The 60948-nt window shown below is 48.3% G+C and overlaps 3 protein-coding genes and 1 pseudogene across 9 annotated transcripts in view; all 4 read left to right on the top strand.

The window, feature by feature from the left end:
* Positions 1 to 11826: 11826 nt before the first annotated feature.
* Positions 11827 to 30695, top strand: GLOD5 (glyoxalase domain containing 5). The gene is made up of 4 exons (XM_062184219.1): positions 11827 to 11937; positions 16525 to 16662; positions 29063 to 29218; positions 30379 to 30695. The coding sequence occupies exons 1-4, from the start codon at positions 11878 to 11880 to the stop codon at positions 30502 to 30504; spliced, it is 480 nt and encodes a 159-aa protein (XP_062040203.1). The 5' UTR covers positions 11827 to 11877; the 3' UTR covers positions 30505 to 30695.
* On the top strand, positions 24033 to 25553 carry LOC133753642 (glia maturation factor beta-like; annotated as a pseudogene).
* Positions 30696 to 45190: 14495 nt separating the features above from the next.
* GATA1 (GATA binding protein 1) lies at positions 45191 to 48288 on the top strand. Its single transcript, XM_062184499.1, has 5 exons — positions 45191 to 45410; positions 45913 to 46290; positions 46395 to 46540; positions 47209 to 47334; positions 47917 to 48288. The coding sequence occupies exons 1-5, from the start codon at positions 45191 to 45193 to the stop codon at positions 48286 to 48288; spliced, it is 1242 nt and encodes a 413-aa protein (XP_062040483.1).
* A 9071-nt stretch (positions 48289 to 57359) lies between these two features.
* Positions 57360 to 60948, top strand: part of HDAC6 (histone deacetylase 6) — a 22743-nt gene continuing 19154 nt past the window's right edge. For 2 of the 7 annotated variants that reach the window (XM_062183274.1, XM_062183280.1), the window contains exons 1-4: positions 57578 to 57645; positions 58028 to 58150; positions 58258 to 58386; positions 58556 to 58644. In XM_062183274.1, coding sequence (XP_062039258.1) covers positions 58058 to 58150; positions 58258 to 58386; positions 58556 to 58644 — 311 coding nt within the window. In that variant the 5' untranslated portion in view covers positions 57578 to 57645; positions 58028 to 58057. The other 5 variants (XM_062183279.1, XM_062183275.1, XM_062183276.1 and 2 more) reach the window with 5 other exon arrangements.

The following is a 60948-nucleotide window of genomic DNA, read 5'->3' as shown; positions in this document are numbered from 1 at the left end:
GATCATCACACATTGCCACAGCTTGAGGCTTGAGCATGATTCAGCTCCTGACTCATGCTGATGTTTAAACCCCAAACTCTTATGTTAATGGTGCTAACAGGGTGGAAACTTACTCCAATTACTGTTTGGCCGGTGAGACTAGTGGCAGGTTCTTGGGTCACTGGGGCTTTGCTAAGAAGATGGCTTTCTCCAGAGGATTGGTTATAAAGCCTGAGTGGAGGGGGGCTCAAAATGGGCAGTGGGTTAAGCCTCCGCCTGCAGTGCCGGTAACCCATACAGATGCAGGTTCCAGTCCCAGCTGCTCCACTTCCCATCCACCTGGGAAAGGCAGCAGAGGATGGCCCAAGTGTTTGGGCCCCTGCACCCATGTGGGAGACCCAGAAGGAGCTCTGGCTTTGTTGTGGCTATTTTGGGAGTGAACCAGTGGATGGAAGAGAGTTCTCTTCTATCTCTCTCTATATATAACTCTGCCTTTCAAATAATTTTTAAAGATTTATTTATTTTACTTGAAAGTCACAGTTATACAGAGAGAGGAGAAGCAGTGTGTGTGGGGGGGGTCTTCCATCCTCTGGTTCACTCCCCAATTGGCCACAATGGCCAAAATTGTGCAGATCCAAAGCCAGGAGCCAGGAGCTTCCTCTGGGTCTCTCACATGGGTGCAGGGGCCCAAGGTCTTGGGACATCCTTCCACTGCTTTCCCAGGCTGTAGCTGAGAGCTGGATTGGAGTGCAGCATCCAGGACTTGGACTGGCTCTGGCCCCTCAAATAAATTTAAAAAATCTAAACAACTGGGGCCGGCACTATGGCATAGCAGGTAAAACTGCCACCCGCAGTGCTGGCATCCCATATGGGTGCTGGTTGGAGTCCCAGTTGCTCCACTTCCGATCCAGCTCCCTGCTATGGCCTGGGAAAACAGTGGAAGATGGCCCAAGTGCTTGGGCCCCTGCACCCATGTGGGAGACCCAGAAGAAGCTCCTGGTTCCTGGCTTCGGATAGCACAACTCTGGCCATTGTGGCCATCTGGGGAGTGAACCAGCAGATGGAAGACCTCTCTCTCTCTCTCTCTCTCTGTGCCTCTCCTTCTCTCTGTGTGTAACTCTGACTTTTAAGTAAAAAATAAATCTTTAAAAAACATCTAAACAACTTAAAATTGAAAACATACGGGCTGGTGCTGTGGCATAGCAGGTAAAGCCATTGCCTGCAGTGCCGGCATCATACATGGGTACTGGTTGGAGTCCTGGCAGCTATACTTTTGATCCAGCTCTCTGCTATGGCCTGGGAAAGCAGAAGAAGATGGCCCAAGTCCTTGGGCATCTGTACCTGCTTGGGAGACCTGGAAAAAGCTCCTGGCTCCTGGCTTCAGATCAGCCCAGCTCCAGCCATTGTGGCCATTTGGGGAGTGAACCAACAGATGGAAGACCTCTCTCTCTCTCTCTCTCTCTCTCTCTCTCCGTCTCTGCCTCTCTGAAATTCTTCCTTTCAAATAAAATAAACTAATTTGGAGAGGATTGTGATGTTTTCTGGTAAATGAACCCGGTTGAGAGGACTCTGACATGTTTAAGGGTGTTTGATGTATTTCTCAGGAGTGAGTTTTCTAAGCTGTTTGGAGATGCGTATCCCAGGCTGTTGGATCTCTGCTACTTTTGGCATTAGCAGGGAACTAGCAGGGAACTAGCCAGGACTCAAGGTGGCAGCTTAACCAGGTGTGCCACAATCGCTAACCCCCTGTTTATGTTCTTAAAAATTAAAGGGGGGGAGGGGCGTGATGCTATCACATAATGGATAAATCTGCTGTATATAGATAGTGCCAGCATCCCATCTGGGCACTGATTTGAGTCCTGGCTGTTCCATTTCCAATCCAGCTCTCTGCTATGCTCTGGCCATTGTGGAAATTTGGAGAGTGAACCAGCAGATGGAAGATCTCTCTCTCTGTCTCTGTCTCTGTCTCTCTGTCTTTCAAATAAATAAAAAAAAATCTAAAAAAAATTTAAAAGGCTGAGTGGGGCCTATTCTCTCTGCTTCCTGGCTTTCCATATGATGCTTCCATTGCCACCCTTATCAGAGGCCAAATCTTTGTGGCCAAATCTTGCACTTGAGCCTCCAAAATGGAGTTAACTAAACCTACTTTCTTTATAAGTTAGCTAGCTCTGGTATTTTATTGTAATGATGGACAGCTACTACACATTCTGCATATGTGCAATAAAATGTCACACTGCACCTTATAAATATGTACAGTTATTATGTGACAATTAAAAAGATTACAAATCTGTTCCCTCCCAAAATTTAATAATCTTGAGTTAATGGGGAGAGCCATGAAGGGTTTTTTTTCTTTTCTTTATCTGTAAAATTAACATTGGCAAGTTTTGAAACATTTTTAAGATTTATTTATTTATTTGAAAGGCAGAATGACAGAGAGTGAAAGACAGAGAAAAATCTTCCATCTGCTGGTTCACTCTCCAAATGGTTGCAACAGCTAGGGCTGGGCCACGGTTAAACCAAGAACCTGAAACTCCATCTGGGTCTCCCACGAGGATGGCAGGAACCCTTCCCAGGCACATTAGCAGGGAGCTGGGTCAGAAGCGCAGCAGCTGGGACTCGAACTGGCACTCTGAGGTGAGATGCAGGCCTTGCAAGTGACAGCTTAAACCACTGCGCTACAAAACCAGCTCCGGCAACTTTGAAGCACGTGACTTTGATCCTTTTCATGGCTTACCGAAGGTTCTCCAAACGATAGGATGAGGCTGTCTCAGAGATCAGGGCCAAACTGAATTGTGATTCTTAGAGAAGAAAGCTGCAATGTGCTGGACTATGTCCTAGACAGGGAGGAGTTCTCGGCCTCCTTCCCATGCTTCTGTGCAGCATTCAGGGCTGAGGGCTGGAGAGCCATGTGCTGACTCTGTGGCTTTGACAAAGCCATGTCTCCTTCATTGGCCTCGGTTCTTCCTTCCGTCCAATGGGGAGTTGTAAGCACCCTTTTGACTTGTCATGGGGTCATAGTTTGGCCAGGAAGGTACAAAAGAGTGAACATGAACTGTCTTTGGCGGAATTAAAGCAGCTGTCTGAGGATGTAACACATTTTAAAATTATCACCTGAAGTGGTTTCCTTGGGGCACAGCCAGTGTCTTCCTTTGTGGGGGCTGCCATGGCAGAGGGGGACCAGATTAAACGACGGGAAGTCATTTCCTCACAGTTCTAGAGTCTGGAGGTCCAAGTTCAAGGTGTTGGCAGAGTTGATTTGCGGATGACTGTCTTCTCCCTGGGTCCTACTTGGTCTTTCCTCCCTGTGCTCAATGTCCTCTCCTTACAAGGACACCAGACACTGGATTAGAGCCCACCCTATCAGCCTCATTTTAAAGTCCCAATCTCAGGGCCCGCACTGTGGCACAGCGGATAAAGCCCTTGCCTGCAGTGCCGACATCCCATATGGGTGCCGGTTCGAGTCCCGGCTGCTCCACTTCTGATCCAGCTCCCTGCTAATGTACCAGGGAGTGGATATCAAGGGATACCTGTAGTTAAAAAGGAAATAACGCATAAATAATAAGATAATTATAAATAAATAATAAAATAAATAAACACATTTGCTTAAATAAATAATAAAATAAATAAATACATAAGGAAAAGAGGAGAGGGGAGAAGGGAGAGAGAGGTACCAGGAGAAGGGTCATCCACCTCAGCTTGACGTGTTCTTGCAGGGAAGGTATGCAAACAAAGCCAAGATGCCAAGACTGGGAGAGGGAGGTTAGCTCTGAGCGCCCCCTACAGGTGGCAGTGCAGTGGTGGCCAAAAGCAGGTTGCAAGGCCACCAGGATGATCCACTCTTTTCTCAGGGCCTCCAAGGTAGACAGGAGCAGGGGCTCTAAACAGCGGCAAGGTCAAGGTCCTGAAGGCAGCCGCAGCTCCCCACATAAAGCGGGAGCTCTCCTGGTCTTTTCCCTGGCAGCTCCAGACTCCCACGCGCCCACACACAGTGTCACCTTCCTCCAAGGGCCTGCCAGGCTCACAGGCATTTAGACTTCACCCTCTTTTCTGCCCTCCTCGACCTTCTTCTCAGCCTCAGGGCTGTGAAGTCCACCAGGCATGGTGGGGTCCAGCACCTTCCCCCTCCCCCGGCGCTGCTGCCAGTGAAAGTGAAACTCAGACAGGGTCAAGGTCACTCCGAGTGACAGCGGCAGAGCTGAGGATGAAGCCAATACTCTTTTTGTTTTTACATTTATTTATTTTGGAGGCAGAGTGACAGAGAGGGGGAGACAGAGCTCTTCCATCTGCTGGTCCACTTCCCAAATGGCCACCACGGCCTGGGAGAGCTGAGCGGAATCATAGCAGCTGGGAGTTGAACTAGCACTCCGATGTGGGATGCCAGTGTCGCAGGCAGCGGCTTAACCTGCTGTGCCATACTGCTGGCCCTGGAAACTGGCACCCTCGATGGGACAAACGATTCCCTTGTACACAGACACAGAGTAAGCTCTTCAAGGACAACCTTGGTCCTACCGGGAGGAGAGACGGCCACCCCTGATGGGCGTGTTTGGAAACGGGATCCACGGGGCCTCCAGACTGTTCCTATCAGGCAATCAGTGGGTAGACCCCACAGCCCAGCAAGTCCAGGTCAAAGCCACAGGGAGATCTGGGTCCTATGAGACACTTAACATATCTTGGTGCAGAAACCAGGGTCCAGAGAAGGTGAGGCACAGATCTGCAGTGGGCCAGCCTTGTGGTGCGACAGGTTCAGCTGCTGCCTGCGGCGCCAGTGACTTTGAGTAGTGGCTGATCACTCTTTTTTTTTTTAGGATTTATTTATATATTTATTTATTTATTTATTTATTTATTTATTTGAAAGGTAGAATTACAGAGAGGCAAAAGCAGGGAGAGAGAGACAGAGAGACAGAGAGACAGAGAGAGAGAGAGAGTCAGAGAGACAGAGAGAGAGAGAGGTCTTCCATCTGCTGGTTTACTCCCCAGATGGCTGAAATGGCCGGAGCTGTGCTGATCCGAAGCCAGGAGCCAGGAGCTTCTTCTGGGTCTCCCACATGGGTGCAGGGGCCCAAGCACTTGGGCCATCCTCCACTGCTTTCCCAGGCCACAGCAGAGAGCTGGATCAGAACCAGTGCCCATATGGGATGCTGGCACGGCAGGCAGCGGCCTTACCAGATACGCCACAGTGCCCGCCCCTCCATTCTTCTTAAAAAGCCACCCTGATGACCTTGTCTAATTCTAATCACCTCCAACAAGTCCTGTCTCTAAACACCCCCTTTCAATACCTCAAATTGGGGACTGGGGCCGGCGCCGCGGCTCACTAGGCTAATCCTCCACCTGGCGGCTCCGGCACACCAGGTTCTAGTCCCGGTCGGGGCACCGGTCCTGTCCCGGATGCCCCTCTTCCAGGCCAGCTCTCTGCTGTGGCCAGGGAGTGCAGTGGAGGATGGCCCAAGTCCTTGGGCCCTGCACCCCATGGGAGACCAGGAGAAGCACCTGGCTCCTGCCATCGGATCAGCACGGTGCGCCGGCCGCAGCGCGCCAACCGCGGCGGCCATTGGAGGGTGAACCAACGGCAAAGGAAGACCTTTCTCTCTGTCTCTCTCTCTCACTGTCCACGCTGCCTGTCAAAAAAAAAAAAAAATTGGGGACTGGGTTTCAACATGGGTACACTCACTGAAGCCAAACCGGGGCACCTGGAAGGCCACTGACTTCACACACTAATAACCAATTTGTAATTGTTTTTAAGGATTTATTTGAAAGACAGAGGTACAGAGAGAGAAGGTGAGACACACAGAGAGAAGGAGATCTTCCATCCACTGGTTCACTCCCTAAATGGCCACAGTGGCCGGAGCTGGGCCGATCTGCAGCCAGGAGTCAGGAGCTTCATCCGGGTCGCACATGGGTGGATGGCAAGGGCCCAAGCACATGTGGCATCCTCCTTTGCTTTCCCAGGTGCATTAGCAGGGAGCTGGATTGGAAGTGGAGCAGTTGGGACTCAAACCACCACTTATATAGGATGCCAGTGTCACAGGCAGTGGCTTAACCCTCAGCAGCACAACAGTGGCCCCACTATTAATGGTCTTTTCCTTGCTCTTGTCACGGGCTGCTGTGCGTGTCCCTGGTGGACAGGTGGATGTCCATGTGGTAGCTGTGGGCTTCAGGCTCCATGGGACACTGGAGCTCACAACCTCCAACGTGGACAGAGAACCCAGAAAGTACCACGGTTTCTTGAGGACACACATCATCTGAGCTCAAGTTCATTCCCCAGGGCTGGTCACACGCCTTCCCTCAAGGCCAGAGATGGTGGAAAGTAGAATTTCTGACTGGACAGCTGCTTTGCAACAGCTCAACATCAGGGCAGGCACCGCATGACTTTTGGGGCCATCCAGGCGTCACTGGGCTATTCGGTCAGATGAGCATTAGCTCCATACTGCTGAGCAGGAATCTGAGGCTCACAGCAACCATGTGGCTCGCTTAAGGTTACGTAGCAAGATGTTATGATTACAGGGGCAGGCGCTGTGGTGTAGTGGGTAAAGCCACTGCCTGAAGTGCTGGCAATCCCATATGGGCACTGGTTCGAGTCCTGGCTGCTCCACTTCCGATCCAGCTCTCTGCTATGGCCTGGTATAGCAGTAGAAGATGGCCCAAGTCCTTGGACCCTTGCACCCACGTGGGAGACCCGGAAGAAGCTCCTGGCTCCTGGCTTTGGATTGGTGCAGCTCTGGTCATCTCGGTCAACTGGGGAGTGAACCAGAGGAAGGAAGACCTCTCTCTCTCTGTGTCTCTCCTTCTTTCTGTGTAACTCTGACTTTCAAATAAATAAATAAATCTTTAAAAAAAAACTATGACAGGGTCGGTGCCGTGGCTCAACAGGCTAATCTTCCGCCTAGCGGCGCAGGCACACCGGGTTCTAGTCCCGGTTGGGGCGCAGGATTCTGTCCTGGTTGCCCCTCTTCCAGGCCAGCTCTCTGCTATGGCCCAGGAGTGCAGTGGAGGATGTCCCAAGTCCTTGGGCCCTGCACCCCACGGGAGACCAGGAGAAGCACCTGGCTCCTGCCTTCGGATCAGCGTGGTGCGCCAGCCACAGCACGCCAGCCGCAGCGGCCATTGGAGGGTGAACCAACGGCAAAAGGAAGACCTTTCTCTCTGTCTCTCTCACTGTCCACTCTGCCTGTCAAAAAAAATCTATGACTACAAACTAGGCATCCACTCTCCCAGCTCCCTGCCCTGGGCCACCTTGCCTGCCCCGCTCACTGCTTTGTATTTGAGAGTATTAGGCCTTCTCATCCACATGGTGCTTTAGTTTGCAAACGTGTTTTTCCACACCTATTTATTTATTTGAAAAGTAGACCAACAGAGTGAGAGAGGGAGAGATAGAGTGATTGTTCCACCCACTGGTCTACTCCCCAAATGGCCGCAATAGCCAAGCCTGGGCCAGGCTGAAGCCAGGAGCCAGGAGTTTCTTTCCCAGTTTCCCACATGGGTGGCAGGGGTATCCTCCGCTGCTTTCCCAGGTGCATTAGCAGGGAGCTGGATCAGAAGGGGAGCAGCCGGGACTCGAACTGGTGCCCATATGGGATGCTGTGTGTAGCAAGTGGCAGCTTAGCCCACTGTGTTAAGACGCTGGCCCCTGCAAAACTGTCTTAAGAGCTCCACTTTATTCTCAATACGCCTTGGCAGAGGAGGTGGAAAGCCAGTGAGCTCCATTTTACAGATAAAGAAAATGAGTCCTGGGGTGGGGGACCTTTGTGGCAGTGGTTGTGTCACTGCTCGGGACGCCCACATCCTGTGTCAGAGTGCTTCACTTTGAGTGCTGGCTTTGCTTCCAGTTCCAGCTGATGTGCCTCCTGGGAGGTGAGGATTCAACTTCTTGGGACCCTGCCACTCACATGGGAGACCAGGATCTAGTTTTAGGCTTGTAGCTTTGGCCTGGCCCAGCCCTGGCCATTTGAGGAATAAACCAGTGGATGGAAGATCTCTCTGTCTCTCCCTCTCTCTCTCTCTGTCACTCTGCCTTTCAAATAAATAAAATAAATCTTTTAAAAAAATCTGAAAAGGCAGAGAGGGGCAGAGCAGGTTAAGCCACTGCCTGCAATGCCAGCACTTTGTATGAGTGCCAGTTTGAGTCCCAGCTCCTCCATTTCCAAGATATCTTTCTCTCTGTCACTCTGCCTTCCAAATTGATTAAAAAATAATTTTTTTAAAAAAGGTAGCGAGAGACAGAGGGAGACAGACAGGTATCACCCATCAGCCAAGGAAGTGTGGCAGTGAGCTCATGCTCACCGAATTCACTGGACTTACCACATCTCCCAGCACTCTGAGGTGGCTGGCTTGGTAGAACAATGGAATGGCCCTCTGGAGTCACCGACACAGCACCGGCTAGGTGACAGGACCTGGCGACACAGGGGACAAGGCTCTCCAGAAGGCTGTGTATGCTCTGGGTCAGTGTCCAATGTACGGTGCTGTTTCTCCCACAGCCAGGACTCAGGGGTCCAGGAGTCAAGGGGTGGACAATGGCAGCGGCCCCACTCACCATCGCCCCTAGATACGCTGCCAAAAGTTTGCTCCCTGCTCCTGTTTCATACTCTGCTGACCCAGAGATCTTAGTTCCAGAGGCAAGAGTGCTTCCTCCAAGAGGCACAACAGTGACTCCATTGAACTGGAAGGCAAGGCTGCCACTTCCCACCACGGGCTCCTCATGCCTCTGAGTCAACAGGCCAACAGGAAGTTATAGGGTTGGCAGGGGGGATTGATTCTGAATCCCAAAGGGGGTAAGGAAGAATATTCTGGAATACAGGAGACCCTGTAGGGCATCGCTAAGTATTACCACACACTGTGATTAAGTTCAAGGGAAACTATAATGACCCAAAGCAGGCATAACTATGAATGCCCCAGATCCTTCAAGAATGATGGCTTAGGTCACCCTTTCAGGTAAAATATCATGACTAGCAGGCCAGGGTGCTGGCTGAGGGTAAATGGAATACAGAATTTATAATAGAAGGTAGCTGTGAATACTAGTGATGACCACATGACCTGTTATAGAAATGAAGGCTATAATTATCACAAGTACTTCCTCCTTATTTTGCTGTGAATATGATTGTATGCATATTGAAAATATCTTTGCTTCCTTTCTTCTCTTATTCCCTTATCATGTAACATGAGATATGTTCACCTTAGGGTCAGTGTTGTGGTGCAGTGGGTTAAGCCACCACCTTGTGCATCCCATATTGGAGTGCTGGTTTGAATCTCAGAGGCTCTACTTCTGATCAAGCTCCCTGCCAATGCACCTGGGAAGGCAGTGGAGGATGGCCCAAGTACTTTGGCCACTGCCACCCACATGAGAGACCAGGATGATATTCCTGGAGCCTGGCTTCAAACTGGGCTAAATCCAGCTGTTGCGGGCATTTGGGAAGTGAACCAGTGGATGGAAGATCTCCTCTCTTTCTTTGTCTCTCCCTCTCTCTGTTGTTCTGCCTTTCAAATAAATAAATAAATTTAAAAAAATAGATGTATTGACTTTGTATAATAACATTTAAGTATTGTCAATTTTACATCACAGTATTTAAGTTATGGGTTATTAAGAAGAGTAAATATAGGCTGGCGCCGTGGCTCCATAGGCTAATCTCCGCCTGCAGCACCGGCACACTAGGTTCTAGTCCCAGTCCGGGTGCTGGATTCTGTCCTGGTTGCTCCTCTTCCAGTCCAGCTCTCTGCTGTGGCCCGGGAGTGCAGTGGAGGATGGCCCAAGTGCTTGGGCCCTGGGCCCTGCACCCGCATAGGAGACCAGGAGAAGCACCTGGCTCCTGGCTTCGGATCAGCACAGTGCACCAGCCACAGTGGCCATTAAGGGATGAACCAACAGTCTCTCTCACTGTCCACTCTGCCTGGCTAAAAAAAAAAAAAGAGTAAATATTGCTCAAGGATTGTACCTCCTCTTCTGGGGAAGGGATTAGAGCATTTTCAGTTGTACAGAGGATATCTGTATCAGGCAATGTGGAATTATGACCTTTTTATTGTCTTCATTTGGAGATTAAGTGTAGCTTAATTAAGTTGACAAGGGTTGAAGAGTTGAGGTAGTTAATTTTTGTTAAAGATTTTTTTTAATTTATTTGAAGGCAAAGTTAGAGAGGACGAAGGCGAGGAGAGAGAGAGAGAGAGAGAGAGAGAGAGAGAGAGAGAGAATCTTTCATCTGCTGATTCACTCCCAAATGGCCACAAAGGCTGGGACTAGGCCAGGCTGAAGCCAGGAGCCTGGAGCTTCTTCCAGGTCTGCCACGTGGGTACAGGCGCCAAGCACTTGAGCCATCTTCTGCTGCTTTCCCAGGCACATTAGCAGGGATGCCAGTTTAGCAGATAGAAGCTTAACATGCTGCACCACAACACTGGCCCCATGATAGTTAATTCTGTGTGTCCACTTGACAGGGACACGGGTGTCCTGCTTAAACATTATTTCTGGGTATGTCTGGGAGGGCATTTCCAGATGAGGTTAGCATTGAATTGGTGAACTGAGGAACACGTGGGTTTCATCCAATCCATTGAGGGTATGAATAGATCATAAAGGTTGGGGGAAGGGGAATTGGCTCGCTACCTGACTGCTGAGCAACAAGACCCATATTCTGTCCTCAACTGGAACGTACACCATTTGTCATCTGGTTTTCAGAGCTATGCCACCAGCTCTCCTGCACCTACAACTTCCTGGTGGCAGGTTGTGAAACTTCTCAGTCCTCATAATCATGCGAGCTAATTTCTTATAATAAATCACATATGGTTTCTATTTCTCTTTTGGTTTTGTTTCTCTGGAGACCCCTAACGCATCCAGAATTCCACTTCTACCGCTCGCTGTGCAGAAGGCTGGTGGGCGCAAACGGCTAGGGAGACCTTGTGAATGTCCATCTACAGCCAGTGACTGTTACAGAGTGAAATGAACTAGCTACTAAAACGTGGGGTGAGTGAATTCAGCAAATCTGTTTTGCTTACCTGGTAGATAGCAGGTGCCAGCACCGCAGACATGCATAGTGCATATCACAGACCCTGCCTTCAGCTTCCACCTATTCCACAATAGAAGTGGGATCAGAAGCCTAGAGCAGCCGGGACTTGAACCAGGCACTCCAACATGGGATGTGAGCGTCCCAAGTGGTGGCTAAATCTGCTGTGCCACATGTCGTGTCATAGACCACTGCTGGATGGGACAGAGAATGCGAGCAGCCTGTGGACGGAGGGTGGATGGATGGTGCCTTCTATAGTACATGTCTCGAGCAGGTAAAGCAAGTAAGTATTGGTTATGGTGACTCTGTGTGTGTGTAAGAGCATCTGGAAGGAAACACCAGAAACTCATCCTGGTGGTCATTTTGGGGCCAGGGGATTACCTGCATAATCAATGTACTGGTTTGTTGTTCAAACTTTTTATACAAACCTGTAATCACATAATGTAACTCTCTTTAAATGGAAATCATTTATAGTCATTAAATGATTATAAACAACATCCACAGCGCAAAGCATTTATGAAGGGGAGGAACTAGGCTGCATCTAGGAATGTGGACCAGACAGGTAACCTACAAGAGCTCAGCATACTAGCAGCGTAGAGTAATGGGGCTAATGAATGTTCTCTGACTTTTAGCAGCAAAGGGCGGGGGTGGGATGGAACAGGAAAGAGCCCACGTCACAAGCCCCCAAAGAATTCAAACACATCACCCCCTGGGTTTTCTATCAGAGTTTTTTTTTTATCAGAGTTCACAGAGTCCTTGTACTTATGCCGCCTACCTCCACCACACCCTCTGTCCATCAGTCCATGTCACCACCCCCACCCTGCCTTTATACCTGGCCCTTGATCTCCCCGGAGCTGAGCCAGAAAGTTGTCTGGAAGCCCCAGGGTGAGAACACCCCCCCACACACACACACACTGCTATGCTGCGTCTGCCCTTCAGGCTACCAGTCAGGATGTCGGGCAGGACTTTGGAGAAACAGGTAAACGGGGTGCCCCCCTCCCCGGGATGGGGCTGGGTGCTGAAAGCAAGGTCAGGGATCCACCAACCTGGGTCTGGTAATGTTTCCCTCCTCTGTGGGCTCCCCTGGTGCACAGCCCTCCATTTTCTCCTCTCCTCGCTCTCTTCCTCTTTCAAAGACAAGCAGAGGGCAGCAGAGGCACACAGAAAGGCCCGGCTCCAGCGGCCCCAAGGAGGGCCCCGTGGCACAACGGCAGGGACGTGGGCTCAGGGCTGGCTGTTCCTTCCGGGTGGTTCCAGGGGAGCCCGGTCCCAGCAACAGGTGGAGCGAGCTGCAGGTAGATCCTGGAGCGCGTCCCTGAGTCTGCCATGATTAGGGCTGTGGAGGGGGCCGGCAAACATGGTGCTGACCTTGAGGTTTGCAAGAAGAATTTTGGAGCCCATGGCAGCCTGAAGAGGCCTTAAAGAACACTCCGTAGGAAGATACAATCCTTCCCTACTGCGGAAAGCTGAAGCAGGGCAGGCACCCTCAGCGCCTATTTAAAGGGCCGTTGTGAGCAATAAAATAGAGTCCATTTTGGATAGTGCTCAAAACAGGGCTTAGCACACAGGAAGCCTCATGTAATTACTGTGTTTTTTAAAATAGTTTTTAATATTTATTTATTTATTTGAAAAGCAGAGTTTCAGAGAGGCAGAGGCAGAGAGGGAGAGAGAAGTCTTCCATCCGCTGGTTCATTCCCCAAATGGCTGCAATGTCTGGAGCTGAGCAGATCCGAAGCCAGGAGCCAGGAGCTTCTTCTCAGTCTCCCATGCAGATGCAGGGGCCCAAGGACTTGGGCCATCTTCCATCGCTTTCTCATGCCATTAGCAGAGAGCTGGATTGGAAGTGGAGCAGCCAGGACTTGAACCAGCGCTCATATGGTGTGCCAGGAGTGCAGGTGGCGTCCTTACTGTGTTAAGTCACAGCGCCAGCCCCACTACTATATCTTGATCATATTTTTATAAAGTAGGCTCCTTAGCCTCACCTCCAAGCCCCTACATGATTTGGTCCCTGCCTTCCGCTCTCATTCATCCTTCACTCACTCTGGGATTCAAAGTCTCACTGATTTCTTCCTGTTCCCTAAAAGAGCCATTCCTGTTCATCCTTTTTCTTTTTTTTAAAGATTTTATTCATTTATTTGAGAAGCAGAGCTACACACAGAGAGAGGGAGAGACAGAGAGAAAGGTCCCCAATCCACTGGTTCACTTCCCAAGTGGCTGCAACAGCTGGACCTGGACCGATCCAAAGCCAGGAGCGAGAAGCTTCTTCCAGGTCTCCCATGTGGGTGCAGGGGTCCAAGGACTTGGGCCATCTTTCATTGCTTTCCCAGGCCACAGCAGAGAGCTGGATCAGAAGTGGAGCAGCCGAGACTTGAACTAGCAGTCATATGGGATGCCAGCGCCACAGTTGGAGGCTCAGCCCACTAGGCCACAGCACCGGCCCCCTGCCCATCCTTGAATTTGCTCTGAGGCTGGAAGAGAAGGCAGGATCTAGGGAGTGATCTCGAACTCATAGGGCATTGACTATGGCAGGAATAAGTGGAGTAGATTATCAAAACTGGGAGTATGCAGCTGAAGCAGTGCTCAGGGTAAAATGATGGCTCGAAATGCACACAGCAGAAAAATTTAAAATCAATGACCTGAGATCCCATATCAAGAAGCTGCAAAGGGAACAGCAAATTGAACCCTAAGAAAGCAGAAGGAAGGTGATTATCAAGAGAACAGCAGAAATGGGTGAAATAGAAAGCAAACATACAATCGGAAAATCTAACAACACCAAAGTTGGTTCTTTGAGTATATTAATTAGTGATTTCTGCTTTCTCTGGAGAAAGAGAAAAATATAAAGTACTGATTTCAGAAATGAAAAGAGGGTGCTATCACAGATTCTACGGATGTTGAAAGGTTAATAAGTTTCCTTTTTTTTTTTTTTAACATATGACTTTGTTTTTCATGGGGCCCAAGTGCTGGTCATTTTCTCACTCTACTGCTCCTGTGTCTATGTGGTTCCTCTGTATCCATGAGGACAGCAGAACTCAGCAATTTTGCTAATGCCTTTTCCACTCATGAAAATAGAAACACACAGTATTTTTTAGCTAGGGCTTGGTGAAGTCAATTGTTTAAAGAATGCTGGTTTGAATGGAATTAAACACGGTGGAATAGAAAAGAAAAAAGTAGCATAGAGTCAATAGAATGGAATGGCGTCCAATCGAATTGAATCGAATCAAATAGAATAGAACAGCAGTCAGACTTTGTGCCACACATCGAAGCTGTTCTCATAGTAGGCATTAATCCATTCAACAAATATTATTGAATTAGTTGTTTGGGAAGCAGTGGGGTAGCAAACAGAGTAAGTCGTGCTTTTGGGAAGCTTACATACTAACCTGGGAGACAGGTATTATTTTTAGCCTGTACAAAGTCCCTTTGGCTAAAGGTACAAGGATAGCCCTTATGAGGAACAGGTTAAAGGAGAATGTAGCTTGGCGTTCAAGAGCAATGGATGAGTTTACAGAGACTGGGGGCTGCGGTAAAGGGTTTGGATTTTAACAAGGTGACTACAACATCATCATCATCAATAACCATAGCCTTTTTATAATACTTGATATGTGTCAGACATTGTCCTAGGACCTTAAAAAAACAAATCTAAAAAAAATCTTCACAACATTCCTGTAAGTTATGTATACAAGAGGTTTTCTTTTTATTTATTTATTTATTTATTTATTTATTTATTTATTTTTGACAGGCAGAGTGGACAGTGAGAGAGAGAGAGAGAGAGAGAGAGAAAGGTCTTCCTTTGCCATTGGTTCACCCTCCAATGGCCGCCGCGGCTGGCGTGCTGCAGCTGGCGCACTGCGCTGATCCAAAGCCAAGAGCCAGGTGCTTCTCCTGGTCTCCATGGGGTGCAGGGCCCAAGCACTTGGGCCATCCTCCACTGCACTCCTGGGCCACAGCAGAGAGCTGACCTGGAAGAGGGGCAACCGGGACAGAATCCGGCACCCCAACCGGGACTAGAACCTGGTGTGCTGGCACCGCAGGTGGAGGATTAGCCTATTGAGCCGCGGCACTGGCCTATACAAGAGGTTTTCAAAAGATGCGTGGAAAATACATATTATGAAAAAGTTATGGGCTGGCACCATGGCTCAATAGGCTAATCCTCCACCTGCGGCACCGGCACACCAGGTTCTAGTCCCGGTCGGGGTGCCGGAGTCTGTCCTGGTCGCTCCGCTTCCTGTCCAGCTCTCTGCTGTGGCCCGGGAAGGCAGTGGAGGATGGCCCAAGTGCTTGGGCCCTGCACCCGCATGGGAGACCAGGAGAAGCACCTGGCTCCTGGCTTCGGAGCGGCCATTGGGGGGGTGAAGCAACAGAAAAAAAGGAAGACCTTTTCTCTCTCTCTCTCTCTCTCACTGTCCACTCTGCCTGTCAAAAAAAAAAAAAAAAAGAAAGAAAGAAAAGAAAAAGAAAAAGTTATGTATGCACCAAAGTGAATTTACCTTTTAATTCTACTTTCTGTGAACATTTTGAAGTACCCTCATAAAACCATGCCTATTTTACAGAAGGAGAAATCAAGACACAGAGAAACTACTTAAATGTCAGTCTGGCTCTAGAGGCTATTCTTTTAAACATTATGCTCTACAACCTATAGTGGCTATATATAGTATCTATACCATATAGGTATAGATACCTGCATGGTATCGCAGGCATGTTATCATCCTGCAGCAGAGATAATATAAATATACAAATTACTAAAGAATTCAGGTCAAGAGATAAATCTAATGTCAAGTATGAAAGGCGGAAAGTAGATTTGTAAGCACACCCATCCAGAAACTTCTACTTCCTGTCCTGCCCTTTGTGATCACAGCTGCAGAATGGGAAAGGAGGCTGCGGAAAATTGACCAATAGAGTGCTGGTACTCATGGAGTTGGACTTCCACTGTGTCTGTCATTTCTTGGAAAAGAGATGAATTCCAGTTAAGGAACAACAAGACAGAGTGTGGTCTTAGTCTCCACTCCCCTAATCTTTACCACTATCTACCTGGAAGGAGAGAGAATAAGAAAACAGCAGAGAATGTGCATGGCAGACCCATGGACTCTTGTCAATCCATAGACAGGCAATAAGACTCCACTGACTTTTTCTCAAGGATTTTCTCCTCGAAATGGGGGAGGGGCGGGCATTGGGGCACAGCAGGTTAAGCTGCCACCGGTAACAGCGGCATCCCATATCGAAGAGCCAATGTGAGTCCTGTCTGCTCAACTTCCAATCTGGCTCTCCGCTAATGTTCCTGGAAAGGCTACAGAAGATGGCTCAAGTTCTTGCTTGGGTGTGTGCCACCCATTTGGAAACCACAATGAAGTTCCTGGCACCAGGCTTTGGCCTGGCCCAGCCATTTGAGAGTGAACCACAGGATGGAAGATCTGCCTCTCCTTTTCTCTTTGTCACTCTGCCTTTCAAATAAATAAATATTTTTTAAAAAATCGGGGAGAGGAAGAAGTACAAAAACTGGGGAGGTGAGGGAAGGCAGTCGGTGGCAATGTGGTCTCTTTTGACTTTTTGATATATATATGTTTTTTTTTAGTCATGGAGCAACAGCAGTCAAACCTCTTCCCCAAGTCTTATCCACAGACTCGACCACATTGTGATGACAGTAAAGAGCATCCGAGATACCACCACATTTTATTCCAAGATTCTGGGCATGGAGGTCGTGACGTTCAAGGTAACTGCTTCCTCAAGTGCCAAACTGCAGGTAGACTAAAGATTAAAAAAAAAAAAGGAGGCGATTCCAAACTCTGAATAGTGGAACTTCTAGAGGGAGAAGGGAGAAAAATGAGGGGAGGAAAATTATTACAGAAATTATGCCAGAGAACTCTGTAGTCTTTATGTGGAAAGTGTTGAGTAGCTATCACATGAACACTCACACATGTCCTTACAAAATGTTAACACATCAAGCCAAGAAAGTAGATCCCAAGAGCTTTCAGAGAGATGACAAGCTAGTTCATGTACAAAGGAAAAAGAAATATGCAAATAAAATATCAGATTTCTCAAGAGTCACACCAGATACCAAAAGACAATAGAAAGAGACCTTTAAGATTCTGAGGGAAATTTTTCAACCTAGAATTCTATTTCCAACCAAACTATGAATCAGAGGTGAGTGTAGCATAAGGCATTCTTATGGCATAAAAAGCCTCAGAAAATATGCCCACTTGCTTTGAAAATTACTTAAGGGAGCAGTATATCAACATGAGGAATTAAGCTGGGAATAAGGAAGAAACTTGTATGAAAGTCAGGACTTGGAAGTAGATCCGCAAATCCTGGGTACCTATAGAACAATCAGTCCAGTTTGGAACAGGAGTGAAAAAAAGTATCAGGAGAGATCCAGCGAAAGGTCTCCAGAGATTGAATACTACCCTTGAGAATTTGGAACAATTTCCAATGCAAAGAACACATACACAAAAATATGTCTTACCAAGTTGTCCTTCGATAGGTGAATGGTTAAACAAATTGTGAAACATCTAGACAATGGGATATTATTTAGTGATAAAAAGAAAGTGTCAAGCCACAAAAAAAGATATGGAGGAAAATCAGATGTTTATTGCTAAGTCAAAGAAGCCAACTGGAAAAGTCTATGTGCAGTGTGATTCCCACTATATGACATTTGGAAAATGGCAAAATGATGGAGCCTGTAAAAAGTCGTAGCCAGGGGCTGGGGGAGAGGTGGGATGAATAGAGCAGAGGGGACTTTTAGGGCAGTGAAGCTACTATGAAGGACACAGTAATGGTAGATCCAGATCATTACACATTTGTCCAAACCCATAGAATGGACAACGAGAGTGAATCCTAATGTAAATCGGGGACTCTGGGGGATAATGCTGTTTCAGGGGAGGTTCTTGGTTTGTCACAAATGTACCTCTGTGGTGAGGGATATTGATGGATTGATGGTGGGGACAAGAAGTATATGGAAAATCTCTGTGCTTTCTTCTCAATGTTGCTGTCGAGCAAAACATTTCTAAAAAAAAAGTAATAAAACACACACACACTTTAATTTGAAAGGTCCTATGGAATAGCAAACATGATAAAAAGATAAAAACTAACCTGGAACACTATGCAGAAAATGAATATTATGCCACATCAGACTAGATGTCAGAGGACTGGTCTTGAGGGGCCTGTGCTGTGGTACAGTGGTTAAGCTGTGGCCTGTGCCCCTGGCATCCCACATCAGAATGCTGGTTTGTATTCTGGCTGCTCTGGTTCTGATCTGCTCCTTGTTCGCATACCTGGGAAGGCAGTGGAAGATGGCCCAAGTGCTTGAAACCCCTTGCTACCCACATGGGAGATGAAAATGGAGTTCTGGGCTTCTGGCTTTAACCTGGCCCCAGATTATGGCCATTTGGGAGGATGAACCAGCCAATGGAAAATCTTTTTCTTATTCTGGTCCTCTCTCTTTCACTCTACCCTTCAAACAAATGAAATGCATCATTAATAACAATAAATAAAAGGCAGAGAGACAGAGGGAGACAGACAGATATCTCCCATCTTCTGTTTCCCTGCCCCAATTTATCATAGTGCTGGGCCTGGCTGAAGCCCAGAGCCAGGAGCTGAATCCAGGTGTCCCACGTGGGAGGCAGGGACCCAAGTATTTGAGCCATTACCTGATGCCCTCCCACAGTATGTATTGGCAGCAAGCTGGAATTGAGAATGGAGCCTGTACTTGAACCCAGGCATTGCAATGTGGGATATAGGCATCCAAAGAAATATCTTACCTGTTGCACTTAAATGCCCATCTCACAGCTTTCTTTTTAAACAAAATTTTATTCATTTTAAATTCAGGCAGAGAGTGAGCAAGAGAGATGAAAAGTGACAGAGATCTCCCATCTGCAAGCACAGTCCCCCAAATTCTGCAATATCCACCGCTGCTCCTATCATGTTAAAGCTTAACTTTAGGGGCTGGTGCTGTGGCGTAAAGCTGCCGCCTGCAGTGCTGGCATCCCATATGGGTGTCAGTTCAAGTCCAGGCTGCTCTACTTCCTATCCAGCCTGAGAAAGCAGTAGAAGATGGCCCAAGTCCTTGGGCCCCTGCACCCAGTGTGGGAAACCCAGAGGAGGCTACTAACTCCTGACTTCAGATTGGCTCTGGCCTTTGTGGCCACTTGGGCAGTGAACCAGCGGATGGAAGATCTCTCTCTCTTTCTGCCTTTGCTTCTCTGTAATTCTGCCTTTCAAATAAATAAATAAATTTTTTTTAAAAAAACCTTAACTTTAAAACATACTAGGGGATGGTGTTGTAGCACAGCAGGCTAAGCCACTACTTGCAAGGCCAGCACCCCATAAGGGCACTGGCTCAAGTCCTAGCTGCTCCATTTCTGATCCAGCTCCTGTTAACGCACCTGGGAAGGCAATGGAAGATGGCCCAAGTACTTGGGCCCCTGCCACCCATGTGGGAGACTCAGGTGGTGTTCAGGGGTCCTGGCTTCAGCCTGGTTCAGCCCTGGTGGTTGTGGTCATGTGGGCAGTGAACCATCAGATGGAAGATCTCTCTCTCTCTCTCTCTCTCTCTGTCACTCTTTCAAGTAAATAAGTAAATTTTTAAAAAGCAGAAATAATTAATTAATTAAAAATGGAGAGGGTGCTGTCCATTGTATCACAGGAAGTTAAGCCGCAGCTTACAACTTCAGCAATGCCTATCAGAGCCAGGGTTGGATTCCCAGCTGTTCCAGTCCTGATCCAGCTCCCTGGTAATGTGCCTGGGAAGACAGCAGAAGATGGCCGAAGTTCATGAGTACCTCCCACCCATATGGGAGACCCAGATGGGGTTCAAGGAATCTGGTTCTGGCCTAGTACATCCCCAGCTGCTGTGGGCATTTGGGGAGTAAACCAGCTAATGGAAGATCTTTCTCTGTCCCCTCTGTGTCACTATCAAATAAATAAAAAATAAATCTTAAAAATGCTAATAAAAGGCTGGCACCGTGGCTCAATAGGCTAATCCTCCACCTTGCAGCGCCAGCACATCGGGTTCTAATCCCGGTCAGGGCGCCAGATTCTGTCCCGGTTGCCCCTCTTCCAGGCCAGCTCTCTGCTGTGGCCAGGGAGTGCAGTGGAGGATGGCCCAAGCGCTTGGGCCCTGCACCCCATGGGAGACCAGGAGAAGCACCTGGCTCCTGCCATCGGATCAGCGTGGTGCGCCGGCCGCAGCGCGCCTACCGTGGCGGCCATTGGAGGGTGAACCAATGGCAAAGGAAGACCTTTCTCTCTGTCTCTCTCACTGTCCACTCTGCCTGTCAAAAAAAATGCTAATAAAAGATGATAATGCTGATTTAGTGAAAAGTTAAGAAATAGAATCAGGTCTACAGCATGATACCATTAAAATTTTTTTAAAAAATTTATTTGCAAGGCAGAGAGAGAGAGAGACAGAGATTTTCCATTCACTGGTTCACTCCCAAAGCCTACAACAGCCATGGCTAGACCAGACCAACGGCAGGATCCAAGACTCAATCAGGATCTACCACACTGGTGGCAGTGACACAAGCACTTGAGCCATCACTGCTGTCCCCCAGAATGTGCATCAGCAGGAAGCTGGAATTGGAAGTATCATCCCAGATCATCCCAAGCAGTGGCCTTTTTTCCCCTTAATTTTATTTATTTGAAAGTCAGGGAGAGAGAGAGAGAGAGAGAGAGAGAGAGATCTTCCATCTGCTGGTTCACTCCTCAAATGGCTGCAATGGCCAGCTGGAGCTGAGCCGATCCAAAGCCAGAGCTTCTTCCTGGTCTCCCATGTGGGTGCAGGGCCCCAAGGACTTGGGCCATCTTCTGTTGCTTTCCCAGGCATATTAACAGGAAGCTGGATTGGAAGTGGAGCAGCTGGGACTCAAACCAGCATCCAAATGGGATGCTAGATTTGCAGGGGTAGATTTACTGACTACATCACAATGCCAGCTACAGCCAAGCAATGTCTTAACCACTGTGCCAAACACCCACCCCTACATGGCACCACTTGTAATACAGACATAGAACACAGTACCACTATAATATAGACATTTATAATACAGACATAATAGAATAATATATTTTACAATAACTTATGAAAACCAAAGGATGTACACTAAATACATTATAATGTTTGCCTAAAGTCAGCATGGGAATGGAGAGAAAAAGAAATGCATAAATAATTTAAGAGACTGCCTTGCATGGGCCAATGATGATATTATGAGGCACGCTATGCCTCAACTCCCTGTACTTGGACACACTGGAGTGAAATTACAGAACATCTAGAGTCAAGTCCTAGCTGCTCCTAAACGCCTGGGCTGGCATGGTAGTACAACGGGTTAAGCCACCGCTTGTGAAGCTGGTATCCCACACTGGAGTGCCAGTTTAATTCCTGGTTACTTCACTTCTGATCCAGATGCCTTCCAAAGTACCTGGGAAAGCAGTGAGAAATAGCCCAAATATTTGGGTCTCTTCCACCCATGTTTGAGACCAGGATGGGGTTCCTGGTTTCGGGCTGCTAGCTTCAGCCTGGCCCAACTCTGACTGTGGTAGGCATTTGGGGAGTGAGTCAGCAGAGGGACGTTCTCTCTGTTTTTCCCTCCTTTTGTCACTCTGCCTTTCAAATAAATAAATAATTTTTAAAATACATTTATTTATTTGAAAAGGAGAGTTAGAGAGAGAGAGAGAGAGAGAGAGAATCTTCCATCTGCTGGTTCATTCCCCAAATGGCCACAGTGGCTGGGCTGGGCCAGGCCAAAGCCAGGAGCTAGGAGCTTTATCCGGGTCTTCCACATGTATGGCAGGGGCCCAAGCATTTGGGCCGTCTTCCACTACTTTCTCAGGCACATTAACAGGGAGCTGGATCTGAAGCGGAACAGCCAGGATTCGAACTTGCACCCATATGGTATGCTAGCCTTACAGGTGGTGATTTAACCCACTACACTGTAGTGTTGGTACCATAATTTTTTAAATATTTATTTGAAAGGCAGAGTTATAGGGGTGGGGAAGGGAAAGAGAGAGAGAGAGAGAGAGAGAGAGAGAGAGAGAGAGAATCTTCCAACTGCTGGTTCACTCCCCAAATGGCCACAATAACCGGAGCTGAGCCAGGCCAAAGTTAGGAGCCAAGAGCTTCTTCCAGGTTTCCCAAGTGGGTGCAAGGGCCAAAGTATTTGGGCTGTCTTCTGTTGCTTTTCCAGGTGCATTAGCAGAGAGCTGGATTGGAAGCAGAGCAGCTAGGATTCAAACCGGTGCCCATATAGGATGCCAGTGCTGCAGGTAGTGACATTACCTGCTATGCCACAGCATCACAGCTCCCCCTGCCCCATAATTTTTTTTGACAGGCAGAGTTAGACAGTGAGAGAGAGAGAGACAGAGAGAAAGGTCTTCCTTCCGTTGGTTCACCTCCCAAATGGCCACTACGTCCGGCGTACTGCACAGATCCGAAGCCAGGAGCCAGGCGTTTCCTCCTGGTCTCCCATGCAGGTGCAGGGCCCAAGCACTTGGGCCATCCTCCACTGCCTTCCTGGGCCACAGCAGAGAGCTAGACTGGAAGAGGATCAACGGGGACAGAACCGGCGCCCCATCCGGGTCTAGAACCCGGAGTGCCGGCGCCGCAGGCAGAGGATTAGCCTAGTTAGCTGCAGCCCCATAATTTCTTTTTAAACCTAAGGTACTAGCATTGTGGAACAATGGATTAAACCACCAGTTGCAATGCTGGTATCCCATATCAGAGTGCTGATTTGAGTCTCAGCTGTTCTTCTTCTGATCTAGCTCCCTGTTAATGTGGCCGGGACGCAGCAAATGATGATCCAATACTTGGATCCCTGCGACCTCATGAGAGACCTGGATTGGGTTCTGGGCTCCCGATTTTGGCCTGGCTGTTGGGGCCATTTGGGGAGAGAGAGAGTATGGAAGATCTGCCACTCTGCCTTTCAAAATATGCCAATCAATCTTAAAAATAATAAAAACCCAAAAGATGCAGGAGTGGAAGGTGGATGTATCACCAACAAAAGAATGAAAAACAAGAGTAGGTATTTGGCTAGCAGTTAAGTCTTTCATGTCCCACATTGGAATACCTGGCTTTACATACCTGGCTCCAGCTCCTGGTTCCAGCTTCCTGCTAATGCACACTCTGGGAGACAATGATGGTGGCTCAAGTGGTTGGGTCTCTGCTACCCTTATGAAATACATGGATTTAGTTCTGGCCTCCCGGCTTCAGTCTTAGCCTGGTCCCAGCATCGCTGGCATCTGGGAAGTGAACCAGTGCATAGGAGCAGTCTTTTTTGTTTGTCACTTTGCCTTGCAAATAATATTTTTAGAAAATAATGAAAAATTGATTATCATCAGACTTGTTATCAGCAACACCAGATTCCAGGAAGACAATGAAACAAAATATTTTTAAAATTGTGAGAAAATAACTTGCAACCAGGTAAGTATTAAAGTGAAATAAAGTAATTTTCCCATGAGAGAGGATGTAGTGTCCATCATGGTAACCTAAATGAAACAGAAAAATTATAAAAGAAATGGCCGATGTTGAGAAGTACAGGAGAGGGTGGGGGAAAGCAAGGTCAATCAGACACCATCTATAGTTTAGTGAATTTATCAAAAAATAAACATGCAAGAGGGTTCTTTAAAAATTATAAATGCCAAAAGCAGAACCAAAAATGATGATAGGATGCTGTTAGGAGGAAGAGTAACATGGATGAGCTAAATTGTCATTTATCATGGCAGAAAGAGGACAAAGAATATCTAACGTTTCTAAATCAAGAAATAGTAATGCAGCAGTGAGGGATTGTGTTTGGAGGCTCATAGGAGAGAGCTAAGCTACCAGTGGGTTGAGTAAGACTGAGTTTTCTCTTTCTTTTATTGAACAAGCAGAAGTAGGTGGTAGGACTTGGGCAGTGGCTGGGGAGAAGGAAGCCGGAGGAGGAGTAGCTGCAATGGACAGAAAGCCCGGCTCAGTGAGGCAGGAAGTTCCCATAAGCTCCTCCCACACCCTCTACTTCCATCTCCTTGTGTAGTTCATCTGGCAAGGCCCTCATTACATGGCCTTCTAGCAGGGAACGCTGGGAAATGGAGGTTTTTCAAGCTGGGCCTCATTGAAACATGAGTTGTGTTTATAAGAGAAAAGGGAAATGTATATTGGGTAGGTAAATTGTTTTCTCTGCCATGTGTGGTTATAAACATACAATTTGGGATATGGAAATAATAACATAGAGAAGGAATAAATACACAACACACAGACACACACACACACACACAATCAGTTGCCTCACTTAAAGGGAACTAGAGAAAGCAAATGGGCTGCTGGAGGCCAGAAGGAAAATGAGTGAGTCTTTGGTGATGTTGCTGAAGATTTAGTGGAAAAGTCCAGAAAGTTTCATCTTCGCAAATAAACAAATAATGCTGCCATTATAGTAAAGTTTGACATGGATAAATGCCTGGTGGTAGTGGATGAGGAACTTGAGGGTATTTCCCCAGATGGACTTTAAGATGAACTACCTGAGCAACCACCTCACTTCATTGTGTACAGTTATAAATATCAACATGGTGACAGAAGAGTTTCATATCCTCTGTACTTTATTGTCTCCAGTCCTGTTGGTGTAAGCCTGATGATATATGCCAGAAGTAAGAATAAGCTACTTAGGGCCAGAGTCATGGCATAGCAGGTAGAGTCATTGCCTGCAGCACCAGCATCCCATATGGGCACTGGTTCTAATCCTGGCTGCCCTACTTCCAATCCAGCTCCCTGCTAATTCACTTGGGAAAGCAGCAAAGGAAGGCTCAAGTGCTTGGGCCCCTGTCCTCCTGGCTCCTGGCTTCGGATTTATTTATTTATTTGAGAGGCAGAGTTATAGACAGAGAGAGGGAGAAACAGAGAGAAAAGTCTTCCAACCACTGGTTCACTCCCCAGATGGCTGCAACAGCCAGAGCTGGGCTGATCCCAAGCCAGGATCCAGGAGCCAGAAGCTTCTTTCTGGGTCCCCCATGTGGGTGCAGGAGCTCAAGCACTTTGGCCACCTTCTTCTGCTTTCCCCAGGTCATTAGTAGGGAGCTGGATTGGAAGAGAAGCAGCCGGGATATGAACTGGGGCCCATATGGGATACCGATGCTTCAGGTGGGGGCTTAGCCCACTATGCCACAGTGCTGGCCCCTAAATCTTTAAAAAAAGAATAAGCCAGGGTCGGCATTGTGGTGTAGTGGGTAAAGCAGTCGCCTGCAGTGCTGGTATCCCATATGGACGCCGGTTCGAGTCCCAGCTGCTCTACTTCCAATCCAGCTCTCTGATATGGCCTAGGAAAGCAGTAGATGGTCCAAGTCCTTGGACCCCTGCACCCTTGTGGGAGACCTGGAAGAAGCTCCTGGCTCCTGGTTTCAGATTGGCGCAGCCCCGGCCGTTGTGGCCAAGTGGGGAGTGAACCAGTGGATGGAAGACATTCTCTCTCTCTCTCTCTGCCTCTCCTTCTCTCTCTGTGTAACTCTGACTTTCAAATAAATAAATAAATCTTTAAAAAGAGAGAGAGAATAAGCCAGTCGTTGGTTAGCTGAACCAAGGTATTTGAAAGAAGAAATATTGAACACTTAAGTAAAGAATGGTTATGTGAAAAACTGGGATTTTTCCATTAATGTGAACTTTTGTGTTTTTTTTTTAAGATTTATTTATTTATTTGGAAGTCAGAGTTACACAGAGAGAGGAGAGGCAGAGGTTCACTCCCCAATTGGCCACAATGGCAGGAACTGCATCAATCCGAAGTCAGGAGCCAGGAGCTTCTTCCAGGTCTCCCACGCGGGTGCAAGGGCCCAAGGACTTGGGCCATCTTCTACTGCTTTCCCAGGCCATAGCAGAGAGCAGGATCGGAAGAGGAGCAGCCAGGACTAGAACTGGTGCCCATATGAGATGCCGGCGCTTTAGGCCAGGGTGTTAACCTGCTGCGCCACAGTGCCGGCCCCGAACTTTTGTGTTTCTAAAGTATTTATGTATGAACCTGGCCATCCTGGAACCTGACATATTTATTTATGCCTAAAAACGTAGTGTTACTTACAGTTTATTTCCTGCAGTAAATAAAGTTTCTTTATTGTGCAGTTTTAACAAACAGGAAATCATCTTCATAGTAATGAAACTTTGTAAAGTGCTTCCTATTATTTGTAACTGTTAGGTAGATTATTTTTCTCCAGGTACTTTTTGCACTCTTGTAATTAATTTCTATAACTTAATGTTCAGAATTTGTTACTATTTACATACACCATTAAAAAGTGGGTATTAAGGCCGGTGCCATGGCTCAACAGGCTAATCCTCCGCCTTCCGGCGCCGGCACCCCGGGGTTCTAGTCCCGGTCGGGGCGCTGGATTCTGTCGCGCTTGCCCCTCTTCTAGGCCAGCTCTCTGCTGTGGCCCGGGAAGGCAGTGGAGGATGGCCCAAGTGCTTGGGCCCTGCACCCGCATGGGAGACCAGGATAAGTACCTGGCTCCTGCCTTGGGATCAGCACGGTGTGCCGGCCGCAGCGCGCCAGTCGCGGCGGCCATTGGAGGGTGAACCAACGGCAAAAGGAAGACCTTTCTCTCTGTCTCTCTCTCGCACTATCCACTCTGCCTGTCCAAAAAAAAAAAAAAAAAAGAAAAGAAAAAAGAAAGAAAGTGGGTATTAGATTGTGAGAGCAACAGTTGTCTCCTTTTTAAAAAAATATTTATTTGATAGGCAGAGACAGAGAGAAAGGTCTTCCATCTTCTGCTTCACTCCCCAGATGGCTGCAATGGCTGGCACTGGGCTGGGCCAAAGCCAGAAGCTTCATCTGGCTCTCTCACATGGGTGGCAGGGGCCCAAACACTTAGGTCACCTTCTGCTGCTTTTCCCAGGTCATTAGTAGGGAGCGGGAGTGGAAGTGGAGCAGCCAGGACACAAACCAGTGCCCATATGGGATGCTGGCATTGCAGGTGGTGGCTTTACCTGCTACAGTACAACACCAGCTCCTTTTGACAAATACTGGAAATTAGCAGTTTATATATGAAAATAGCATATTATCACTTCTCAAATCATTTTGATTAATTTTGAGTTAAAGACTTGAGTGAGGGGCTGGTGCTGTGGTGTAGTGGGTAAAGCCACTGCCTGCAGTGCTGGCATCCCATATGGGCGCTGGTTCAAGTCCCGGCTGTTCCACTTCTGATGCAGCTCTCTGCTGAGGCCTGGGAAAGCAGTAGAAAATGGCTCTAGTCCTTGGGCCCCTGCACCCGTGTGGGAGACCCAGAAGAAGCTCCTGGCTCCTGGCTTCGGATCAGTGCAGTTCCAGCCATTGCTGCCATTTGGGAGGTGAACCAGCAGATGGAAGATCTCTCTTTCTCTTTAACTCTGTATTTCAAATAAATAAATAAATAATCTTTAAAAAAAGACTTGATTGACCCAAATTTTGAGCCATGAGTAATAATTTACTGTAGCATCATCTGTGCTACAAAGACATTTTGTCTCATCCCATACCTCCTTTGGTTTCCTGTATCTTTTTACTCAAATATAGAACCCATATTCACCAATTACTCATTCTTAAATTTGGGAGTTACATTTTATGATAGAATTACATGAGTATTGGGTTTTCATGTAAAAAACAGATCTCAGGCCGACGCCGTGGCTCAATAGGCTAATCCTCCGCCTGTGGTGCCGGCACACCGGGTTCTAGTCCCGGTTGGGGCACCGGATTCTGTCCCGGTTGCCCCTCTTCCAGTCCAGCTCTCTGCTGTGGCCAGGGAGTGCAGTGGAGGATGGCCCAGGTCCTTGGGCCCTGCACCCGCATGGGAGACCAGGAAAAGCACGTGGCTCCTGGCTTTGGACCAGTGCGGTGTGCCAGCCGCAGCACGCTGACCACAGCGGCCATTGGAGGGTGAACCAACGGTAAAGGAAGACCTTTCTCTCTGTCTCTCTCTCTCTCTCTCACTGTCCACTCTGCCTGTCCAAAAATAAAAAAAAAAAAAACAGATCTTAGTCTTAGCAACTGGTGGATTGTACTAATCAAGGGCTTAATTCCTGAGTATGTTATTTCTAGATAGTTCTTTTTTATTTTTTTAAAGATTTATTTATTTGAAAGTCAGAGTTACAGAGAGAGGAGAGGCCGAGAGAAAGAGAGAGAGAGAGAGGTCTTCCATCTGATGGTTCACTCCCCAATTGACCACAATGGCCAGAGCTGCGCCAGTCTGAAGCCAGGAGCCAGGAGCTTCTTCCAGGTCTCCCATGCAGGTGCAGGGGCCCAAGGACTTGGGCCACCTTCTACTGCTTTCCCAGGCCATAGCAGAGAGCTGGGTCGGAAGTGGAGCAGCTGGGACACGAACTGGCGCCCATATGAGATGCCGGTGCTTCAGGCCAGGGCGCTGCACCACAGGGTCAGTCCCTCTAGATAGTTCTAAATCTAGGTTCTTAACACTTCATTTGTAAAGTATCTCCTAAGGTCTTGTGAACACTAATGATTTTTAAATATGTTAGTACTGTGCCTTTGATTTGTTAGCTTTGAAGTTAATTTAAGACTTTTATACTGCCAGTATTCCTAATATGGTGACATTAATACTTTTTTAAAGGGTCCAGGGAAAACAATTTTCTAATGTGTGTATCTAAAATTTGTAATAAAATCAACTTCAGGCCGGCCCCGTGGCTTAACAGGCTAATCCTCCGCCTTGCGGCGCCAGCACACCAGGTTCTAGTCCCGGCTGGGGTGCCGGATTCTATCCCGGTTGCCCCTCTTCCAGGCCAGCTCTCTGCTATGGCCCGGGAAGGCAGTGGAGGATGGCCCAAGTGCTTGGGCCCTGCACCCGCATGGGAGACCAGGGGGAAACGCCTGGCTCCTGGCTTCGGATCAGCACGATGCGCCGGCCGCAGCGGCCATTGGAGGGTGAACCAACGGCAAAAAGGAAGACTTTCTCTCTATCTCTCTCTCACTATCCACTCTGCCTGTCAAAAAAAAAAAATCAACTTCATACTTTGAAAATTCCAATAAATACAATAAAACCAGTTGCCTTGAGGGACTGAAATTTGGGTTGGGGAAAGGACTGTTTGGTAAATTATTCTACTTTCACTTTTTAACTTCTTTGGGGTAGGCAAAGACTTAGGTCACACTCATCTTAGAAGTTTAATTCCAGGTTGTTTTCTCTCCCCCAAACAGGGAGATCGGAAAGCACTGTGTTTTGGAGAGCAGAAATTTAATCTCCACGAGATGGGAAAGGAATATGAACCCAAAGCCGCCCACCCAATTCCTGGCTCCCTGGACATATGTCTGATCACAGAGGTGCCTTTGGAGGAAATGATCCAGCGCCTCAAGGTGAGTGGGACTTTGTTCTTTTTGAGAAAGCTGTGGCAGACACACATCCAGACAATGCCTACATACAACATCTACTCATGATCTTCCTTGACATAACTTTTTCATGTAAACAAACATATTTAGAAGGTAAACTTTCCTGGGATCAGCACTGTGGCACAGTGGATTAAGACACCACTTGAAACACTGGCATCCCATTTCAGAGTGCAGTTTCGAGTCCCAGCTGCTTTAGTTAGTGATCTAGCTTCCTGCTAATGTGCCTAGGAAAGCAGCAGAAGATGGCCCAAATATTCGGGCCCCTGCCACTCACAAGGGAGATCTGGATGGAGTTCCTGGTTCCTGGCTTCAGCCTGACCCAGCTCCAGCCATCGTGGCCATTTGGGGAGTGAACCAGTGGATAGAAGACCTCTTTTTCCTTCTATCTCTTTCTGCCTCTCAAATAATCTTTAAAAAAATAAAATAAAAAGGAAACTTTTTATCATCCCTGTAAAAAATTATACCTAAATTCCTTTGCATAAATACATTTATATAAAAAGAAATGTTCAATGAAGTACATGAAAAACCCATTATATCTTGCCATAAAGAGAAAATAACTTGGAAAACCAACAGCTATAAAAGCTTAACAATGTCATTAAATTCTAGCCACTTTCAATCCCTGAGTTTTCTGGGCCTGACATCATAAAGGGGGATTTGGCAGGTGGTTCAGGAGATATTAAGGATATTCTTCTTGATATCATCAGAAGCACTGAAAGAGGATTGAAAAGGGAATAAAATTTCTGATTTCTTGTTATATAATTTTGTGTCTCCATACATTTATAATGATTTCCCCTTTTGCGGAACACATACTGAAGTCACGAGTATGTTCTGTACAGATAAGCAGGACTTCTTCCCTGGGAAGTGTCTGCAAAAGACTGGTTTGCATTCTGGCTCTGCCACTTACTGGATGATACTAGGTACTGTTATTAAGCCATTTGACAAATGGAGCAACTGAGGTACAGGGTCATTAGGCCACACAGCTGACAAGGGTCTAGGGAGAATGGTAGGAGGTGGGATTGGAAAAATACAAAGGTATTCTACGGTCTTTTGGGCCACTATAAGGGATTAGATTTTGATCTTACATATGGACTGTGACAAATGACTTTCATCTTCTCCTCCCATTTCAGGCTTATGATGTCTCCATTGAGGAGGGTCCAGTGCCCAGAACAGGGGCAAAAGGGCCTATTATGTCCATCTACTTCCGAGACCCCGACAGAAATCTGATTGAGGTATCCAACTACATCTCATCATGATTGAAGGCAGCCCTCCTCCATTCTGTTTCCTGTGGTGCTGCCCTCTCCCTTCTCTCCTGAAGACCCTTGCCTGGGGCTCAGAGACCTCCGAACATGGAGGGCTTAGGCACTGCAGTGGGGCAAGGGCGGGCTTCAAACAGATTTGGGACCAAACCTCTATGTCTGGAAGGTTTCTATCCAAGCTGCCCCAATAAATGAAGAACCTCTCCATTCATATGAGATCATCATCATTATTGTCTCAGTGCTACGTCTCAGGGGTTGACTAGGGTGTGAGGCCCCTGAGCTGTCTGGTGGGTACGACATCTTAGAGGACCAAACCCAAAATCATCCCCTTGAAATTCAAAGCCCTGAAAGATTTCTCATTGTTAGTAAACACACCTTTCTTCATCTTTTTTTAACTTTTCTCACTCCTCCAACTACTGCCTACTGTTTCCTCCACGCCACAGGCCTCATTGACCCTAGCATTTCTGTGATCTGAGGGGACCTTCCAGGATTAGCTCAGATGCTACTACTCCTTCCTAGAGAGCTTCCTCTGGTGTCATTCTCAGGATATCCCACACTTTCTATCTTTGGATTAATAGGTCAAACTCATCTAAATTGAGTCTCAGCTCCTGATGAGGCAGGTGAGACAAGGTCAAGTTCTTTCTGTTTCTCTCCCATTCCATCACCACCACACCATTCACTCATTCAGTAAACTATAAAACATATATAGAGCACCTACTGTGTGTTAGGCCCTGTTCCAGACATTGGAGAAATGATGTTGAACAAAACATATATGTGTATCTGTGGAATGGATAGAAAAGAAACAAAATTAAGTGAATATTACATATGTTAGAGGTTGATAAATGCTTTAGAGAAAAAAAGAAAATACAGAAAGGAAAGAATGCAGGTGTGAGCATTGTGGCACAGTGGATTAAGCCACCACCTGCAACACAAGAATCCCATACAAGCACTAGTTCAAGTCCCAGCTGCTCTGCTTCCAATCCAGCTCCTTGCTAATGCACCTGGGAAAGCAATAGAATATGGCCCCAGTGCTTGGGACCCTGCCACCCATGTAGGAGACCTGGATGGAGTTCTGGGCTCCTGGCTTCCATCTGGACTGGACTCAGCCATTACGGACATCTAGGGAGTGAACCAGTGGATGGAAAAATCTCTCCCAATGTCTCTCTCTCTCTCTCCCTCCCTCCCTATCACTCTGCCTTTCAAATAAATCTTATTTTAAAGAAAGAAAAGAAGGAATGCAGATAAAAATTGCTGGACCAGTTTACAATATTTAATGGGATAATCTGATCCAGGGAAGCCTGGCTGAGGAGACATCTGGATGTCCATCTAAAGAGCAAAGGGAGTGAACCACACAGCTAGCTTGAGAAGGTAAACCAGGCTCCAAAAACAGCCAGTACAAAGGCCCTGAGGCATTCATGTGACTGTTATGTGTGAAGAATGGCAAAGAAGTCAGTGGGTGAAGCAAGGGGGCCTGATTGAGTATGGCCTCATGAGCCACTGTGAGGGTTCCGGCTTTTACTTTCAAGTGAAGGGAGCCATGGGAGGGTTGTGCACAGAGGAGGGCCATGATCTGACTTCAGATTTAACTGGCTTCCTCTGCTGCTGCATTGGAAAACAAACTATCCATGTAAGGCTAGAAGCGAGAGACCAGGGAGGAGGCCACCGCAGCAGTCCCAGACAGCCATGATGGTGCTGGCAGGGGAGGTGATAAAGAAGTCGTTAGATTCTGGGGATGTTCTGAAGATAGAGACTGGGTGAATTCACCAAGAGAGAAAAAAGTCAGCTAGAGAAGAGGCCCAAGGACATTTAGAGTTCTGAAGAAGAGGAGGTACAAGCAAAGGAATCAGCCCAGGTGGAAAGGGAAGTGTATGGATTCCTGAGTGAGTGAGTGATGTATGTGACTGCTGAAATAAAGGGGTCCCTAATCTTGTGGACTCTGGTCTCTACACAGTCTCTACAGGGTAGTCCGGGTGAACGCCCAGAGATCTCCAAAACTGCTAGGAAAAAAGGAAGTGTAAAAAAAGAAGAAGAAATAAAGGAGGGGTCGGTGCTGTGGCATAGTAGGTAAAGCTGCCACCTGCAATGCCAGCATCCCATACGGGTGCTGGCTCAAGACCCAGATACTCCACTTCTGATCCAGCTCCCTGCTAATATGCCTGGGAAAGCAGCCAAAGATGACCCAAGAGCTTGGGCTCCTATCACCCACATGGGAAACCCAGATGGAGTTACAGGCTCCTGGCTTCAGCCCAGTCCAGCTTGGTCTTTGTGGTCATGTGAGAAGTGGACCAGTAAACAGATGAAAGATCTTTCTTGCTGTATGTGTCTCTCTCTGTAACTCTACCTTTCAAGTAAACAAAGAAATCTTTTAAAAAAGAGAGAGAAAACTTGCTGTGGACCTATATATTATGTTCTCGGATATAGATGATTAACGGAAGGAGGCAGGGAGATGGGTGGATGGATGGATGGGTAGGTGGATAGGTGGAATGATATCTCCTATCCCCTGGAGAAACTTTTTCACATGTGTATGCACAGAGGAATATGACTCTCTGTAAACTGAAGATTTGTTATAATAGGGCAAAAACTAGAAACAATTCAAACATCCATCAGAAGATGAGTGGTTATACAAACTGTGAAATATCCACTCCATGGGATATGACTCAACAATAAAAGGGAATGAATTTATGTGGCCAGCATTATTCCAATAACAAAACTAGACAAAGACAAAAAGAAAACTATATATCATTATCTATTTCAAATTTAGATGCAGAACTCCACAACAAAGTATAAGAAAATAGAATCCAGCAACATAAAAAGAAGGATTGTACACCATGACTGAGTGGGATTTATCCCAGCAAGGCAAGGTTGGTTCCAACATATGAAAATCAATCAATGGAATACTCCATATCAACAGAATAAGAGACAAACACTACATGATCTTCTTGGTAGACGCAGAAAAGCCATTTAACAAAATTCATCACTCCTTCATGATAAAAAAAAAAACCACTCAACAGACTAGGAATAGAAGAGAAACTCCTTGATCAAAGGGCATGTATAGAACCCCACTGCTAACATCAGACTGAATGGTGAAAGACTGAAGGCTTTCTCCTAAGGATCAAGGATGTCCCCTCTCATCACTACCCCCCCTTTTTTTGTAAGACAGAATGTGTGTGTGTGTGTGTGAGAGAGAGAGAGAGAGAGAGATTGATTTTACAACTTCTGGTTCATTCCCCCAAATGGCTGCAACAGCCAGGTCTGGGCCAAGCTGAAACCAAGGGTCAGGAACCTCATCTTGATCTCCTACATGGGTGCAGGGGCCCTAATAATAGGGCCATCTTTCACTGCCTTCCCAGGAACATTAGCAGAAAGCTGGATTGGAAGGAGAGCAGCAGGGACTTGAACCAGCACTCTAATATGGGATGCCAGTGTCTCAAGCAGCAGCTTAACCTGCTGCATCATAATGCCAGCCCTCCCTCTCATCACTTCTATGCAACTTTGTACTGAAGCTTCTAACACGGTAATTATACGTATTAGTTCACTTTTTTGTTACTACAACTAAAATATCTTAGAAGAGTTTCTTAGGAAGGACACTTATTTTTGCTTACAGTTTTGGAGGTTTATGGTCTAATTTTGGATAGCCCCATTGGTTTAGGCATCTGGTGAGGCTGGAGGAGGGAGAGAGACAATCAAATGGCCAGCCAAGAAGAAGAGAAGGAAACCAGGCCAAACTTTGTTTAAATAACCATCTCTTTTGTAAAAACTGCTTTCTAAGAGCAAGCCCTCCCAACCAAGACCTAAACACCTCCCACTAGGCCTACCTCCAAGACATCATAATTGGATCAATTAACCCTTTAACATAAGACTTTGAGATACAAATGCCTGCATGAGTCTGGGGAACCACATCCTGTTCAAACCACAACATTAGGCAAGAAAGAAGAGACATCTGTATTGGAAGAAGTAAAACTATCTCTATTTGCAGATGACATTCTCTCTCTCTCTCTCTCTCTCTCTCTCTCTGTGTGTGTGTGTGTGTGTGTCTGCTCTTTTAAAGATTTATTTATTTGAAAGGCAGAGTCACAGAGAGTGAGGGAGAGACAGAGAGAGAGGATCTTCCATCTGCTGGGTTCTCCAAATGCCCACAACAGCCAGTGCTGGGGCAATAGGAAGCCAGGTACCAAGAACTCCATTTGGGTCTCTCATGTGGTTGCAGGGGCCTGCATACTTGAGCCATATTTTACTAACCTTCCCAGGTGCATTACTAAGCAAAACAGCTGGGACTCAAACCAGCACTCTGACTGTGATGCGGGCATCATAGGCATTGGATAAATTGCTGTACCATAATGCTACCCCCAACATGATCTTGTATATAGAAAATCTTAAGTAATTCATAACAAAACTAACCAATTACTCATATATGGGGGTTCTTCAAAATGTTCATGAAAAAATTAAAGGATGCTTATTTTGGCACAAAAAATGAAATCTGGGGTCAGCGTTGTGGTGTAGCAGGTTAAGCTGCTGTCTACAACATGGGCATCTAATATTGGAGTAATGGTTTGAGTCGTTGCTGCTCTGCTTCCAATCTAGCTCCCAGCTAATGTGCCTGAGAAGGCAGTGGAAGATGACCCAATTGCTTGAGTCCCTACGACCCATGTGAGAGACCTGGATGGAATTTCTTGTGGTTTTTTTTTGTTTGGTTGGTTGGTTGTTTTTTTTTGTTTTGTTTTTTTTTTTTTTTTTTGGACAGGCAGATTTAGACAGTGAGAGAGAGAGAGAGAGAGACAGAGAGAAAGGTCTTCCTTTCCGTTGGTTCATCCCCCAAATGGCCGCTACGGCTGGTGCGCTGTGCCAATCCGAAGCCAGGAGCCAGGTGCTTCCTCCTAGTCTCCCATGCGGGTGCAGGGCCCAAGGACTTGGGCCATCCTCCACTGCCTTCCTGGGCCACAGCAGAGAGCTGGACTGGAAGAGGAGCAACCAGGACTAGAATCCATGGTGCTGGTGCTGCAGGCGGAGGATTTAGCCAAGTGAGCCACAGCGCCAGCCACCTAGATGGAATTTCATGTTTCTGGTTTCGACATGGCCCAGACGTGGTGGTTGGGGCCATTTGGAGAATGAACCAGTAGACAGAAGATTTCACTCTCTCTCTGTGTCTCTCCCCACCTCTCTCTGTCTCCCTCTTCTCTCTGTCACAATGACTTTCAATTAAATAAAAGAAATTCATGTGTAGTTTTTTTCATTATATAGATTTTCCATGAACTTTTTAAAGACTGCTTGAATATGCTCAGCAAGGTTCCAGGATATAAGATTGTATATGGGCCGGCGCCGTGGCTCAACAGGCTAATCCTCCGCCTTGCGGCGCCGGCACACCGGGTTCTAGTCCCGGTCGGGGCACCGATCCTGTCCCGGTTGCCCCTCTTCCAGGCCAGCTCTCTGCTGTGGCCAGGGAGTGCAGTGGAGGATGGCCCAAGTGTTTGGGCTCTGCACCCCATGGGAGACCAGGATAAGCACCTGGCTCCTGCCATCGGAACAGCGCGGTGCACCTGCCGCAGCGCGCTACCGCGGCGGCCATTAGAGGGTGAACCAACGGCAAAGGAAGACCTTTCTCTCTGTCTCTCTCTCTCTCACTGTCCACTCTGCCTGTCAAAAAAAAAAAAAAAAGATTGTATATGATACAGGAGCACCCCAAATTTAATTATATACAATAGTAATTAACAAAAATGAAATTAAGAAAACAATTTTATTTATAATTGCATTGAAATGAATAAAATACTAATTAACAAAAGAAGGGCAAGACTTGTACATTAAGAACTATGAAAGAACTTAAAGACCACCTAAATACATAGAAAGATATCACATGTTCATGGACTGGAAGACTATATAGTGTTAAGATAGCAATATTCTCCAAATTGATCTGTGGACTTAATGCTGTCTTATCCAAATCCCAGCTTGCTCCTTTGCAGCAGTTAACAAGCTCATACAAAAATTCACATGGAAGTACTAGGGACCCAAAGCAGCTGTACCAGTCATGAAAACCAAAAACGGAGTTGGAGGACTCACATTTCTCAATTGAAAAACTACATAGCTAGAGTAATCAAGACTGTGAGACATATATGAGGGTACTTTAACATTTGTGGAAAGAGGTTGACATTTAGCTTAGCATTTAAAATGTCATTTGACTCCTGAGTCTCACATTGGAGTACCTGGGTTTGATGCTCAGTTCTTAGCTCCAGATTCCCACTAATGCAGACTCTGGGATGCAGCTCAAGTAATTGGGTTCTTGTCACTCATGTGGGAGATCTGAATTAAATTCTCAGCTCCCAGCTTCAGCCTTTCCTGGTGCCAGCTATCATGGCCGTTTGAAGAATAAACCAGCAGATAGGAGCGCTCTCTCTCTCTCTCTCTCTCTCTCTCTTTCTCTCTCTCTCTGTCTCTCTCTGCCTCTCCAATGAAAACTTTTCTTAAGTTTGTGGAAAAATAGAATTGACAGATAAGTTTCTTTACTGCAAAAATTCTGAATCCATGCATAGCTTTTCCATAATGTGCGTTTCCATAAACTTTGTGAAGACCCCTGGTAGGCATGAATTTCAAAATGTTTTTGTACCAAAATAGATTTATTCTTTGATTCCACTTGCAACAACTTTTTGAAATACCCTTGTGAGTCAGTGAAATAAAATTGAGAGTCCAGAAATAAACTCACGCATTATAGGCAAGACTGTTCAATGGGGTAAGAAGTCTTAAACAAATGGTGCTAGGACAGTGTCAGGGCCACATACGGGAATAAAGCTGGGGCCTTAGTTTATACCATTACAAAGATAAACTCCAAATGGATCAAAGAGCTCTATGTTAGAACTAAAACCAGAAAACGTTTAGAACATAAGCATAAATCTTAATAAAAAAAAAAACCTCCAGTATCATCTAGTGTTTAGGGGCACATATGTACCTGGTAATGGAGTAAAAATACTCATGAGGAAGATAAACAGCAAGTACAAGACAAGAGAAGGAAGGAGAGAAATGGAATCGGTGCAAGGACTTCAACTATAACTAATATCCTATTTTTTTTCTAAACTAACGCAAGTCAATAAGGCAACATATTAATGTTCCACAAAAGTGAACACTTGCTACAACATCTTTCGATGCTTTCTGCATCAAAGAATGCATTCTATTTGTTCTGAGAGCAAATGTTTGACTCTTTAGCCAGACTTTCGTTCATGTTTCTCTTGCACCAAGGTGAGTGGGGCTCTGTCCCCACCCTGGTGAACTTACAGTCCCCAAGAGGCACAGACAGTCCTAATACTATGGGCTTGGATCACGCAGGGAGTCTAGAGGATGTCAGTAGGGAGTGAGCCAGGCAGGGAAGGCTTCTGGGAAGAGAGGACATTGGAGCTGAGGCTCAAATTGAGGTCTGACAGAGAGGACAGGGCGGTCTGGACACCCCACCCCTGCTCCCGCCCCTGTCTACCCCAAAGCCTGGCCTGGCCCCCGCTGATTCTCTTATCTGCCCACTCCCAGTTGCCTCCCTGCTGGCTGAATGTCGCCGCAGACTTGTGGGCTTGTGCCCCCTCCGCAGGGATGGGGGAGGGAATAGGTTAAGGCCTGGGCTCGGAACCTCAGGGTTTCTAGCTCTTGATGGAGGCAGGGCTCTGAGGAACCCCACCATATCCTTTACTCCCTTCCTGAGCCCTTTGTTCCCTGCCAGGAATGAAGAAACGGAGAACGAGTCCAGTGGGCAAACCTTTGTCTTAGACATGGCCCCTAGCCCTTCCCTTTGAGGACAGATTTCCCTACTTTGCCCCCAACATTGCAACTGCAGTTTCTAATAATAACAATGATGAGAGTTACCATTTACAGAGCACACCATACATGGTGTGCCAGGCAGGCATGGTGTTGGGTGGGTACATTCTGTGTGTGTGGCAGCAGCGGGGGGTTAGGGGAGAAAGTTATGATTATACCCATTTTCCAGGTGAAGCAACTGAGGCTCAGAAGGTGGCTTGCCCAGGAACTACATAGCAAATCAGTGTGAGAGTTGAAGCAAGAACTCACGGCCTTGGGCCAACATCTTCTTCTTTTTTTTTTTTTTTTTTTTTCCCATTTACTCCTAGTCTCGAAGACAGGGGCAGTTTTACACATTTTTTCCCACAAGGATCTGCTAAAAATGGGATAAATTTATGCATGAAGAGCACTTAGCTCAGTGCCTGGGGTCAATTGGCAAATGCTACTGCTGCTATTACTCTACTAATACTAGTGGTAAGTACTAGTATCGGAATTTATATTAATGGAGGCCAGCGCTGTAGTGCAGCAGGTTAACCCACCACCTGTATCACCGGCACCCCATATGGGCGCTGGTTCAAGTCCCAACTGCTCCACTTCCCATTCAGCTCCCTGATAATGTGCCTGGGAAAACAGCAGAAGATGGCCCAAGTGTCTGGGCCCCTGCATGTGGGAAACCCGGATGGAGTTCCAGGCTCCTGGCTTCAACATGGCCCAGCTCCAGCTGTTGCAGCCATTTGAGGAGTGAACCAGTGGATGGAAGATCTGTCTCTCCCTCTCTCTAACTCTGCCTTTCAAATAAATAAATAAGAATAAATCTAAAAAAAAAAAGTATCAGGGTCAGCACCATGGCATAGTAGGTTAAGCCTTTGCTGGTGCCAGCATCCCAATGGGTGTTTGTGCCCTGCCTTCTCCTGTTCCCATCCAGCTCTCGGTTTATGGCCTGGGAAAGCAGCAGAGGATAGCTCAATGCTTGGGCCCCTGCACCTACATGGAGACCCAGAAGAAGCTCCTGGATCCTGGCTTTGGATCTGCCCAGCTCTGGCCATTGTAGTCATTAGAGCAGGGAATAAGCGGATGGAAGATATCTCTCTCTCTCTCTCTCTCTCTCTCTCTCTCTGCCTCCTAAATAAATAAACAAATCTTTAAAAATTGTATTAATGCTATTGCTAGAATTAAAGTTTTACAATCAGCATTAAAATTATAGTAGTGTTAGATTACAACTAGTACTAGAATACTAATAGAATTAGTATCAATATTAGCATTAATGCTAGTGTTACCATTGATGTTAGCATATTAGCATTAGAACTAGAATTAGTAGCAGTGTTAGTAAGAAAGTACCAAATGCTACCCACCGTATACAGTAGGTAGTAAATAGACAAGAACACTTAACACTTACAACAAGTTCAGATGCAAGTGAGTTACAATCACCTAACATGGACTAAAATTCATTCAGCTTCCACAGTCAGCCTCGAGTAGTTACCATTACTAGCCCATTTTTATGGATAAGAAACTGAGGCCCAAAGGGGTGAAAGACTCATCCAAGTTAGCCAACCAGTTGGAGCCTAGGGTGGTCTATGAACAAAGGTGGACTGGCTCCACAGTCCATGCCTGGAAACCATGGCCACTTAAATCATAGGTGTCTTTGCCTGTATTGGGCTTCTTACTGATGAGGACTCAACATGGGGCGTGGCACACAGCAGGGGCGCAATAAATGGGAAGTTGTGGCCTTACACTCTCTCTCCTCCCCCAAACTCTCATTTTGTGTTTGAGAACACTGATGCTCAGAGGGGTACATGAAGGGGTGAACTCTCTGTGAAGGAGGGCCAGTGAGTGAGCAGACAGACCCCACTGGCCCAGGGCTCTGTCCTTGCCCTCTCTGTAGAGCTCCCTATCCCTCATAGTGCTGGGACCAGGACTGGGGAGTCTTACGCCCTGCTCCATGGGACCCAGCTTGTGTGTGTGTGTCAGATGATTTTATAGGGAGAAAATTTTCAGCACAGGCTAGGCACAGGTCAGGGTGATTCATTGCTTTTTGTTGTTGACATTTAGGTGAGACAGAGCAGGAGGAGGGAACAGGGTAGAGGCCCAGTGACCACCCCCTGGGGGGGGGTCTCTCACCTGCCCAGGCTGAGGGTAGGGCCACAGGTCACACAGATCCACATCAATCCACATCCACATCCCCTCCCACCCCAGCACCACCTGCCCTGGGCTTACCCCAGTCTGCCTCCTGGGGTCTCGGACTTCCTCAGACTCTGTCCCTGAATATTCCTGTCTCTGTCCCTGTACAATACATTCCTGTCCTCTGTCCCATCTCTGTCTCCCTTCTCAGTTTCTCCACCTGTGTCTTTGGACTCTGTCACTTTCAGGTATTTTTGCCTTCTGTTCATCTCTCTCATTCTCTTTGCCTCTCCTCTCTTTGCCTCTCTTTTCTTTCTACGTCCTCTGCCTCCTTCCACCTCTCCATTTAATCCCTCTCTCTCTTATTCTCTGCCTCCCCATTTCCATCTCTCTCCACTTATCTCTGGCCCTGGCCCTGTCTTTCTGTCTCTCCCTCTCTAGCCCTTCCCCTCCCCAACTTAGCCCACTGCTTCAGAGGAACCAGGCCCTAGTCCCACCTCAATTTCCCGCCTCCAAGGCAGCATGGCGGGCAAGAAGCTGAGGCCACTGCCACTGTCCCTGGGTGGCCCCCCTCCCCGCACCCTGCCCCCCATCCCAAGACAGCCTGTTACTGTGGCGCCAACAGCCACAGTCGCCACCATCTGATAAGACTTATCTGCTGCCCCAAGGCAGGCCAGAGCTGGCGCAAGCCCCAGTGGGGCACTGAGCAAGTGTGCCCCTGCCTCCTGCCAGCTCTGGCCCCTAGGCTGGGGGCTAGCTCATCAAGGTATTCCACAGGCTTTGGCTCCAATCCCACCAAACCTGTCTGAGCCTCATAGTCTCACCTGCAAAATGGGTACAGCTATATCCTTCCTGTCTGCGCAGCCAGAAGGACTCACATACATAAGGACGTAGCCCACTCCTGGCCCAACACCCAGCAGGAGGTAGGAGCGTCACTCACTGAAAAGCCTAGTAGAGTCATGAAACCCTATCTGCTATTTTCATTTTATCTTGGTTTTAGCCCACCAGGCTTTGCTGGACACTGAAGTCCACGGGAATCCAAGTCCAGCAGGTCCAAAGATCCATGGGTGAGCAGGTAGAGTGGAGGAGGGGCTCCAGTGCCCAGGAGGTGCCCCACAAACAGGGGGCACATCCCCTCCCCTGGACTGCCCCACCCACTAGGGCAGCAGCCACTCCCTGGGGAGGAGGGAGGAGGGAGAGGGGAGGGAGGGAAGGAGGGAGGAAGGGAGCCTCAAAGGCCAAGGCCAGTCAGGACACCCTTTGGGATCACACTGAGCTCACCACATCCCCAAGGCGGCTGAACCCTCTGCACCGACCAGCCCAGGTCAGTCTCAGCTCCCAGAGAGCCCCTAGCAAGGCAAACTCTGGCCTGCTGCCCCTAACCTCATGGCTACTTTCCCAGCCTACCGCTGGTCCCCAAAGTGTCAGCCACCTCTGAAAGCCCTTCACAGCTCCTCAGACCCACCTCTGCCTTTCCCATCCCCATTTCTATCTTAGATCTACCCCTCCAAAGCCCACTTCTCCCTGCCCTGACTCCCATCTGCTCCTTCTATGAAATTGGTCCTCTGCTCCCTCAACTTTGCTTCTCATACCCCTCAGATCTGAGCTCTAAATGCCAATTCTGGCTCCACAAAATATACCTTTATCTACTAAATCCTATCTCTGCTCCAAATCTGATTTTCAATCACCTAAACATGTCTCTATCTTCCTGAGCTCTTCTCCAAACCTCACTTTGCCCCCACTAAGGCTATTTCTGCTCTTAAATACCCGATCTGTGCCACGACAATACCCTCGTCTCTGCCCCAAGCCCCCTTGCTGATCTTCCAAACCTGCCTTTGATCCGCCAAAGACTAGCTACATCCTCTAACCCTCACCTTTGCCTCTTTCATTTGTTCTATTCTCTCTTGTTTCCCAAACCATCTCTCTTCTAAAATGTCTTTGATCCTCCAAATAGTGATTCTATACCCACAACGTTTTTTCTGCCATAAGAACCCTCATGTCTGCCTTCCCTAAACTTCAGCTCTTGGTCCCCCTGAAATCCTCTAACCCCAATCCTCCCTCTACCTCTGTTCTACCTTGGCTTCTCAAACTCTTCTTGTGCTCCCGTAACTCATCTCTAACCATCAGCCACATTTTTGTCCACCAAAACTCATCTTTGACTCTGAAACTCTCTGCTCCAACAAAACCTGTGGACTCCCCCACTTTTCTGACCCTCAGATTCACTCTCTGATCACCAACTTACATCTCTAACTTTTCAACTCTCTAACTTTACCTCTTATTCCTTAACCTCATCTCTATTTTCCTAACTTCTTCTGAGCTCCAAATATCTCTGAACTCCCAAGCTTGTCTCTGCTTCTCAAACCCCATATTTACTTCCCCTAAACTCTATGTCCATACCCCAAACCTCTCTGACTTAACCCATGAGACCCTCAAACTCTACCTCTAAACTTCCAAGGCAAATATCTTTCCCCAGATGCTACCTCTGTTCCATCAGCCCTGAGACCCTCCCTCAAGGACCAGGATAGGGGTGTTACCTGGGGTAAGGGGCTGGGGCCAGGGAGAGTTGAGGGTGCCGGCTGGGCTGCTGCCTGTCGCGGTTGGGGCAGCACTTACTCTAGCGGGGCAGCTGATAAGGAGCTTTCCTATCCCCTGGCCTCCAGATAAACTTTATCTCTGTCCGGAGAGTGATAACTGAAGGGGGGGGGGCTGGGCCCCTGCCACCGGAGGGGTGGGTAGCCCTGGACCCACCAAAGAGGTGGGGTATAGGGGTGGAGGCAGTGGGGCTGGATGGAGGTTGTGAGTAGTAAAGTGAGGTTGAGGAGACAAGGGAATAGTTATAGAAGCAAGAGTTGCACAGTGAGAAAAGGGAGATAGAAATAGAGATGAGGAGAGACATCAAGAGACATGAAGGGAGAGGAGAAACAGAGAGCATGCCAAACAAGAGAAACAGTAGGTAGCAGAAAATAAGACCTAGCAGCAGAGGAAGGAGAGAGTGTGCATGTGACAGATACAAACATGTAGAGCCAGAGACTAACAGAGAATCAGAGACAGAGATGAAAGAGACAGAGACCAGGATAGGGAGCAGACACTGTTTTGAGGAATAGATAGTGGGAAACCTGGGGCCTTCTCTTTCCAAGCACCACCTCCAACCCTGGGTCCAACCCTCAGCCTGTCTACACAATGGTCATGTGGCAGGGGCGAATTGGAGGTGGCCTGCTTCACCTGCATCATCCCACCCAACAGTCAGGGAGACTGAGCAGTAAGGGGCAGGGTTAAGTGTCTCAATTCCTCTTCCAGTGCTGAGTGCAGTGGGATAAGGCCAAGGACATGAAAATAGTAAGACAATCATCGAAATAAGGTCAGAGTCAAAGGGAAAGAGAGAGAAATAGAGGGAAGAGACAACAGGTGTAAAGATACAGAGGTGGAAAGTTGCAGGCATTCAGAAAGATGAGTGGATAGGGAGAAAGCATGAGTAGCAGAGAGCGATATGGGAGGGGGAGAGGAGACAAATAGAGAGACAATCAGAGAGATATGAACAGATAGAAAAAGGGAGAGAAAACATTAGACATTCATATAAGCATTGAAAAAGAGAGGACAAAGTACATCATAGAATCCTGGAAAGATGGGGAAGAAATACAGAGTCAAACTTCAGGAGAAACCAAGTTGGGGAAAAAAAGAGACCCAAGGAGACAGAGGAGGTAAAGATGGCAACATACACAGGCAATACAAAGGCAAATGGTCGCCACACGAGTCTGTCACTGTTAGTCCCTGTGATATAGCAGACAGGGAACCTGAGGTTCAGGGATGGTTGGAAGGTGCCTGGAAGCAGAATCATGGCCACCCTCCCACCTGTCACCCTCTTCAGAGGAAGCCAGTGGCCTTGGGGTGATTTCAAAAGTTGGGCGGGGATAGCAGAGATAAGCAGTGGGGGGACTGACCCCCCCTGGAGCAGGGAGGAACTGAGGGGCCCTCTGTCTGCAGACCCAACGGAGGCGGGGGTGGGGGGGAGTCAAGTCGGAAACCATGGGGTTTCTGAGAAAGCCAGAGGGCAAGATGCAACAGATAGGGGTAAGGTTGTGGAGCTCAAGAGAGTGAACCCCAAGGTCCTGGGGGGTAGCTAAGGGGCTCAAGGGACCCTAGTTCTGCACCCCATCTGACCCTCACCCAGCATCTTCTAGAGGGGGAGGAGAGGAAGGATGGGGGCAGGGAGAATATGAAGAGGAAGTAGAGGAGAGAAGATGAGGAAAGAAAATAAGGCATAAGCAGAAAAAGCAGAGGGAGAGAAGAAAAAGGAGGGGGCAGAGAAGGGAAAGGAGCATGGGTCAGGGGAATGGAGGAGATGGAGAGTGGGGAAGAGGGTGATGAGGTGTATGGAAAAGGAGAAGAGAGAGGGAACAAGGAAGGGATGGGGGAAAGAAAGACAGCAAGGAGGACAAGATGGTAGGGGAGTAGATAAAGGAAGAGGGAGAGGAGAATGAGAAAGGAGTGGAAAGGAAGAGGAGGAAGACAAAGGAGTCAAATGAGAGGAAGGAAAAAATGAATAGAGGAGGAAGCAGAGGAGAGTAGAGGTGGATGGAGGAGCGAAGAAAGACAAACGAGCACAAAGAGAATGGTAGAAGAAGAAAAGTGGGAGCTTAAGAAGTGTGAGGATATAGTAGAAGACAAGAAAGAGATAATAGAGTGGGAAGGGAGGAAGAAGAGGACAATAGTAAGTGCAAAGAATATGGAGAGAGGGGAGGGGAGGAGGATTCTTGTGTTTGAGGACTCTTCTTGTCCTCACAGGTGAAAATCCAGAGGCCCCATGGAGTTCCCTGGCCTGGGAGCCCTGGGGACCTCAGAGCCTCTGCCCCAGTTTGTGGATCCAGCCCTGGTATCCTCAACACCAGAGTCAGGGACCTTCTTCCCCTCTGGGCCTGAAGGCTTGGATGCAGCAGCCTCCTCCACTGCCCCGAGCACAGCCACTGCTGCAGCTGCCGCGTTGGCCTACTACAGGGATGCAGAGGCCTACCGACACTCCTCAGGTAATGCCCCTGGCATCAGCTGGATGTCACTAGGGTTGCCATGGAGCCACTTAGCTAGATCAGACTCCCACTTGGAGGTCATCTCGGAGATGGCTGAAGCTTTCCATGAGGATGTGCTAACCACTTTCCCTAGTCCTGACCTGGGAATTCCAATGCTCCTCAACCTGCCAAACTGAAAAGCAATATGGGAGGTGTGCAGTGATTGCCCTAGCTGTCAAGTGATTATGGAGTTCCAAATCCCAACAGTCATCTTCAAAATGCATTTGGATGTGCTTAGAGTTACCGCAGTTGTCATAGTGACCAGTGGGGCTCAAGAGCTACGAATCACCCAATAGCCAGCAGCTATTGGTAACCTGTGGTAACCTGTGGTAACCTGTGGAAAGGTTGGTTGGAAACTTGGCCACCATGTTGGGATTGTTATGCAGCATTGCACCCTGAAAGTGAGATGACTATAAACTGATCTCTTCTTTCCTCCTTCCTTCCCCTACCTGACCCCTGACAGTCTTTCAGGTGTACCCACTGTTCAACTCTATGGAGGGGATCCCAGGGGGCTCACCATATGCTGGCTGGGCCTACGGCAAGACAGGGCTCTATCCTGCCTCAACTGTGTGCCCCACCCGCGAGGACTCCCCTCCCCAGGCCCCAGAAGATCCAGATGGGAAAGCCAGCACCAGCTTCCTGGAGACCCTGAAGACAGAGCGGCTGAGTCCAGATCTCTTGACCCTGGGGCCTGCACTGCCTTCGTCTCTCCCTGTCCCCAGCAATGCTTATGGGAGCCCCGATTTTTCAACTACTTTCTTTTCTCCTACTGGGAGCCCCCTCAATTCAGCAGCCTATTCCTCCCCCAAGCTTCGTGGAACTCTGCCCTTGCCTCCCTGTGGTGAGGGTCTCAAAAAAGGGACAGGGAGGTTGAGGTGGAAGGGGGTAGCCAAGCAAACTTGAGCTGAGCCTGGCTTCCCCCTTCCTCTCCATTCACCCCACCAGAGGCCAGGGAATGTGTGAACTGCGGAGCAACAGCCACCCCTCTATGGCGGAGGGACAGGACAGGCCACTACCTGTGCAATGCCTGTGGCCTCTATCACAAGATGAATGGGCAGAACAGGCCCCTCATCCGACCTAAGAAACGCCTGGTAAGACTACAGTCCCACCTCTCCTTACCCAAGAGCTAGAGTGCTCTCATCCTGTGCAGGAACTCATGTCCTCATGCTTATAGAAAACTACTGCTTCCACCCTGAATAGGAACCTCTGTCCTAACCCTATGGAAACCCTTACCCTCATCCCTCTATATGGACAACTCCTGCCCTTGTCCCAGCTAGGGACTTCTGCCCTTTCCAATACAGGAACCCAGCTCTGTAGAGGAATCCCATCCTCAGCCTATCCATATAGGCTCTGAACAGGAACCCTTGTCCTCAAGCTGTACAGAAACCTTTGTCCTCCCCCTGTGTGGCAGTGTTTTCATCTCTGGCTTCGTGCTGAAATCACCCAAGGGCACTTCAAAAACGCTGGAGCCTGCCTCCTTTCCCCTAGCTGTTCTGACTTAATTGAACCACAGTGCTGCTTGTGCATCAGGATTTTTTAACTCCCCAAGTGATTCTGAGATGTGGCCAAAGTATAGCCCCTCACAGGACAAAAAATGAAAAAAAAATCTCTATCCAGTACAGGAACCTCTCACCCTATATAGAAACCCTTGCCTTCAACCTGGTCCTCACCCCTTGGGTCTTTCTGACAGGCCCTGTAAGACCCATACCCTCATTTCCACCTCCCTAGGGCACTGCTCTTACATCCTTTCTTCCCCTAGATTGTCAGCAAACGGGCAGGTACTCAGTGCACCAACTGCCAGACAACCACGACGACACTGTGGCGGAGAAATGCCAGTGGGGACCCCGTGTGCAATGCCTGCGGCCTCTACTACAAGCTACACCAGGTGTCACCTTGCCCCCCGAGCCAACCTCCTCTGCCCCACACCATGCTTCCCCTCCCCCATTCTATTCCTGTTTCATCGATTCTCCTGTTCCCCTCACAACGCTTCCTTCTCTCATCTCCCCTTCTTTCTCTTCCTCTCCATTCCCTCCTTGCTTCCCTTTCTCCTTTCTCTTCCTTCCTCCATTCTACTCCTTCCTTCTCTCTTCTGTTATTTTCCTTTCTTCCATCATCTCCTTCCTCCCCTCCACTCTCTTTTATTTCTCCTTCTTGCTCCTTTCTTCACCTCCTGTCTCCTCCTTCCCTCCCTCTGCCCCACCTCCAAGTCACCAGCTAACTGCCACTCTCCTGCCCCACACCTTGGGCAGCTGCTATCAGCCTGGAAAGCTTTACCAAGCTCTGAATTCCTCACAACCTCAGGATTCCTTAGAATGGCATCTCTGCCATCCCTGCGGGGCAACCCCTAGTTCCTGAACCAATTAATTCCCAATTCCTACAGAAGTGGAGTGAAGAGGGTGTTCCCGGTACAGACATAGACAGGCAAACAGTTGGAGCTGGGGAACATGCACGACCTCCCTTTTGGCAGGTGAACCGCCCACTGACCATGCGAAAGGATGGAATCCAGACTCGGAACCGCAAGGCATCTGGAAAAGGGAAAAAGAAGAGGGGATCAAGTCTGGGAGGCGCAGGAGCAGCCGAAGGACCAGCGGGTGGCTTCATGGTGGTGGCTGGGGGCAGCAGTAGTGGGAATTGTGGAGAGGCAGCCTCAGGCTTAACATTGGGCCCTCCGGGTACTGCCCATCTCTACCAAGGCCTGGGCCCCATGGTACTGTCAGGGCCTGTTAGCCACCTCATGCCTTTCCCTGGACCACTGTTGGGATCACCCACAGGCTCCTTCCCCACGGGCTCTGTACCTCCTACCACCAGCACTACTGTGGTGGCTCCACTCAGCTCATGATGGTACAGAGTATGGCCCCTGGGGCCAGGGGTGGTGCCCCCTCCTCTTGCAGCCAGCAATCTGTACAACCTAACTCTCTGGGCCTGATACTTCTTGGTCTGGCCCTTCAAAGCTTTTGTAAAATAAAATTACCAAAGTCCTGATATTAGAGCTATATGTGTGTGACTGAAAATAAACAGCAGTGTCAGGCAGGGTGGGTAGTAGCATCTTCATTCTTTGATGGCTATATATGACTGAAATGTATGATTGTATGAAGCTGGGTGAGATGACATGTATGACATTTTGTTCCTGGAGGGTTTTGATATGCCATTTTACCAGTAGATGTGGAACTTTGTGTGACAGCATCTAGGAGGTTCCGTATGTCCCACTGAGAGATGGCGTTGTGACCAAGAGGGAGTGGGGAATGGTGGGTGCCACGCCAAGTGACTGGATGAGGGCATGTGGAAGTGTGTGTGCCATGGGGGGGTGAAGAGGAAGTCTGTGTGGTTATATTCATGTGACTGTGCGTGACTCTGGGTGATCTTTGAGACAGTGTGACAGCATATGTACTAGGCTGAATACTGTTGGAATGTTGAACAATAACTGAGTATTAGAGTATACGGAGGGGTAACAGCATGACTGTGGTGGCAATGTGTGCCATGGTGGATCAGGTAATGGCAGGATTTCTCTGCAAGTCTCTGCACTTGTACAGGTATGTACGGGTGTTCATATTGTATGAGTGGCAGACAAGGTGAGTAGCTTTGTGTACATCTGCGGTGGTATCAACATGTACAGTTCTTGACAGGAGAAGTTGAAGACTCTCTTCCAAAGGACAAGACACATTCAGGAAAGGAAAGTTCAGGGTGAAAAGACCAGAGCTGGAGTGTGGGGTTGTCCATGGGTCCTCACTTATCTCTCTCAATCCAGCTTGGCCTGCAGCCCTGTGGGTAGAGAATGAGAAGGGAGATGAGGAAGACAAAATGGCCTCTGGGGATTGATATTCAGATCCTGGTAGGTGGGGAGCTCTGCACAGTGCCACCTCCCTCCCCAGCACTCCTGCTCACCTGGGTGAACTGCTGCCCTACAGTGAAATCTGCTTTTCAGTTTAACCAACACTTATCTAGGTACATTCTCCAAGCAGGGGACATCCCAAGGCAGACAGGAAAAGTGGCTTACCTGAGGCCACACAGCTAACAGTGAGAGGCTGAGCTAGGCAGTCTGGCCCTGGAGTCCATGCCTAGCCCCTCTCCAACCCAGCTACTCACCAGAGCCAGCAGCACTGGTTCCTCAGAATGCTCATTGTGGAGCAGGAGACAAGCTAGGGAGCTTCAGTGGCTTTAGTTCATCAACACTAAAATTTTATGGAAAAATACTCAGAGGAAAGTATACTCATACTCATTCTACTCATCAAACATCAAGGCTCAGAGCTGATGAGTAACTTGCCCCGACTACCCCGAGTTTAAGGAGTAGATTTTGGATGGCGTGACCCCCACTCCCACTCCAGCAAGTGTCACTCACACCTAATTGAGCTACTTCTCTTATGGAGCCCCAGAGATGAGGGTTGTTGAAGGGTGGGAGTGGGGGTCCTGTAGATTCTGAATGTAGGAATGGGCATGCAGCTATCCTGTACAGAATGCCTGTCAGCTGGTCACCATACCAATACCACTGAGTGGTCCACTGCAGAACCATAGTAGCCTATGATCATTGCAGGGACTGTCCAGAATGGCCCTGACCCTGTAAAAACCACCTGCCCGGCTTCCCCAACAAATACCCAGCCCTCACCCCCTATTGGAGGCCCAGTCCTCACTTTAGACAACAATCTCTCTGAGAACCCATGCTAGATACATGCTGGGCCCTGTCTTGTTCGGGAGCCTCAGCCTCACCCCCTATAAGAACAATCACCCTAATCTGGTACCAGAGGCTACCTCTGGAGCTCTAAGGGAACTCCTTATCTAGATACCAACCAGAAACCCAACTTGATACTGGACACTGGACAGACCACCAGCCCTTACCTTGCATAGGAGAAACATCCGCTTTACTCCACTTAGCAATCTCTGCACTGATGACGTAAGGAGGTCCCTGAACCACCCTGGTGGAAGGTTTGTCCTGACCCTCTGCATGAGCCTTGAGCTCTCTATATGAATTCTGTCTTGGCCTCAGACAAGAACACCTCTGCCCTCTAGGTAGCATTTCAGAAACACTTCACTCAAGGGCAGGTGTTTGGCACAGAGGCTAAGAAACCCCATGGGATGTCTGTATCCCATATCACAGTACCTGGTTTTAGTACTGGCTCTGCTTCTGATTCTTGCTTCCTGCTAATGCACACCCTGGGAAGGCAGCAGATTATAGCTCAAGAACTTGAGTCCCTGCCACCCACATAGGAGACCCAGATTGAGTTCCTGTATCCTAGCTTTGGCCTGGCCCAGTCCCAGCTGTTGTAGGCATGTGGAAGAGTGAAGCAGCAAATGGAAGACCTCTCTTTCTCTTTCAAATAAAATGAAAAGAAATTTTAAAAAACACCTCATTAAAAAAAAAAAAAAACTAGTTCTGAACCAAGGATTTGGCGCTCTCTACTGAAGTCCCTACCCTCAATCTCTTTAGGAACCCTGACTGCATGTGGAAGCGCTTGCCCTCTTTATTGGTAATGACCCTTGATGGTGCCCTGCACAACAATCCCTGATTTTTTAAAAAGATTTATCTATTTTAAAGACAGAGTTACAGAGAGGCAGAGGCAGAGAGAGAAAAATCTTGCATCTGCTGGTTCATCCCCCAAATGGCTGCAATGGCTGAAGCTGGACTGACCCAAAGCCAAGAGCTTCTTTCAGGTCTCCCACATGGGTACAGGAGCCCAAGTACTTGAGCTATCTTCTACTTTCCCAGGTGCATTAGCAGGGAGCTGGATTGGAAGTGGAGCAGTTGGGACTTGAACCAGCACCCATATGGGATACCAGTGCCACAGGCAGTAGCTGTACACACTACGCCACAGCATCAGCCCCAACAATCCCTAATCTTACACCCTACCCCATAGAATACACAAGAACCCACAATACAACTCTCTATTTGAATCTCAGTCTTGAACTAGTATAGAAAATCCTTTGAGGCCGGTGCTATGGCACAGCGGGTTAAAGCCCTGGCCTGAAGCCTGGCATCCCATATGGGCACTGGTTCTAGTCCCAGCTGCTCTCTTCCAATTCAGCTCTCTGCTATGGCCTGGGATAGCAGTAGAGGATGGCCCAAGTCCTTAGGCCCCTGCACCCATATGGGAGACTCGGAGGAAGCTCCTGGCTCCTGGCTTCGGATCAGTGTAGCTCCGGCTGTTGCAGCCATCTGGGGAGTGAACCAGTAGATGGAAGACCTCTCTCTGTAACTCTGTATTTCAAATAAATAAAAATAAATCTAAAAAAAAAAGAAAATCCTTTCCTGACCCCTTGGCAAGGACACTTGTCCTAACCCTCTAACTTAAGCCTTGCCCTCATCATATACAGGTACCTTTGGCCTCACTTGGCACAGGACCCATTGTTCAGGTGCCATCTGTTCATGCATGCTGCATGAGGCTCCTGTCCTCACCCTGCACTGGCTCCACTGTCCTGCCACTCCACAGGAAGCTTGGCCCCTCTGACTGTACCTGAATCTCTGACCAGACTCTGTAAAAAATCTCTTTCCTGAACCTCAACAGAAATCTTTCATTCATTTATTGAAATGGGTGATCTGATCCTTTATAGGAACCTCTGACCTTACTCTCAGGAAACACTCTCTTTAAAAAAAAAAGATTTATTTATTTATTTGAAAGTCAGAGTTACACAGAGAGAGGAGAGGGAGAGGGAGAGGGAGAGGAAGAGAGAGAGGGGAGGGGGAGGGGGAGGGGGAGGGAGAGGGAGAGGGAGAAGGAGAGGGAGGGGGAGAGGGAGAGGGAGACGGAGGTGTCTTCCATCTGCTGTTCACCCCCTAATTGGCTGCAATGGCTGAAGCTGCGCCAATCTGAAGCCAGGAACCAGGAGGTTCTTCCAGGTCTCCCACGCAGGTGCAGGGGCCCAAGGACTTGGGCCATCTTCTACTGCTTTCCCAGGCCACAGCAGAGAGCTGGATAGGAAGTGAAACAGCTGGGACACAAACCGGCGCCCATATGGGATGCCAGCGCTTCAGGCCAGGGCATTAACCCGCTGTGCCACAGTGCCGGCCCCAGGAAACACTCTCTTGACCCTGCGTGGGAAGCCCTGATGGGATTCTCCGTAATAGCCTCTGCACTGGCCTTGCCCTGGAAGCTGCACCCTCACCCTACACGGAATAATCGTTCTCAATCAACAGGAGAAACACTAACCTGAATCTCTGAAAGAACTGCTGTCCTAACCTGCACAGGACTACTCTCTATGACTCTCAGCAGGAACTTAGTCTCTGAAGAGGTACAGAAAACCCTGCCCTCACACTCAACAGCAACCTGACTTGCCTCTTTAAAAGGAATCCAAAAAATAAATTGTATGAAAACATCTACTGTAGAGCAATGTCTGTTCTGATCTTGTTAAAACAACTTATAATCTGAATCACCATGAATACCTATCTGGAACCTGTGCAAGAATCCCTGGCCTGACTCCTAGTGGGATTACCTGATTTGTCTGTCTTCAGGTATCTAGCTCTGATCTTGCACAGAAATACCTGGTCTGGGGCTGACACTGTAGTGTAGCAGGTAAAGCCACTGCCCGCAGTGCCAGCATCCCACACAGATGCCAGTACAAGTCCTGGTTGTTCCTCTTCCAATCCAGCCCTCTCTATGGCCTGGGAAAGCAACAGAAGGTGGGCCAAGTCCTTGGGCCCCTGTACCCATGTGGGAGACCCGGAAGAAGTTCATGGCTCCTGGCTTTGGATTGGCCCAACTCTGGCCATTGCAGCCAATTGCGGAGTGAACCAGCAGATGGAAGACTTCTTTCCCTCTGCTTCAGCTTCTCTGTAACTCTGCCTTTCAATTAAACAAATCTTTAAAAAAAGAAAGAAAGAAATACCTGGTTTGTGTACATTGTGGTCCTCTGGCTTATCTACAGAAAACTATTATCTTGGCCTCAAAAGGAACGTCTCATCATAATCTGTATAGGAAAAAATGCCTTCACACTCTTCCCCCTCATTTATAATGTTCCCACCTCTCTTATTATCCTACAAACCTGCCTCATCATGGAACAGAATTGTTCTTCTGCTCTCAATCAGGAAACACTAACTTGGCCCTGTATAGAGAAACCTCTGCCCATATACAGTAAAAGAATCCCCGTTCCAAAGCTTTAAAGAGAATTCTCTATCACAGTGCTGTCTAACAGAGAGATCTTTCATCCACTGGTTCACTCCTAAAATGTCCACAACAGCTGGGGTTGGGCCAGATGGAAACCAGGATCCAAGAACTCCATCCAGATTTCTCACATGGGCAGCAAAACCCCAAGTACTTGGAACATCATCTGCTGCCTCTCAGGTATATTAGCAGGAATCTAGATGGGAAGTGGAGGCAGGACTCAGTCCCAGGCAATGCAGTATGGGATGCAAGCATCCCAAGTGGCAGCTTAACCTGGTGTACCATAATGCTTGTTCCTCAAATGTAGAACTTTAGATTTTCATGTAGCTGCATTAAAAAGAGAAAAAAGAAACTGGTGAGAATAAGTTTAATAATACACTAGTATATGAATAAATTTTCCATTACCCAACATCTAAACATTATCATTTCAGCCAGCAAGTAATCAATATAAAAAGAGATTTTGGAGGCCGGCACTGTAGTGTAGCAGATAAAGCCCCCACCTGCAGTGCCAGCATCTCATATGGGTGTCGGTTTGGGTCCCAGCTGCTCTACTTCCAATCCAGCTCTCTGCTATGGCGTGGGACAGCAGTAGAAGATGGCCCAAGTCCTTGGGCCCCTGCACCCACATGGGAGACCTGGAAGAAACTCCTGGCTCCTGGCATCAGATAGACCCAGCTCCGGCTGTTGTGGTCATTTGGGGAGTGAACCAGCAGATGGAAGACCTCTCTCTCTCTCTCTCTCTCTCTCTCTGTACATTTACAGCGCATCTCAACTTGGACTAGCCACATTTCTAGGACAGTCACCTTTTCTTCCTGAGCTTACTTATACCTTTTCCAACCTCTCTTGCTGTTAGTTATGGACATGTGGTAGAATTTTGATCAAGACTATGGGCAGAAGGGACATACACCACTCTCAAGCCTGCCCACAGGAACCTCTCATGCAGTTCCCCAGTACCTCCCTCTTTTTCCATCTACCAGTGAAAAGTTAGAACTCCAAGGACCTACAGGAGAGCAAGCCACAAAGTAGAAGTGGCCTGGGCCCCTGAATGACCAGCAGCAAATATTCATATTGGATTTGGTATGAATAAGAAATAAACATTTACCTATTAAGCTGGGTTTGTTAGAGCAGCAGGTGTAATTTTGCCTAATTAATAATAATCTCTTGACCTGAATCTAGACACAAACACCTGATCTTAGTATCCACATGAACATAAGCTCCAAAGCTGTATAGAAACAAACACCTGTGCTGACCTAGCATCTGACCACCTGATCTCTTTGTAGGAACATGTCATGATGCAGGATGAGAAATCGCACCCCAAACTTGTTCAGGAACCCATAGAGTTCTCTACAAATAACTGTCTTCTTCTGTACAGAAACCCTTCCTCTGCTCAGCACAGGAACAACACTATGGAAACCGTACCAATCCCATGCCGCACTCTATCCAGGAACAATTTGCTCGATTCCTAGAGTAACACTGGAAGTGCCCTGACCTTGTCCATGAATCACTGTACTCATGCCTCACACAAAAGTAGGACCTCTGCTCAGGAAAAAAAGAGAATAGAGAACCAAAGTTCTCATCTTGAAAAAGAATCCTGGCCGGCACCATGGCTCAATAAGCTAATCCTCCGCCTTGCGGCGCCGGTTGGGGCGCCAGATTCTGCCCCGGTTGCTCCTCTTCCAGTCCAGCTCTCTGCTATGGCCCAGGAGTGCAGTGGAGGATGGCCCTAGTGCTTGGGCCCTGCACCCCATGGGAGACCAGGTGAAGCACCTGACTCCTGGCTTCGGATCAGCGCGGTGCACCACCCGCAGCGGCCATTGGGGGTGAACCAACGGTAAAGGAAGACCTTTCTCTCTGTCTCTCTCTCTCTCTCACTGTCCACTCTGCCTGTCAGAGAGAGAGAGAGAGAGAGAGAGAGAGAGAGAGAGAGAGAGAACCTACCAACTATGCCACAGAGATGTTACATGGCCTGCAAAGCCTAATTACTTTCTAGCCCTGTATAGAGCACATTTGCTGACACTTGCTCTTGTGGGTATATCTGTTCTGACTACAGAAAAACAGGTCTTGGGGCTGGTGCTGTGACATAGCCGGTAAAGCCACCGCTGCCTGCGGTGCCAGCATCCCATATAGGCAACAGTTCAAGACCTGGCTGCTCCACTTTCGATCCAGCTCTCTGCTGTGGCCTGGGAAAGCAGTGGAAGATGGCCCAAGTCCTTGGGGCTCTGAACCCACATGGGAGACCGGGAGGAAGCTCCTGGCTCTTGGCTTCGGATCGGCACAGCTCCAGCCATTGTGGCCAATTGGGGAGAGAACCAACGGGTGGAAGACCTCTCTCTCTCTCTCTCTCTCTCTCTCTCTCTGCCTCTCCTTTCTTTGTGTAACTCTTTCAAATAAATAAATAAATATTTAAAAAGAAAAATGAGCATTGACCCTTTGCAAGACTTCCTAGTCTATTGCTTTGCAGGCATCATAACCCCAGAATGTTCCTCAGCGTGTACTACTGTGTTTTCTTTCGCTTGTTTAAAGGTCTTCCATCTGTGAACCTCCTGTTCTGAACCAAGTCATGTTGAGGCAGGAAAAAAGCAAAAGAGGAGGCTGGAACTGGCGTTTTCAAGACGATCAGAGGGCCCCATTACTGGGTGGCAGGGCTGTCAATCTGTTCGTTACTCAGCGATGCTGAACCCCCAGACCGCTTATCTCTCCAGCCCCAGCTTACAGCCCGGTAGGAAATGGTGGAGAAGGAGGGAGGGAGATTAGGACAAACTGGCCTCCTGCGGGGGCTATTTAGATTCAGGGTGCAAGTTGTGGGGGGTGGGAGGCGGACACAGGGACAACTCCCCCTACCTGCCAGGCACATACAGCTTGGGGGCAAGGTTACCTGCTGCAGGGGACAGAAAGAGCGAGCAGCCGCCTACGAATACCCCAAGCGCTATGATTATCACATTTTCCAGATGAGGAAATTGAGCAGAGCTGTTTCAGCAACTTGTTCAAGGTCACATGGGTAAGCCCGTAACCTCAGCCGTCTTATCTACAAAACAGCCTTAACAATGGGAACTACCTCCTAAAACTGTTTTCTGACAATGCCTTTCGCCATCACACTAATGAACGCTACTGTTACTTCCACTAAGACCGCTTCCACGCCAGGGCCCATTTTGCGGCAGAATATTAATAGCTAACATTCGGTGTTTCCTGTGTGCCACCGCGAGAACATTAACTTAGAACGCCCTGACAACATTTATCACTCCCGTTGTGGCTACCAACTTCGCCCTCAGCCTATACACTAGCCCGCCTGTGCTACGTCATCACCACGCGCCGCGCAGCAAACCGCGGGAAGACGGCCAAACACGCTTCCCTCCTAACTCCCTCGTTTTCTCGCTTGCTCTCCGAACCACCGCGCCGCACAGTTGGCGCCGGTCCGCAGGGTTTGTTAAGTGACTGGACAGAAACAGAGGGGGACAGTGGCTATAGCAGCCAGGGGAATCCACGGGGGGAGGAGCCTCGACGGGGGAGGGACGAGGGTGAGCCAGAGCACCGCCTCAGAGCGCTGGCGCGTACTTTATACGCGCACAAACGGCTCGCGTTGCGTTCTGACGCGCCGGCCTGAAGTCACGTTGGCCCTCGCGAGGCGTGCGGCCCTGAGGCACCGTCCCCGCTGTGGGCGGGACGTGGGCGGGCAATAAGGGGGGGTAGGACCAATGGAAACGAAAAGTTCCGGCACCCGCTGCCCTACAGGTCGTCGAGAAGTTGGCGGCGGCCGCAGAGGGCGGAGTTTGAGTAGTGGGCCGCGCCTAGAGAGCGGCTCTGGAAGAATTGGCCGGCATCGACAGCAAGGGCGGGAAGTAGGCGGAGGCCGGCGGGAGGCGGCTCGGGACTGGCTGAGGGGTTTTGGCGAAACGTTAGGGGTAGGGTTTAGGCGGGGGGAAAGGAAGCGGCGGTGAGGAGCCGGGCTTGTGGAAACGCTAGGGGCGTGATCTGGCGGAGTGGAAGGTACCGGTCCGGCCCGAGAAGGGGTGGAGCCAAGTAATCGTTAAGGGTGGAGTCGAGGCCGGGGCTGGGTCTGGCTGAGAGAAAGGGTGGGTGATTATCCCCGGGTGATAGGCCGGGAAAGGCAGGTTTGTGGAGGGCCGGGATCTGGGCGAGGCTTAGAGGAATGAAAGGGTTTAAGGGAGTGCGGCTTGGTAGAGTGAAAGGGGCGGTGATTGGCTAGGAAGGGCAGGCCTTAGCTAGAACTGATCCGAGGGGGTTCGGGGTTCATGGCTCAGTGAAAGGACAAGACTGAGGGAAAGAAGAGTCGTGGAAAGGGGGCGGATCTGGTGGCACGGGCGGCACCCGGCGGTACGGACACCTCAGTGGCGGCAGAGGGCCTGGAGACAGGCAGAGTTGAGAAGGCGGCGGGGAAGGAGATATTGTAAGGGAGCCGAGTCTAGGGGTCGGGGTCCTCAGGACACTCCGGCAGCCTCACAGCCACGATCCCCACCTCCTCTCCCCTCCCAGAACCGCATCAGGGCCGAAATCTCCCCCACCATGACCTCCACTGGCCCGGAGTCCACCACAGCCAGGTCCCGAAGGAGTAGGCACAACCCCCAGTCGTCCCCTCAGGACTCCAGCGGCACCCCGGTGAGGCCCCAGACCTGCCCTGATGAGAGGGAGAGGGAGAGGGGGAGGGAGAGGGGGAGGGAGCAGCCATCCATACGCTGACTCTGACCCTTCTCTCTGATTGGCAGAAACGAAGTGTTAAGAAGGGCGCTTTACCTCGCTGCAGTCCCAACCTGACAGAGATAAAGAAGAAAGGCAAAATGAAGAAGCTCAGCCAAGCAGCCGAAGAATACCTAATCACGGGGCTGCAAGAGCTGGTGAGAGGGGCCTGGCCGCGATTTAGCCTCCTGTGACAGTCTAAACCCCGAGGTTCCCCACCCTGGACAGCATGGGATGTTCCCTCTGACTCAGGCCCCCAGATAGATCTGTCTCCCTCCCCCCTCTCCCCCCCCACCACCCCACCCCCACCCCCACCCCCCGCTGCAGGATCTGGACTCTGAGGCCAAGACGCCGGTTGGCACTGGTTTGGTGTTCGATGATCAGCTCAATGAATTCCACTGCCTCTGGGATGACAGGTGAGGCGGGGTCCTCCAGGCAGTGCCCAAACAGGGGCAGATACACACACTTCGAGCCCCTTAGCAAGAACTAAGGCTTCCTTACAGCAGCCTGGAGACTGGTAGCAGATGACTTAGGGAGGCGAGGCTCACGGGTGAAAGGGTTCTCTTTTAACCACCAGACATTTATGGAGTGCCTATTGTGTGCCTAGAGTTGACGAGAGAAATGTACCAAACAAGACAGGCAGGGGCCTTTCTCAGGAAGCTGATCAGTAAGTAGGAGGGTCGACCGTTAAGCTGCCAACAGTGGCTTGTGCGTTGTTTAATGAAGATGGACTTAAGACTAGGGGATCTAAGAGGGTCGGGTAGAGGACCCTAGACTAGCAAGAAGCCATCCTTGAGGAAGGGGCGTTTGTGCGAAACTGAAGGATCACACCTCCTATTTACCCTGTGTTTCAAAAGGATCAACAACTTTTGACTTTGTGTCTGAGATATATTTAGTATTTGATCTCCTCTCACTACTTCCACTGATATCACCCACCTAGACTTGCAGAGTCCTCCTCATTGGTCCCCTGCTGCCAGCCTCATGCCTCATGTTCACACAGAACCCTAAAAACATATGCATGAGTTGATGTTCTCTCTCTAAAAATACTTCAAGGACAGACCATTGCCCTCAAAGTAAAGTCCAAATTCTTCACTCTGGCCTCTGAAGTTGCACGTGACCCAGCTGCACATTACTTTTGTGACCTCATCAGCCAGTCCTCCCCCTCATTTGTTTCCCTTCAACATCACTCACACCACTCCTCTCGCAGCTCTTTTCAACATGCTAGGTACCCTCTGGCCTTGAATTTTGACTCTGGCTGAGCCCAGTTCTCCTCTCCCAGCCAACTATCATATCTTAAGGAAACTTTCTTAAAGAAGGTTCTGCCTGCATGCTGCCCTACCTCCCCCCCTCCCATCTTAGGTGTTTTCCTAGCCCGTGACATTGTTTGTTAATTATTATACTTAGGTGTTAACCAGGTTAGTATCTATCTCCCCTGGCCCAACCTTACACTAATTCATGAGGGTGAAAGATTTTGTTAAGGGATATATATTTACCATCTGTTGAGCTAGAGATATAGCAGTAAACAAAACAAAACAAAAATCCTGCCTTCATGGGGGACCGGAGAAGAGAGTCAATGTATAAACCGAACTGATTTCTGCCTAGTTTATTGTCCAGTTAACTTAAATGATCTTTTAAAAGTTGGCATTGTAAAAAAACAACTTCCAAAAAGCTTTCTGACATAGAATTGAGACAATATTATCTTTATTCATGAGTTGGAAACTGGGAAGAGGCTACTTGAAATAAATGTTCTGAGTGGGGCCATTAGGATGTCTTGCAGCTACATGGTCAGTCAGTACCACTGATATTGATCAGCCTGCATGTAGCAGGGCTCCCTTAATTGGATCTGGGGACTTGATCTTATTTTTAATCCTCTCAGCTTTCAATATATTGCCTAGAAGACTCAATTACTATATGGTATGTGGTTGTTTAGGGGGAGAAATATAACTAGACAGTTTGTCGGCTTTTCAGTTAAAAAAGACACAATTCATATGTTATGTCATCTTTTTTTGTTTTTTTTTTTGTTTTGTTTTGTTTTGTTTTTGACAGGCAGAGTGGACAGTGAGAGAGAGAGACAGAGAGAAAGGTCTTCCTTTTGCTGTTGGTTCACCCTCCAATGGCCGCCATGGTAGGCACGCTGCGGCCAGCGCACCGCGCTGATCCGATGGCAGGAGCCAGGTGCTTCTCCTGGTCTCCCATGGGGTGCAGGGCCCAAGCACCTGGGCCATCCTCCATTGCACTCCCTGGCCACAGCAGAGAGCTGGCCTGGAAGAGGGGCAACCGGGACAGGATCGGTGCCCCGACCGGGACTAGAACCCGGTGTGCCGGCACCGCAAGGCAGAGGATTAGCCTAGTGAGCCACTTATGTCATCTTTTTATAATCACTGTTCCCATGTGCGGAACACTCTTCACTCTACTTGTGTGTCAAAAGAAGCTTTAACATTAAAATAGATGACAAAACTCAGAAAACATCCATTATGAATTTGAGATACTTTCCAATAAAAGTAAGTTATAATAATAAAAATAATTTTGACTTGAGTCTAGTTTAATTTCTTAAAAGGACAGTGTTCAAACCAAAAGTAAATGCTACTGTGTGTGAGAAAGAGAACTAGGGCAAGAGGGAGCGAAGTAGCACAGTGGAGGGACTCCAGTCTTAAACAGGACGGTCAGAGAAGGCCTCACTGACACTTGAGTGGAGATCTGAAGGAGACGAGGGAGGGAAG

Source organism: Lepus europaeus, chromosome X (assembly GCF_033115175.1).
Source record: "Lepus europaeus isolate LE1 chromosome X, mLepTim1.pri, whole genome shotgun sequence".
In the NCBI taxonomy this organism is placed as follows: Eukaryota; Metazoa; Chordata; class Mammalia; order Lagomorpha; family Leporidae; genus Lepus; species Lepus europaeus.
The sequence above is the reverse complement of the archived record's forward strand: the minus strand, read 5'-3'. Positions and strand labels throughout refer to the sequence as shown.

Excerpts from the sequence above, each read along its gene's own strand:
- GLOD5 (XM_062184219.1), top strand. The coding sequence starts at position 11,878 with ATGCTGCGTCTGCCCTTCAGGCTACCAGTCAGGATGTCGGGCAGGACT. Across the intron at positions 11,938-16,524 it reads GCAGGACTTTGGAGAAACAG|TCATGGAGCAACAGCAGTCA; the intron begins GTAAACGGGGTG and ends GTTTTTTTTTAG. Across the intron at positions 29,219-30,378 it reads AAATGATCCAGCGCCTCAAG|GCTTATGATGTCTCCATTGA; the intron begins GTGAGTGGGACT and ends CTCCCATTTCAG.
- GATA1 (XM_062184499.1), top strand. The coding sequence starts at position 45,191 with ATGGAGTTCCCTGGCCTGGGAGCCCTGGGGACCTCAGAGCCTCTGCCC. Across the intron at positions 46,541-47,208 it reads TCCGACCTAAGAAACGCCTG|ATTGTCAGCAAACGGGCAGG; the intron begins GTAAGACTACAG and ends TTCTTCCCCTAG. Across the intron at positions 47,335-47,916 it reads TCTACTACAAGCTACACCAG|GTGAACCGCCCACTGACCAT; the intron begins GTGTCACCTTGC and ends CCCTTTTGGCAG.